Below are 72089 nucleotides of genomic sequence, written 5' to 3'. Positions count from 1 at the left end.
TATCTTCAAGTAACAACTAGACAGAAGCATTCTCAGAAACTTCTTTGTGATGCTTGCATTCAAGCCACAAAATTGAAAATTCCTTTTCATAGAACAGTTTTGAAACACTCTTTTTGTAGAATGTGTAAGTGAAAACTTGGAGTGCTTTGAGGTCTCTGGTGAAAAAGGAAATATCTTCCCTCAAAAACTTGACAGAAGAATTCTCAGAAAGACCTTTGTGATGTGTGTACTCAACTCACAGAGGTGAACTTTCCTTCTCATAGATCAGATTGGAAACCCTCTTTTTGTGGACTCCACAAGTGCATATTTGGATAGCTTTGAGGACTTTGTTGGAAACGGGAATATCTTCCCAAAAAAACTAGACAGAATTATTCTCAGAAACTTGTTTGTGATGTGTGTGCTCAACTAACAGAGTTGAACCTTTATTTTCATAGAGCAGTTTTGAAACACTCTTTTTGTGGAATCTGCAAGTGGATATTTGGATAGCTTTGAGGATTTCGTTGGAAACGGGAATATCTTCGTATAGAAAGTAGTCAGAAGCATTCTCAGAAACATCTTTGTGATTTCTGCATTCAAGTCACAGCGTTGAACATTCCCTTTCATAGGGCAGTTTTAAACACGCTTTTTGTAGTATCTGGAAGTGGACATTTATAGCGCTTTGTGGCCTATGGTGAAAAAGGAAATATCTTCCCATAAAAACTAGACAGAAGCATTCTCAGAAACTTGTTTGTGATGTGTGTACTCAACTAACAGAGTTGAACTTTTCTTTTGATAGAGCAGTTTTGAAACACTCTTTTTGTAGAACGTGCAAGTGGATATTTGGATAGCTTTGAGGATTTCGTTGGAAACGGGAATATCTTCATATAAAAAGTAGACAGAAGCATTCTCAGAAACTTCTTTGTGATGTTTGCATTGAAGTCACAGAGTTGAACATTCCCTTTCATAGAGCAGGTTTGAAACACTCTTTTTGTAGTTTCTGGAGTTGGACACTTGGAACACATTGATTCGTATCGTGAAAAAGGAAATATCTTCCCATAAAATCTAGACAGAAGCATTCTCTGAAACTTCATTGTGCTGTGTGTACTCAACTCGCAGAGTTGAACTTGTCTTCTCAAAGACCAGATTTGAAATCCTCTTTTTGTAAGGTCTGCAAGTGCATATTTGGATAGCTTTGAGGATTTCGTTGGAATCAGGAATATCTTCACATAAAAACTAGACAGAAGCATTCTCTGAAACTACTTTGTGATGTGTGTACTCAACTCACAGAGTTGATCTTTTCTTCTCATAGATCAGATTTGAAACCCTCTTTTTGTACAGTCGGCAAGTGCATATTTGGCTAGCTTTGAGGATTTCATTGGAAACGGGAATATCTTCCCATAAAAACTAGACAGAAATATTCTCAGAAACTTCTTTGTGATGCTTGCAGTCAACTCACAGAGTTGAACATTCCTTTTCATACAGCAGTTTTGAAACACTCTCTTTGTAGTATCTGGAAGTGGACATTTGCTGCGCTTTGAGGCCAATGGTGAAAAAGGAAATACCTTCACCTAAAAAGTAGACAGAAGCGTGCTCAGAAACTTATTTCTGCTGTGCGTACTCAACTCATAGAGTTGAAGCTTTCTTTAGATACAACAGTTCTGTAACCCTCTTTTTAGAGAATCTGCACTTGGATATATGGATAGCTTGATTCCTTCGTTGGAAACGGGAATATCTTCAAGTAACAACTAGACAGAAGCATTCTCAGAAACTTCTTTGTGATGCTTGCATTCAAGCCACAAAATTGAAAATTCCTTTTCATAGAACAGTTTTGAAACACTCTTTTTGTAGAATGTGTAAGTGAAAACTTGGAGTGCTTTGAGGTCTCTGGTGAAAAAGGAAATATCTTCCCTCAAAAACTTGACAGAAGAATTCTCAGAAAGACCTTTGTGATGTGTGTACTCAACTCACAGAGGTGAACTTTCCTTCTCATAGATCAGATTGGAAACCCTCTTTTTGTGGACTCCACAAGTGCATATTTGGAAAGCTTTGAGGACTTTGTTGGAAACGGGAATATCTTCCCAAAAAAACTAGACAGAATTATTCTCAGAAACTTGTTTGTGATGTGTGTGCTCAACTAACAGAGTTGAACCTTTATTTTCATAGAGCAGTTTTGAAACACTCTTTTTGTGGAATCTGCAAGTGGATATTTGGAGAGCTTTGAGGATTTCGTTGGAAACGGGAATATCTTCGTATAGAAAGTAGTCAGAAGCATTCTCAGAAACATCTTTGTGATTTCTGCATTCAAGTCACAGCGTTGAACATTCCCTTTCATAGGGCAGTTTTAAACACGCTTTTTGTAGTATCTGGAAGTGGACATTTATAGCGCTTTGTGGCCTATGGTGAAAAAGGAAATATCTTCCCATAAAAACTAGACAGAAGCATTCTCAGAAACTTGTTTGTGATGTGTGTACTCAACTAACAGAGTTGAAGTTTTCTTTTGATAGAGCAGTTTTGAAACACTCTTTTTGTAGAACGTGCAAGTGGATATTTGGATAGCTTTGAGGATTTCGTTGGAAACGGGAATATCTTCATATAAAAAGTAGACAGAAGCATTCTCAGAAACTTCTTTGTGATGTTTGCATTGAAGTCACAGAGTTGAACATTCCCTTTCATAGAGCAGGTTTGAAACACTCTTTTTGTAGTTTCTGGAGTTGGACACTTGGAACACATTGATTCGTATCGTGAAATAGGAAATATCTTCCCATAAAATCTACACAGAAGCATTCTCTGAAACTTCATTGTGCTGTGTGTACTCAACTCGCAGAGTTGAACTTTTCTTCTCAAAGACCAGATTTGAAACCCTCTTTTTGTAAGGTCTGCAAGTGCATATTTGGATAGCTTTGAGGATTTCGTTGGAATCAGGAATATCTTCACATAAAAACTAGACAGAAGCATTCTCTGAAACTACTTTGTGATGTGTGTACTCAACTCACAGAGTTGATCTTTTCTTCTCATAGATCAGATTTGAAACCCTCTTTTTGTACAGTCTGCAAGTGCATATTTGGCTAGCTTTGAGGATTTCATTGGAAACGGCAATATCTTCCCATAAAAACTAGACAGAAATATTCTCAGAAACTTCTTTGTGATGCTTGCAGTCAACTCACAGAGTTGAACATTCCTTTTCATACAGCAGTTTTGAAACACTCTCTTTGTAGTATCTGGAAGTGGACATTTGCTGCGCTTTGAGGCCAATGGTGAAAAAGGAAATACCTTCACCTAAAAAGTAGACAGAAGCGTGCTCAGAAACTTATTTCTGCTGTGCGTACTCAACTCATAGAGTTGAAGCTTTCTTTAGATACAGCAGTTCTGTAACCCTCTTTTTAGAGAATCTGCACGTGGATATATGGATAGCTTGATTCCTTCGTTGGAAACGGGAATATCTTCAAGTAACAACTAGACAGAAGCATTCTCAGAAACTTCTTTGTGATGCTTGCATTCAAGCCACAAAATTGAAAATTCCTTTTCATAGAACAGTTTTGAAACACTCTTTTTGTAGAATGTGTAAGTGAAAACTTGGAGTGCTTTGAGGTCTCTGGTGAAAAAGGAAATATCTTCCCTCAAAAACTTGACAGAAGAATTCTCAGAAAGACCTTTGTGATGTGTGTACTCAACTCACAGAGGTGAACTTTCCTTCTCATAGATCAGATTGGAAACCCTCTTTTTGTGGACTCCACAAGTGCATATTTGGATAGCTTTGAGGACTTTGTTGGAAACGGGAATATCTTCCCAAAAAAACTAGACAGAATTATTCTCAGAAACTTGTTTGTGATGTGTGTGCTCAACTAACAGAGTTGAACCTTTATTTTCATAGAGCAGTTTTGAAACACTCTTTTTGTGGAATCTGCAAGTGGATATTTGGATAGCTTTGAGGATTTCGTTGGAAACGGGAATATCTTCGTATAGAAAGTAGTCAGAAGCATTCTCAGAAACATCTTTGTGATTTCTGCATTCAAGTCACAGCGTTGAATATTCCCTTTCATAGGGCAGTTTTAAACACGCTTTTTGTAGTATCTGGAAGTGGACATTTATAGCGCTTTGTGGCCTATGGTGAAAAAGGAAATATCTTCCCATAAAAACTAGACAGAAGCATTCTCAGAAACTTGTTTGTGATGTGTGTACTCAACTAACAGAGTTGAACTTGTCTTTTGATAGAGCAGTTTTGAAACACTCTTTTTGTAGTTTCTGGAGTTGGACACTTGGAACACATTGATTCGTATCGTGAAAAAGGAAATATCTTCCCATAAAATCTAGACAGAAGCATTCTCTGAAACTTCATTGTGCTGTGTGTACTCAACTCGCAGAGTTGAACTTTTCTTCTCAAAGACCAGATTTGAAACCCTCTTTTTGTAAGGTCTGCAAGTGCATATTTGGATAGCTTTGAGGATTTCGTTGGAATCAGGAATATCTTCACATAAAAACTAGACAGAAGCATTCTCTGAAACTACTTTGTGATGTGTGTACTCAACTCACAGAGTTGATCTTTTCTTCTCATAGATCAGATTTGAAACCCTCTTTTTGTACAGTCTGCAAGTGCATATTTGGCTAGCTTTGAGGATTTCATTGGAAACGGCAATATCTTCCCATAAAAACTAGACAGAAATATTCTCAGAAACTTCTTTGTGATGCTTGCAGTCAACTCACAGAGTTGAACATTCCTTTTCATACAGCAGTTTTGAAACACTCTCTTTGTAGTATCTGGAAGTGGACATTTGCTGCGCTTTGAGGCCAATGGTGAAAAAGGAAATACCTTCACCTAAAAAGTAGACAGAAGCGTGCTCAGAAACTTATTTCTGCTGTGCGTACTCAACTCATAGAGTTGAAGCTTTCTTTAGATACAGCAGTTCTGTAACCCTCTTTTTATAGAATCTGCACGTGGATATATGGATAGCTTGATTCCTTCGTTGGAAACGGGAATATCTTCAAGTAACAACTAGACAGAAGCATTCTCAGAAACTTCTTTGTGATGCTTGCATTCAAGCCACAAAATTGAAAATTCCTTTTCCTAGAACAGTTTTGAAACACTCTTTTTGTAGAATGTGTAAGTGAAAACTTGGAGTGCTTTGAGGTCTCTGGTGAAAAAGGAAATATCTTCCCTCAAAAACTTGACAGAAGAATTCTCAGAAAGACCTTTGTGATGTGTGTACTCAACTCACAGAGGTGAACTTTCCTTCTCATAGATCAGATTGGAAACCCTCTTTTTGTGGACTCCACAAGTGCATATTTGGAAAGCTTTGAGGACTTTGTTGGAAACGGGAATATCTTCCCAAAAAAACTAGACAGAATTATTCTCAGAAACTTGTTTGTGATGTGTGTGCTCAACTAACAGAGTTGAACCTTTATTTTCATAGAGCAGTTTTGAAACACTCTTTTTGTGGAATCTGCAAGTGGATATTTGGATAGCTTTGAGGATTTCGTTGGAAACGGGAATATCTTCGTATAGAAAGTAGTCAGAAGCATTCTCAGAAACATCTTTGTGATTTCTGCATTCAAGTCACAGCGTTGAACATTCCCTTTCACAGGGCAGTTTTAAACACGCTTTTTGTAGTATCTGGAAGTGGACATTTATAGCGCTTTGTGGCCTATGGTGAAAAAGGAAATATCTTCCCATAAAAACTAGACAGAAGCATTCTCAGAAACTTGTTTGTGATGTGTGTACTCAACTAACAGAGTTGAACTTTTCTTTTGATAGAGCAGTTTTGAAACACTCTTTTCGTAGAACGTGCAAGTGGATATTTGGATAGCTTTGAGGATTTCGTTGGAAACGGGAATATCTTCATATAAAAAGTAGACAGAAGCATTCTCAGAAACTTCTTTGTGATGTTTGCATTGAAGTCACAGAGTTGAACATTCCCTTTCATAGAGCAGGTTTGAAACACTCTTTTTGTAGTTTCTGGAGTTGGACACTTGGAACACATTGATTCGTATCGTGAAAAAGGAAATATCTTCCCATAAAATCTACACAGAAGCATTCTCTGAAACTTCATTGTGCTGTGTGTACTCAACTCGCAGAGTTGAACTTTTCTTCTCAAAGACCAGATTTGAAACCCTCTTTTTGTAAGGTCTGCAAGTGCATATTTGGATAGCTTTGAGGATTTCGTTGGAATCAGGAATATCTTCACATAAAAACTAGACAGAAGCATTCTCTGAAACTACTTTGTGATGTGTGTACTCAACTCACAGAGTTGATCTTTTCTTCTCATAGATCAGATTTGAAACCCTCTTTTTGTACAGTCTGCAAGTGCATATTTGGCTAGCTTTGAGGATTTCATTGGAAACGGCAATATCTTCCCATAAAAACTAGACAGAAATATTCTCAGAAACTTCTTTGTGATGCTTGCAGTCAACTCACAGAGTTGAACATTCCTTTTCATACAGCAGTTTTGAAACACTCTCTTTGTAGTATCTGGAAGTGGACATTTGCTGCGCTTTGAGGCCAATGGTGAAAAAGGAAATACCTTCACCTAAAAAGTAGACAGAAGCGTGCTCAGAAACTTATTTCTGCTGTGCGTACTCAACTCATAGAGTTGAAGCTTTCTTTAGATACAGCAGTTCTGTAACCCTCTTTTTAGAGAATCTGCACGTGGATATATGGATAGCTTGATTCCTTCGTTGGAAACGGGAATATCTTCAAGTAACAACTAGACAGAAGCATTCTCAGAAACTTCTTTGTGATGCTTGCATTCAAGCCACAAAATTGAAAATTCCTTTTCATAGAACAGTTTTGAAACACTCTTTTTGTAGAATGTGTAAGTGAAAACTTGGAGTGCTTTGAGGTCTCTGGTGAAAAAGGAAATATCTTCCCTCAAAAACTTGACAGAAGAATTCTCAGAAAGACCTTTGTGATGTGTGTACTCAACTCACAGAGGTGAACTTTCCTTCTCATAGATCAGATTGGAAACCCTCTTTTTGTGGACTCCACAAGTGCATATTTGGAAAGCTTTGAGGACTTTGTTGGAAACGGGAATATCTTCCCAAAAAAACTAGACAGAATTATTCTCAGAAACTTGTTTGTGATGTGTGTGCTCAACTAACAGAGTTGAACCTTTATTTTCATAGAGCAGTTTTGAAACACTCTTTTTGTGGAATCTGCAAGTGGATATTTGGATAGCTTTGAGGATTTCGTTGGAAACGGGAATATCTTCGTATAGAAAGTAGTCAGAAGCATTCTCAGAAACATCTTTGTGATTTCTGCATTCAAGTCACAGCGTTGAACATTCCCTTTCACAGGGCAGTTTTAAACACGCTTTTTGTAGTATCTGGAAGTGGACATTTATAGCGCTTTGTGGCCTATGGTGAAAAAGGAAATATCTTCCCATAAAAACTAGACAGAAGCATTCTCAGAAACTTGTTTGTGATGTGTGTACTCAACTAACAGAGTTGAACTTTTCTTTTGATAGAGCAGTTTTGAAACACTCTTTTTGTAGAACGTGCAAGTGGATATTTGGATAGCTTTGAGGATTTCGTTGGAAACGGGAATATCTTCATATAAAAAGTAGACAGAAGCATTCTCAGAAACTTCTTTGTGATGTTTGCATTGAAGTCACAGAGTTGAACATTCCCTTTCATAGAGCAGGTTTGAAACACTCTTTTTGTAGTTTCTGGAGTTGGACACTTGGAACACATTGATTCGTATCGTGAAAAAGGAAATATCTTCCCATAAAATCTACACAGAAGCATTCTCTGAAACTTCATTGTGCTGTGTGTACTCAACTCGCAGAGTTGAACTTTTCTTCTCAAAGACCAGATTTGAAACCCTCTTTTTGTAAGGTCTGCAAGTGCATATTTGGATAGCTTTGAGGATTTCGTTGGAATCAGGAATATCTTCACATAAAAACTAGACAGAAGCATTCTCTGAAACTACTTTGTGATGTGTGTACTCAACTCACAGAGTTGATCTTTTCTTCTCATAGATCAGATTTGAAACCCTCTTTTTGTACAGTCTGCAAGTGCATATTTGGCTAGATTTGAGGATTTCATTGGAAACGGCAATATCTTCCCATAAAAACTAGACAGAAATATTCTCAGAAACTTCTTTGTGATGCTTGCAGTCAACTCACAGAGTTGAACATTCCTTTTCATACAGCAGTTTTGAAACACTCTCTTTGTAGTATCTGGAAGTGGACATTTGCTGCGCTTTGAGGCCAATGGTGAAAAAGGAAATACCTTCACCTAAAAAGTAGACAGAAGCGTGCTCAGAAACTTATTTCTGCTGTGCGTACTCAACTCATAGAGTTGAAGCTTTCTTTAGATACAGCAGTTCTGTAACCCTCTTTTTAGAGAATCTGCACGTGGATATATGGATAGCTTGATTCCTTCGTTGGAAACGGGAATATCTTCAAGTAACAACTAGACAGAAGCATTCTCAGAAACTTCTTTGTGATGCTTGCATTCAAGCCACAAAATTGAAAATTCCTTTTCATAGAACAGTTTTGAAACACTCTTTTTGTAGAATGTGTAAGTGAAAACTTGGAGTGCTTTGAGGTCTCTGGTGAAAAAGGAAATATCTTCCCTCAAAAACTTGACAGAAGAATTCTCAGAAAGACCTTTGTGATGTGTGTACTCAACTCACAGAGGTGAACTTTCCTTCTCATAGATCAGATTGGAAACCCTCTTTTTGTGGACTCCACAAGTGCATATTTGGATAGCTTTGAGGACTTTGTTGGAAACGGGAATATCTTCCCAAAAAAACTAGACAGAATTATTCTCAGATACTTGTTTGTGATGTGTGTGCTCAACTAACAGAGTTGAACTTTTATTTTCATAGAGCAGTTTTGAAACACTCTTTTTGTGGAATCTGCAAGTGGATATTTGGATAGCTTTGAGGATTTCGTTGGAAACGGGAATATCTTCGTATAGAAAGTAGTCAGAAGCATTCTCAGAAACATCTTTGTGATTTCTGCATTCAAGTCACAGCGTTGAACATTCCCTTTCATAGGGCAGTTTTAAACACGCTTTTTGTAGTATCTGGAAGTGGACATTTATAGCGCTTTGTGGCCTATGGTGAAAAAGGAAATATCTACCCATAAAAACTAGACAGAAGCATTCTCAGAAACTTGTTTGTGATGTGTGTACTCAACTAACAGAGTTGAACTTTTCTTTTGATAGAGCAGTTTTGAAACACTCTTTTTGTAGAACGTGCAAGTGGATATTTGGATAGCTTTGAGGATTTCGTTGGAAACGGGAATATCTTCATATAAAAAGTAGACAGAAGCATTCTCAGAAACTTCTTTGTGATGTTTGCATTGAAGTCACAGAGTTGAACATTCCCTTTCATAGAGCAGGTTTGAAACACTCTTTTTGTAGTTTCTGGAGTTGGACACTTGGAACACATTGATTCGTATCGTGAAAAAGGAAATATCTTCCCATAAAATCTAGACAGAAGCATTCTCTGAAACTTCATTGTGCTGTGTGTACTCAACTCGCAGAGTTGAACTTTTCTTCTCAAAGACCAGATTTGAAACCCTCTTTTTGTAAGGTCTGCAAGTGCATATTTGGATAGCTTTGAGGATTTCGTTGGAATCAGGAATATCTTCACATAAAAACTAGACAGAAGCATTCTCTGAAACTACTTTGTGATGTGTGTACTCAACTCACAGAGTTGATCTTTTCTTCTCATAGATCAGATTTGAAAACCTCTTTTTGTACAGTCTGCAAGTGCATATTTGGCTAGCTTTCAGGATTTCATTGGAAACGGGAATATCTTCCCATAAAAACTAGACAGAAATATTCTCAGAAACTTCTTTGTGATGCTTGCAGTCAACTCACAGAGTTGAACATTCCTTTTCATACAGCAGTTTTGAAACACTCTCTTTGTAGTATCTGGAAGTGGACATTTGCTGCGCTTTGAGGCCAATGGTGAAAAAGGAAATACCTTCACCTAAAAAGTAGACAGAAGCGTGCTCAGAAACTTATTTCTGCTGTGCGTACTCAACTCATAGAGTTGAAGCTTTCTTTAGATACAGCAGTTCTGTAACCCTCTTTTTAGAGAATCTGCACGTGGATATATGGATAGCTTGATTCCTTCGTTGGAAACGGGAATATCTTCAAGTAACAACTAGACAGAAGCATTCTCAGAAACTTCTTTGTGATGCTTGCATTCAAGCCACAAAATTGAAAATTCCTTTTCATAGAACAGTTTTGAAACACTCTTTTTGTAGAATGTGTAAGTGAAAACTTGGAGTGCTTTGAGGTCTCTGGTGAAAAAGGAAATATCTTCCCTCAAAAACTTGACAGAAGAATTCTCAGAAAGACCTTTGTGATGTGTGTACTCAACTCACAGAGGTGAACTTTCCTTCTCATAGATCAGATTGGAAACCCTCTTTTTGTGGACTCCACAAGTGCATATTTGGATAGCTTTGAGGACTTTGTTGGAAACGGGAATATCTTCCCAAAAAAACTAGACAGAATTATTCTCAGATACTTGTTTGTGATGTGTGTGCTCAACTAACAGAGTTGAACTTTTATTTTCATAGAGCAGTTTTGAAACACTCTTTTTGTGGAATCTGCAAGTGGATATTTGGATAGCTTTGAGGATTTCGTTGGAAACGGGAATATCTTCGTATAGAAAGTAGTCAGAAGCATTCTCAGAAACATCTTTGTGATTTCTGCATTCAAGTCACAGCGTTGAACATTCCCTTTCATAGGGCAGTTTTAAACACGCTTTTTGTAGTATCTGGAAGTGGACATTTATAGCGCTTTGTGGCCTATGGTGAAAAAGGAAATATCTACCCATAAAAACTAGACAGAAGCATTCTCAGAAACTTGTTTGTGATGTGTGTACTCAACTAACAGAGTTGAACTTTTCTTTTGATAGAGCAGTTTTGAAACACTCTTTTTGTAGAACGTGCAAGTGGATATTTGGATAGCTTTGAGGATTTCGTTGGAAACGGGAATATCTTCATATAAAAAGTAGACAGAAGCATTCTCAGAAACTTCTTTGTGATGTTTGCATTGAAGTCACAGAGTTGAACATTCCCTTTCATAGAGCAGGTTTGAAACACTCTTTTTGTAGTTTCTGGAGTTGGACACTTGGAACACATTGATTCGTATCGTGAAAAAGGAAATATCTTCCCATAAAATCTAGACAGAAGCATTCTCTGAAACTTCATTGTGCTGTGTGTACTCAACTCGCAGAGTTGAACTTTTCTTCTCAAAGACCAGATTTGAAACCCTCTTTTTGTAAGGTCTGCAAGTGCATATTTGGATAGCTTTGAGCATTTCGTTGGAATCAGGAATATCTTCACATAAAAACTAGACAGAAGCATTCTCTGAAACTACTTTGTGATGTGTGTACTCAACTCACAGAGTTGATCTTTTCTTCTCATAGATCAGATTTGAAAACCTCTTTTTGTACAGTCTGCAAGTGCATATTTGGCTAGCTTTGAGGATTTCATTGGAAACGGGAATATCTTCCCATAAAAACTAGACAGAAATATTCTCAGAAACTTCTTTGTGATGCTTGCAGTCAACTCACAGAGTTGAACATTCCTTTTCATACAGCAGTTTTGAAACACTCTCTTTGTAGTATCTGGAAGTGGACATTTGCTGCGCTTTGAGGCCAATGGTGAAAAAGGAAATACCTTCACCTAAAAAGTAGACAGAAGCGTGCTCAGAAACTTATTTCTGCTGTGCGTACTCAACTCATAGAGTTGAAGCTTTCTTTAGATACAGCAGTTCTGTAACCCTCTTTTTAGAGAATCTGCACGTGGATATATGGATAGCTTGATTCCTTCGTTGGAAACGGGAATATCTTCAAGTAACAACTAGACAGAAGCATTCTCAGAAACTTCTTTGTGATGCTTGCATTCAAGCCACAAAATTGAAAATTCCTTTTCATAGAACAGTTTTGAAACACTCTTTTTGTAGAATGTGTAAGTGAAAACTTGGAGTGCTTTGAGGTCTCTGGTGAAAAAGGAAATATCTTCCCTCAAAAACTTGACAGAAGAATTCTCAGAAAGACCTTTGTGATGTGTGTACTCAACTCACAGAGGTGAACTTTCCTTCTCATAGATCAGATTGGAAACCCTCTTTTGGTGGACTCCACAAGTGCATATTTGGATAGCTTTGAGGACTTTGTTGGAAACGGGAATATCTTCCCAAAAAAACTAGACAGAATTATTCTCAGATACTTGTTTGTGATGTGTGTGCTCAACTAACAGAGTTGAACCTTTATTTTCATAGAGCAGTTTTGAAACACTCTTTTTGTGGAATCTGCAAGTGGATATTTGGATAGCTTTGAGGATTTCGTTGGAAACGGGAATATCTTCGTATAGAAAGTAGTCAGAAGCATTCTCAGAAACATCTTTGTGATTTCTGCATTCAAGTCACAGCGTTGAACATTCCCTTTCATAGGGCAGTTTTAAACACGCTTTTTGTAGTATCTGGAAGTGGACATTTATAGCGCTTTGTGGCCTATGGTGAAAAAGGAAATATCTTCCCATAAAAACTAGACAGAAGCATTCTCAGAAACTTGTTTGTGATGTGTGTACTCAACTAACAGAGTTGAACTTTTCTTTTGATAGAGCAGTTTTGAAACACTCTTTTTGTAGAACGTGCAAGTGGATATTTGGATAGCTTTGAGGATTTCGTTGGAAACGGGAATATCTTCATATAAAAAGTAGACAGAAGCATTCTCAGAAACTTCTTTGTGATGTTTGCATTGAAGTCACAGAGTTGAACATTCCCTTTCATAGAGCAGGTTTGAAACACTCTTTTTGTAGTTTCTGGAGTTGGACACTTGGAACACATTGATTCGTATCGTGAAAAAGGAAATATCTTCCCATAAAATCTAGACAGAAGCATTCTCTGAAACTTCATTGTGCTGTGTGTACTCAACTCGCAGAGTTGAACTTTTCTTCTCAAAGACCAGATTTGAAACCCTCTTTTTGTAAGGTCTGCAAGTGCATATTTGGATAGCTTTGAGGATTTCGTTGGAATCAGGAATATCTTCACATAAAAACTAGACAGAAGAATTCTCTGAAACTACTTTGTGATGTGTGTACTCAGCTCACAGAGTTGACCTTTTCTTCTCATAGATCAGATTTGAAACCCTCTTTTTGTACAGTCTGCAAGTGCATATTTGGCTAGCTTTGAGGATTTCATTGGAAACGGGAATATCTTCCCATAAAAACTAGACAGAAATATTCTCAGAAACTTCTTTGTGATGCTTGCAGTCAACTCACAGAGTTGAACATTCCTTTTCATACAGCAGTTTTGAAACACTCTCTTTGTAGTATCTGGAAGTGGACATTTGCTGCGCTTTGAGGCCAATGGTGAAAAAGGAAATACCTTCACCTAAAAAGTAGACAGAAGCGTGCTCAGAAACTTATTTCTGCTGTGCGTACTCAACTCATAGAGTTGAAGCTTTCTTTAGATACAGCAGTTCTGTAACCCTCTTTTTATAGAATCTGCACGTGGATATATGGATAGCTTGATTCCTTCGTTGGAAACGGGAATATCTTCAAGTAACAACTAGACAGAAGCATTCTCAGAAACTTCTTTGTGATGCTTGCATTCAAGCCACAAAATTGAAAATTCCTTTTCATAGAACAGTTTTGAAACACTCTTTTTGTAGAATGTGTAAGTGAAAACTTGGAGTGCTTTGAGGTCTCTGGTGAAAAAGGAAATATCTTCCCTCAAAAACTTGACAGAAGAATTCTCAGAAAGACCTTTGTGATGTGTGTACTCAACTCACAGAGGTGAACTTTCCTTCTCATAGATCAGATTGGAAACCCTCTTTTTGTGGACTCCACAAGTGCATATTTGGATAGCTTTGAGGACTTTGTTGGAAACGGGAATATCTTCCCAAAAAAACTAGACAGAATTATTCTCAGAAACTTGTTTGTGATGTGTGTGCTCAACTAACAGAGTTGAACCTTTATTTTCATAGAGCAGTTTTGAAACACTCTTTTTGTGGAATCTGCAAGTGGATATTTGGATAGCTTTGAGGATTTCGTTGGAAACGGGAATATCTTCGTATAGAAAGTAGTCAGAAGCATTCTCAGAAACATCTTTGTGATTTCTGCATTCAAGTCACAGCGTTGAACATTCCCTTTCATAGGGCAGTTTTAAACACGCTTTTTGTAGTATCTGGAAGTGGACATTTATAGCGCTTTGTGGCCTACGGTGAAAAAGGAAATATCTACCCATAAAAACTAGACAGAAGCATTCTCAGAAACTTGTTTGTGATGTGTGTACTCAACTAACAGAGTTGAACTTTTCTTTTGATAGAGCAGTTTTGAAACACTCTTTTTGTAGAACGTGCAAGTGGATATTTGGATAGCTTTGAGGATTTCGTTGGAAACGGGAATATCTTCATATAAAAAGTAGACAGAAGCATTCTCAGAAACTTCTTTGTGATGTTTGCATTGAAGTCACAGAGTTGAACATTCCCTTTCATAGAGCAGGTTTGAAACACTCTTTTTGTAGTTTCTGGAGTTGGACACTTGGAACACACTGATTCGTATCGTGAAAAAGGAAATATCTTCCCATAAAATCTAGACAGAAGCATTCTCTGAAACTTCATTGTGCTGTGTGTACTCAACTCGCAGAGTTGAACTTTTCTTCTCAAAGACCAGATTTGAAACCCTCTTTTTGTAAGGTCTGCAAGTGCATATTTGGATAGCTTTGAGGATTTCGTTGGAATCAGGAACATCTTCACATAAAAACTAGACAGAAGCATTCTCTGAAACTACTTTGTGATGTGTGTACTCAACTCACAGAGTTGATCTTTTCTTCTCATAGATCAGATTTGAAACCCTCTTTTTGTACAGTCTGCAAGTGCATATTTGGCTAGCTTTGAGGATTTCATTGGAAACGGGAATATCTTCCCATAAAAACTAGACAGAAATATTCTCAGAAACTTCTTTGTGATGCTTGCAGTCAACTCACAGAGTTGAACATTCCTTTTCATACAGCAGTTTTGAAACACTCTCTTTGTAGTATCTGGAAGTGGACATTTGCTGCGCTTTGAGGCCAATGGTGAAAAAGGAAATACCTTCACCTAAAAAGTAGACAGAAGCGTGCTCAGAAACTTATTTCTGCTGTGCGTACTCAACTCATAGAGTTGAAGCTTTCTTTAGATACAGCAGTTCTGTAACCCTCTTTTTAGAGAATCTGCACTTGGATATATGGATAGCTTGATTCCTTCGTTGGAAACGGGAATATCTTCAAGTAACAACTAGACAGAAGCATTCTCAGAAACTTCTTTGTGATGCTTGCATTCAAGCCACAAAATTGAAAATTCCTTTTCATAGAACAGTTTTGAAACACTCTTTTTGTAGAATGTGTAAGTGAAAACTTGGAGTGCTTTGAGGTCTCTGGTGAAAAAGGAAATATCTTCCCTCAAAAACTTGACAGAAGAATTCTCAGAAAGACCTTTGTGATGTGTGTACTCAACTCACAGAGGTGAACTTTCCTTCTCATAGATCAGATTGGAAACCCTCTTTTTGTGGACTCCACAAGTGCATATTTGGAAAGCTTTGAGGACTTTGTTGGAAACGGGAATATCTTCCCAAAAAAACTAGACAGAATTATTCTCAGAAACTTGTTTGTGATGTGTGTGCTCAACTAACAGAGTTGAACCTTTATTTTCATAGAGCAGTTTTGAAACACTCTTTTTGTGGAATCTGCAAGTGGATATTTGGATAGCTTTGAGGATTTCGTTGGAAACGGGAATATCTTCGTATAGAAAGTAGTCAGAAGCATTCTCAGAAACATCTTTGTGATTTCTGCATTCAAGTCACAGCGTTGAACATTCCCTTTCATAGGGCAGTTTTAAACACGCTTTTTGTAGTATCTGGAAGTGGACATTTATAGCGCTTTGTGGCCTATGGTGAAAAAGGAAATATCTTCCCATAAAAACTAGACAGAAGCATTCTCAGAAACTTGTTTGTGATGTGTGTACTCAACTAACAGAGTTGAACTTTTCTTTTGATAGAGCAGTTTTGAAACACTCTTTTTGTAGAACGTGCAAGTGGATATTTGATAGCTTTGAGGATTTCGTTGGAAACGGGAATATCTTCATATAAAAAGTAGACAGAAGCATTCTCAGAAACTTCTTTGTGATGTTTGCATTGAAGTCACAGAGTTGAACATTCCCTTTCATAGAGCAGGTTTGAAACACTCTTTTTGTAGTTTCTGGAGTTGGACACTTGGAACACATTGATTCGTATCGTGAAAAAGGAAATATCTTCCCATAAAATCTAGACAGAAGCATTCTCTGAAACTTCATTGTGCTGTGTGTACTCAACTCGCAGAGTTGAACTTTTCTTCTCAAAGACCAGATTTGAAACCCTCTTTTTGTAAGGTCTGCAAGTGCATATTTGGATAGCTTTGAGGATTTCGTTGGAATCAGGAATATCTTCACATAAAAACTAGACAGAAGCATTCTCTGAAACTACTTTGTGATGTGTGTACTCAACTCACAGAGTTGACCTTTTCTTCTCATAGATCAGATTTGAAACCCTCTTTTTGTACAGTCTGCAAGTGCATATTTGGCTAGCTTTGAGGATTTCATTGGAAACGGGAATATCTTCCCATAAAAACTAGACAGAAATATTCTCAGAAACTTCTTTGTGATGCTTGCAGTCAACTCACAGAGTTGAACATTCCTTTTCATACAGCAGTTTTGAAACACTCTCTTTGTAGTATCTGGAAGTGGACATTTGCTGCGCTTTGAGGCCAATGGTGAAAAAGGAAATACCTTCACCTAAAAAGTAGACAGAAGCGTGCTCAGAAACTTATTTCTGCTGTGCGTACTCAACTCATAGAGTTGAAGCTTTCTTTAGATACAGCAGTTCTGTAACCCTCTTTTTAGAGAATCTGCACGTGGATATATGGATAGCTTGATTCCTTCGTTGGAAACGGGAATATCTTCAAGTAACAACTAGACAGAAGCATTCTCAGAAACTTCTTTGTGATGCTTGCATTCAAGCCACAAAATTGAAAATTCCTTTTCATAGAACAGTTTTGAAACCCTCTTTTTGTAGAATGTGTAAGTGAAAACTTGGAGTGCTTTGAGGTCTCTGGTGAAAAAGGAAATATCTTCCCTCAAAAACTTGACAGAAGAATTCTCAGAAAGACCTTTGTGATGTGTGTACTCAACTCACAGAGGTGAACTTTCCTTCTCATAGATCAGATTGGAAACCCTCTTTTTGTGGACTCCACAAGTGCATATTTGGAAAGCTTTGAGGACTTTGTTGGAAACGGGAATATCTTCCCAAAAAAACTAGACAGAATTATTCTCAGAAACTTGTTTGTGATGTGTGTGCTCAACTAACAGAGTTGAACCTTTATTTTCATAGAGCAGTTTTGAAACACTCTTTTTGTGGAATCTGCAAGTGGATATTTGGATAGCTTTGAGGATTTCGTTGGAAACGGGAATATCTTCGTATAGAAAGTAGTCAGAAGCATTCTCAGAAACATCTTTGTGATTTCTGCATTCAAGTCACAGCGTTGAACATTCCCTTTCATAGGGCAGTTTTAAACACGCTTTTTGTAGTATCTGGAAGTGGACATTTATAGCGCTTTGTGGCCTATGGTGAAAAAGGAAATATCTTCCCATAAAAACTAGACAGAAGCATTCTCAGAAACTTGTTTGTGATGTGTGTACTCAACTAACAGAGTTGAACTTTTCTTTTGATAGAGCAGTTTTGAAACACTCTTTTTGTAGAACGTGCAAGTGGATATTTGATAGCTTTGAGGATTTCGTTGGAAACGGGAATATCTTCATATAAAAAGTAGACAGAAGCATTCTCAGAAACTTCTTTGTGATGTTTGCATTGAAGTCACAGAGTTGAACATTCCCTTTCATAGAGCAGGTTTGAAACACTCTTTTTGTAGTTTCTGGAGTTGGACACTTGGAACACATTGATTCGTATCGTGAAAAAGGAAATATCTTCCCATAAAATCTAGACAGAAGCATTCTCTGAAACTTCATTGTGCTGTGTGTACTCAACTCGCAGTGTTGAACTTTTCTTCTCAAAGACCAGATTTGAAACCCTCTTTTTGTAAGGTCTGCAAGTGCATATTTGGATAGCTTTGAGGATTTCGTTGGAATCAGGAATATCTTCACATAAAAACTAGACAGAAGCATTCTCTGAAACTACTTTGTGATGTGTGTACTCAACTCACAGAGTTGACCTTTTCTTCTCATAGATCAGATTTGAAACCCTCTTTTTGTACAGTCTGCAAGTGCATATTTGGCTAGCTTTGAGGATTTCATTGGAAACGGGTATATCTTCCCATAAAAACTAGACAGAAATATTCTCAGAAACTTCTTTGTGATGCTTGCAGTCAACTCACAGAGTTGAACATTCCTTTTCATACAGCAGTTTTGAAACACTCTCTTTGTAGTATCTGGAAGTGGACATTTGCTGCGCTTTGAGGCCAATGGTGAAAAAGGAAATACCTTCACCTAAAAAGTAGACAGAAGCGTGCTCAGAAACTTATTTCTGCTGTGCGTACTCAACTCATAGAGTTGAAGCTTTCTTTAGATACAGCAGTTCTGTAACCCTCTTTTTAGAGAATCTGCACGTGGATATATGGATAGCTTGATTCCTTCGTTGGAAACGGGAATATCTTCAAGTAACAACTAGACAGAAGCATTCTCAGAAACTTCTTTGTGATGCTTGCATTCAAGCCACAAAATTGAAAATTCCTTTTCATAGAACAGTTTTGAAACACTCTTTTTGTAGAATGTGTAAGTGAAAACTTGGAGTGCTTTGAGGTCTCTGGTGAAAAAGGAAATATCTTCCCTCAAAAACTTGACAGAAGAATTCTCAGAAAGACCTTTGTGATGTGTGTACTCAACTCACAGAGGTGAACTTTCCTTCTCATAGATCAGATTGGAAACCCTCTTTTTGTGGACTCCACAAGTGCATATTTGGAAAGCTTTGAGGACTTTGTTGGAAACGGGAATATCTTCCCAAAAAAACTAGACAGAATTATTCTCAGAAACTTGTTTGTGATGTGTGTGCTCAACTAACAGAGTTGAACCTTTATTTTCATAGAGCAGTTTTGAAACACTCTTTTTGTGGAATCTGCAAGTGGATATTTGGATAGCTTTGAGGATTTCGTTGGAAACGGGAATATCTTCGTATAGAAAGTAGTCAGAAGCATTCTCAGAAACATCTTTGTGATTTCTGCATTCAAGTCACAGCGTTGAACATTCCCTTTCATAGGGCAGTTTTAAACACGCTTTTTGTAGTATCTGGAAGTGGACATTTATAGCGCTTTGTGGCCTATGGTGAAAAAGGAAATATCTTCCCATAAAAACTAGACAGAAGCATTCTCAGAAACTTGTTTGTGATGTGTGTACTCAACTAACAGAGTTGAACTTTTCTTTTGATAGAGCAGTTTTGAAACACTCTTTTTGTAGAACGTGCAAGTGGATATTTGGATAGCTTTGAGGATTTCGTTGGAAACGGGAATATCTTCATATAAAAAGTAGACAGAAGCATTCTCAGAAACTTCTTTGTGATGTTTGCATTGAAGTCACAGAGTTGAACATTCCCTTTCATAGAGCAGGTTTGAAACACTCTTTTTGTAGTTTCTGGAGTTGGACACTTGGAACACATTGATTCGTATCGTGAAAAAGGAAATATCTTCCCATAAAATCTAGACAGAAGCATTCTCTGAAACTTCATTGTGCTGTGTGTACTCAACTCGCAGAGTTGAACTTTTCTTCTCAAAGACCAGATTTGAAACCCTCTTTTTGTAAGGTCTGCAAGTGCATATTTGGATAGCTTTGAGGATTTCGTTGGAATCAGGAATATCTTCACATAAAAACTAGACAGAAGCATTCTCTGAAACTACTTTGTGATGTGTGTACTCAACTCACAGAGTTGATCTTTTCTTCTCATAGATCAGATTTGAAACCCTCTTTTTGTACAGTCTGCAAGTGCATATTTGGCTAGCTTTGAGGATTTCATTGGAAACGGGAATATCTTCCCATAAAAACTAGACAGAAATATTCTCAGAAACTTCTTTGTGATGCTTGCAGTCAACTCACAGAGTTGAACATTCCTTTTCATACAGCAGTTTTGAAACACTCTCTTTGTAGTATCTGGAAGTGGACATTTGCTGCGCTTTGAGGCCAATGGTGAAAAAGGAAATACCTTCACCTAAAAAGTAGACAGAAGCGTGCTCAGAAACTTATTTCTGCTGTGCGTACTCAACTCATAGAGTTGAAGCTTTCTTTAGATACAGCAGTTCTGTAACCCTCTTTTTATAGAATCTGCACGTGGATATATGGATAGCTTGATTCCTTCGTTGGAAACGGGAATATCTTCAAGTAACAACTAGACAGAAGCATTCTCAGAAACTTCTTTGTGATGCTTGCATTCAAGCCACAAAATTGAAAATTCCTTTTCATAGAACAGTTTTGAAACACTCTTTTTGTAGAATGTGTAAGTGAAAACTTGGAGTGCTTTGAGGTCTCTGGTGAAAAAGGAAATATCTTCCCTCAAAAACTTGACAGAAGAATTCTCAGAAAGACCTTTGTGATGTGTGTACTCAACTCACAGAGGTGAACTTTCCTTCTCATAGATCAGATTGGAAACCCTCTTTTTGTGGACTCCACAAGTGCATATTTGGAAAGCTTTGAGGACTTTGTTGGAAACGGGAATATCTTCCCAAAAAAACTAGACAGAATTATTCTCAGAAACTTGTTTGTGATGTGTGTGCTCAACTAACAGAGTTGAACCTTTATTTTCATAGAGCAGTTTTGAAACACTCTTTTTGTGGAATCTGCAAGTGGATATTTGGATAGCTTTGAGGATTTCGTTGGAAACGGGAATATCTTCGTATAGAAAGTAGTCAGAAGCATTCTCAGAAACATCTTTGTGATTTCTGCATTCAAGTCACAGCGTTGAACATTCCCTTTCATAGGGCAGTTTTAAACACGCTTTTTGTAGTATCTGGAAGTGGACATTTATAGCGCTTTGTGGCCTATGGTGAAAAAGGAAATATCTTCCCATAAAAACTAGACAGAAGCATTCTCAGAAACTTGTTTGTGATGTGTGTACTCAACTAACAGAGTTGAACTTTTCTTTTGATAGAGCAGTTTTGAAACACTCTTTTTGTAGAACGTGCAAGTGGATATTTGATAGCTTTGAGGATTTCGTTGGAAACGGGAATATCTTCATATAAAAAGTAGACAGAAGCATTCTCAGAAACTTCTTTGTGATGTTTGCATTGAAGTCACAGAGTTGAACATTCCCTTTCATAGAGCAGGTTTGAAACACTCTTTTTGTAGTTTCTGGAGTTGGACACTTGGAACACATTGATTCGTATCGTGAAAAAGGAAATATCTTCCCATAAAATCTAGACAGAAGCATTCTCTGAAACTTCATTGTGCTGTGTGTACTCAACTCGCAGTGTTGAACTTTTCTTCTCAAAGACCAGATTTGAAACCCTCTTTTTGTAAGGTCTGCAAGTGCATATTTGGATAGCTTTGAGGATTTCGTTGGAATCAGGAATATCTTCACATAAAAACTAGACAGAAGCATTCTCTGAAACTACTTTGTGATGTGTGTACTCAACTCACAGAGTTGATCTTTTCTTCTCATAGATCAGATTTGAAACCCTCTTTTTGTACAGTCTGCAAGTGCATATTTGGCTAGCTTTGAGGATTTCATTGGAAACGGGAATATCTTCCCATAAAAACTAGACAGAAATATTCTCAGAAACTTCTTTGTGATGCTTGCAGTCAACTCACAGAGTTGAACATTCCTTTTCATACAGCAGTTTTGAAACACTCTCTTTGTAGTATCTGGAAGTGGACATTTGCTGCGCTTTGAGGCCAATGGTGAAAAAGGAAATACCTTCACCTAAAAAGTAGACAGAAGCGTGCTCAGAAACTTATTTCTGCTGTGCGTACTCAACTCATAGAGTTGAAGCTTTCTTTAGATACAGCAGTTCTGTAACCCTCTTTTTAGAGAATCTGCACGTGGATATATGGATAGCTTGATTCCTTCGTTGGAAACGGGAATATCTTCAAGTAACAACTAGACAGAAGCATTCTCAGAAACTTCTTTGTGATGCTTGCATTCAAGCCACAAAATTGAAAATTCCTTTTCATAGAACAGTTTTGAAACCCTCTTTTTGTAGAATGTGTAAGTGAAAACTTGGAGTGCTTTGAGGTCTCTGGTGAAAAAGGAAATATCTTCCCTCAAAAACTTGACAGAAGAATTCTCAGAAAGACCTTTGTGATGTGTGTACTCAACTCACAGAGGTGAACTTTCCTTCTCATAGATCAGATTGGAAACCCTCTTTTTGTGGACTCCACAAGTGCATATTTGGAAAGCTTTGAGGACTTTGTTGGAAACGGGAATATCTTCCCAAAAAAACTAGACAGAATTATTCTCAGAAACTTGTTTGTGATGTGTGTGCTCAACTAACAGAGTTGAACCTTTATTTTCATAGAGCAGTTTTGAAACACTCTTTTTGTGGAATCTGCAAGTGGATATTTGGATAGCTTTGAGGATTTCGTTGGAAACGGGAATATCTTCGTATAGAAAGTAGTCAGAAGCATTCTCAGAAACATCTTTGTGATTTCTGCATTCAAGTCACAGCGTTGAACATTCCCTTTCATAGGGCAGTTTTAAACACGCTTTTTGTAGTATCTGGAAGTGGACATTTATAGCGCTTTGTGGCCTATGGTGAAAAAGGAAATATCTTCCCATAAAAACTAGACAGAAGCATTCTCAGAAACTTGTTTGTGATGTGTGTACTCAACTAACAGAGTTGAACTTTTCTTTTGATAGAGCAGTTTTGAAACACTCTTTTTGTAGAACGTGCAAGTGGATATTTGGATTGCTTTGAGGATTTCGTTGGAAACGGGAATATCTTCATATAAAAAGTAGACAGAAGCATTCTCAGAAACTTCTTTGTGATGTTTGCATTGAAGTCACAGAGTTGAACATTCCCTTTCATAGAGCAGGTTTGAAACACTCTTTTTGTAGTTTCTGGAGTTGGACACTTGGAACACATTGATTCGTATCGTGAAAAAGGAAATATCTTCCCATAAAATCTAGACAGAAGCATTCTCTGAAACTTCATTGTGCTGTGTGTACTCAACTCGCAGAGTTGAACTTTTCTTCTCAAAGACCAGATTTGAAACCCTCTTTTTGTAAGGTCTGCAAGTGCATATTTGGATAGCTTTGAGGATTTCGTTGGAATCAGGAATATCTTCACATAAAAACTAGACAGAAGCATTCTCTGAAACTACTTTGTGATGTGTGTACTCAACTCACAGAGTTGATCTTTTCTTCTCATAGATCAGATTTGAAACCCTCTTTTTGTACAGTCTGCAAGTGCATATTTGGCTAGCTTTGAGGATTTCATTGGAAACGGGAATATCTTCCCATAAAAACTAGACAGAAATATTCTCAGAAACTTCTTTGTGATGCTTGCAGTCAACTCACAGAGTTGAACATTCCTTTTCATACAGCAGTTTTGAAACACTCTCTTTGTAGTATCTGGAAGTGGACATTTGCTGCGCTTTGAGGCCAATGGTGAAAAAGGAAATACCTTCACCTAAAAAGTAGACAGAAGCGTGCTCAGAAACTTATTTCTGCTGTGCGTACTCAACTCATAGAGTTGAAGCTTTCTTTAGATACAGCAGTTCTGTAACCCTCTTTTTATAGAATCTGCACGTGGATATATGGATAGCTTGATTCCTTCGTTGGAAACGGGAATATCTTCAAGTAACAACTAGACAGAAGCATTCTCAGAAACTTCTTTGTGATGCTTGCATTCAAGCCACAAAATTGAAAATTCCTTTTCATAGAACAGTTTTGAAACACTCTTTTTGTAGAATGTGTAAGTGAAAACTTGGAGTGCTTTGAGGTCTCTGGTGAAAAAGGAAATATCTTCCCTCAAAAACTTGACAGAAGAATTCTCAGAAAGACCTTTGTGATGTGTGTACTCAACTCACAGAGGTGAACTTTCCTTCTCATAGATCAGATTGGAAACCCTCTTTTTGTGGACTCCACAAGTGCATATTTGGAAAGCTTTGAGGACTTTGTTGGAAACGGGAATATCTTCCCAAAAAAACTAGACAGAATTATTCTCAGAAACTTGTTTGTGATGTGTGTGCTCAACTAACAGAGTTGAACCTTTATTTTCATAGAGCAGTTTTGAAACACTCTTTTTGTGGAATCTGCAAGTGGATATTTGGATAGCTTTGAGGATTTCGTTGGAAACGGGAATATCTTCGTATAGAAAGTAGTCAGAAGCATTCTCAGAAACATCTTTGTGATTTCTGCATTCAAGTCACAGCGTTGAACATTCCCTTTCATAGGGCAGTTTTAAACACGCTTTTTGTAGTATCTGGAAGTGGACATTTATAGCGCTTTGTGGCCTATGGTGAAAAAGGAAATATCTTCCCATAAAAACTAGACAGAAGCATTCTCAGAAACTTGTTTGTGATGTGTGTACTCAACTAACAGAGTTGAACTTTTCTTTTGATAGAGCAGTTTTGAAACACTCTTTTTGTAGAACGTGCAAGTGGATATTTGGATAGCTTTGAGGATTTCGTTGGAAACGGGAATATCTTCATATAAAAAGTAGACAGAAGCATTCTCAGAAACTTCTTTGTGATGTTTGCATTGAAGTCACAGAGTTGAACATTCCCTTTCATAGAGCAGGTTTGAAACACTCTTTTTGTAGTTTCTGGAGTTGGACACTTGGAACACATTGATTCGTATCGTGAAAAAGGAAATATCTTCCCATAAAATCTAGACAGAAGCATTCTCTGAAACTTCATTGTGCTGTGTGTACTCAACTCGCAGAGTTGAACTTTTCTTCTCAAAGACCAGATTTGAAACCCTCTTTTTGTAAGGTCTGCAAGTGCATATTTGGATAGCTTTGAGGATTTCGTTGGAATCAGGAATATCTTCACATAAAAACTAGACAGAAGCATTCTCTGAAACTACTTTGTGATGTGTGTACTCAACTCACAGAGTTGACCTTTTCTTCTCATAGATCAGATTTGAAACCCTCTTTTTGTACAGTCTGCAAGTGCATATTTGGCTAGCTTTGAGGATTTCATTGGAAACGGGAATATCTTCCCATAAAAACTAGACAGAAATATTCTCAGAAACTTCTTTGTGATGCTTGCAGTCAACTCACAGAGTTGAACATTCCTTTTCATACAGCAGTTTTGAAACACTCTCTTTGTAGTATCTGGAAGTGGACATTTGCTGCGCTTTGAGGCCAATGGTGAAAAAGGAAATACCTTCACCTAAAAAGTAGACAGAAGCGTGCTCAGAAACTTATTTCTGCTGTGCGTACTCAACTCATAGAGTTGAAGCTTTCTTTAGATACAGCAGTTCTGTAACCCTCTTTTTAGAGAATCTGCACGTGGATATATGGATAGCTTGATTCCTTCGTTGGAAACGGGAATATCTTCAAGTAACAACTAGACAGAAGCATTCTCAGAAACTTCTTTGTGATGCTTGCATTCAAGCCACAAAATTGAAAATTCCTTTTCATAGAACAGTTTTGAAACCCTCTTTTTGTAGAATGTGTAAGTGAAAACTTGGAGTGCTTTGAGGTCTCTGGTGAAAAAGGAAATATCTTCCCTCAAAAACTTGACAGAAGAATTCTCAGAAAGACCTTTGTGATGTGTGTACTCAACTCACAGAGGTGAACTTTCCTTCTCATAGATCAGATTGGAAACCCTCTTTTTGTGGACTCCACAAGTGCATATTTGGAAAGCTTTGAGGACTTTGTTGGAAACGGGAATATCTTCCCAAAAAAACTAGACAGAATTATTCTCAGAAACTTGTTTGTGATGTGTGTGCTCAACTAACAGAGTTGAACCTTTATTTTCATAGAGCAGTTTTGAAACACTCTTTTTGTGGAATCTGCAAGTGGATATTTGGATAGCTTTGAGGATTTCGTTGGAAACGGGAATATCTTCGTATAGAAAGTAGTCAGAAGCATTCTCAGAAACATCTTTGTGATTTCTGCATTCAAGTCACAGCGTTGAACATTCCCTTTCATAGGGCAGTTTTAAACACGCTTTTTGTAGTATCTGGAAGTGGACATTTATAGCGCTTTGTGGCCTATGGTGAAAAAGGAAATATCTTCCCATAAAAACTAGACAGAAGCATTCTCAGAAACTTGTTTGTGATGTGTGTACTCAACTAACAGAGTTGAACTTTTCTTTTGATAGAGCAGTTTTGAAACACTCTTTTTGTAGAACGTGCAAGTGGATATTTGGATAGCTTTGAGGATTTCGTTGGAAACGGGAATATCTTCATATAAAAAGTAGACAGAAGCATTCTCAGAAACTTCTTTGTGATGTTTGCATTGAAGTCACAGAGTTGAACATTCCCTTTCATAGAGCAGGTTTGAAACACTCTTTTTGTAGTTTCTGGAGTTGGACACTTGGAACACATTGATTCGTATCGTGAAAAAGGAAATATCTTCCCATAAAATCTAGACAGAAGCATTCTCTGAAACTTCATTGTGCTGTGTGTACTCAACTCGCAGAGTTGAACTTTTCTTCTCAAAGACCAGATTTGAAACCCTCTTTTTGTAAGGTCTGCAAGTGCATATTTGGATAGCTTTGAGGATTTCGTTGGAATCAGGAATATCTTCACATAAAAACTAGACAGAAGCATTCTCTGAAACTACTTTGTGATGTGTGTACTCAACTCACAGAGTTGATCTTTTCTTCTCATAGATCAGATTTGAAACCCTCTTTTTGTACAGTCTGCAAGTGCATATTTGGCTAGCTTTGAGGATTTCATTGGAAACGGGAATATCTTCCCATAAAAACTAGACAGAAATATTCTCAGAAACTTCTTTGTGATGCTTGCAGTCAACTCACAGAGTTGAACATTCCTTTTCATACAGCAGTTTTGAAACACTCTCTTTGTAGTATCTGGAAGTGGACATTTGCTGCGCTTTGAGGCCAATGGTGAAAAAGGAAATACCTTCACCTAAAAAGTAGACAGAAGCGTGCTCAGAAACTTATTTCTGCTGTGCGTACTCAACTCATAGAGTTGAAGCTTTCTTTAGATACAGCAGTTCTGTAACCCTCTTTTTATAGAATCTGCACGTGGATATATGGATAGCTTGATTCCTTCGTTGGAAACGGGAATATCTTCAAGTAACAACTAGACAGAAGCATTCTCAGAAACTTCTTTGTGATGCTTGCATTCAAGCCACAAAATTGAAAATTCCTTTTCATAGAACAGTTTTGAAACACTCTTTTTGTAGAATGTGTAAGTGAAAACTTGGAGTGCTTTGAGGTCTCTGGTGAAAAAGGAAATATCTTCCCTCAAAAACTTGACAGAAGAATTCTCAGAAAGACCTTTGTGATGTGTGTACTCAACTCACAGAGGTGAACTTTCCTTCTCATAGATCAGATTGGAAACCCTCTTTTTGTGGACTCCACAAGTGCATATTTGGAAAGCTTTGAGGACTTTGTTGGAAACGGGAATATCTTCCCAAAAAAACTAGACAGAATTATTCTCAGAAACTTGTTTGTGATGTGTGTGCTCAACTAACAGAGTTGAACCTTTATTTTCATAGAGCAGTTTTGAAACACTCTTTTTGTGGAATCTGCAAGTGGATATTTGGATAGCTTTGAGGATTTCGTTGGAAACGGGAATATCTTCGTATAGAAAGTAGTCAGAAGCATTCTCAGAAACATCTTTGTGATTTCTGCATTCAAGTCACAGCGTTGAACATTCCCTTTCATAGGGCAGTTTTAAACACGCTTTTTGTAGTATCTGGAAGTGGACATTTATAGCGCTTTGTGGCCTATGGTGAAAAAGGAAATATCTTCCCATAAAAACTAGACAGAAGCATTCTCAGAAACTTGTTTGTGATGTGTGTACTCAACTAACAGAGTTGAACTTTTCTTTTGATAGAGCAGTTTTGAAACACTCTTTTTGTAGAACGTGCAAGTGGATATTTGGATAGCTTTGAGGATTTCGTTGGAAACGGGAATATCTTCATATAAAAAGTAGACAGAAGCATTCTCAGAAACTTCTTTGTGATGTTTGCATTGAAGTCACAGAGTTGAACATTCCCTTTCATAGAGCAGGTTTGAAACACTCTTTTTGTAGTTTCTGGAGTTGGACACTTGGAACACATTGATTCGTATCGTGAAAAAGGAAATATCTTCCCATAAAATCTAGACAGAAGCATTCTCTGAAACTTCATTGTGCTGTGTGTACTCAACTCGCAGAGTTGAACTTTTCTTCTCAAAGACCAGATTTGAAACCCTCTTTTTGTAAGGTCTGCAAGTGCATATTTGGATAGCTTTGAGGATTTCGTTGGAATCAGGAATATCTTCACATAAAAACTAGACAGAAGCATTCTCTGAAACTACTTTGTGATGTGTGTACTCAACTCACAGAGTTGATCTTTTCTTCTCATAGATCAGATTTGAAACCCTCTTTTTGTACAGTCTGCAAGTGCATATTTGGCTAGCTTTGAGGATTTCATTGGAAACGGGAATATCTTCCCATAAAAACTAGACAGAAATATTCTCAGAAACTTCTTTGTGATGCTTGCAGTCAACTCACAGAGTTGAACATTCCTTTTCATACAGCAGTTTTGAAACACTCTCTTTGTAGTATCTGGAAGTGGACATTTGCTGCGCTTTGAGGCCAATGGTGAAAAAGGAAATACCTTCACCTAAAAAGTAGACAGAAGCGTGCTCAGAAACTTATTTCTGCTGTGCGTACTCAACTCATAGAGTTGAAGCTTTCTTTAGATACAGCAGTTCTGTAACCCTCTTTTTATAGAATCTGCACGTGGATATATGGATAGCTTGATTCCTTCGTTGGAAACGGGAATATCTTCAAGTAACAACTAGACAGAAGCATTCTCAGAAACTTCTTTGTGATGCTTGCATTCAAGCCACAAAATTGAAAATTCCTTTTCATAGAACAGTTTTGAAACACTCTTTTTGTAGAATGTGTAAGTGAAAACTTGGAGTGCTTTGAGGTCTCTGGTGAAAAAGGAAATATCTTCCCTCAAAAACTTGACAGAAGAATTCTCAGAAAGACCTTTGTGATGTGTGTACTCAACTCACAGAGGTGAACTTTCCTTCTCATAGATCAGATTGGAAACCCTCTTTTGGTGGACTCCACAAGTGCATATTTGGATAGCTTTGAGGACTTTGTTGGAAACGGGAATATCTTCCCAAAAAAACTAGACAGAATTATTCTCAGAAACTTGTTTGTGATGTGTGTGCTCAACTAACAGAGTTGAACCTTTATTTTCATAGAGCAGTTTTGAAACACTCTTTTTGTGGAATCTGCAAGTGGATATTTGGAGAGCTTTGAGGATTTCGTTGGAAACGGGAATATCTTCGTATAGAAAGTAGTCAGAAGCATTCTCAGAAACATCTTTGTGATTTCTGCATTCAAGTCACAGCGTTGAACATTCCCTTTCATAGGGCAGTTTTAAACACGCTTTTTGTAGTATCTGGAAGTGGACATTTATAGCGCTTTGTGGCCTATGGTGAAAAAGGAAATATCTTCCCATAAAAACTAGACAGAATCATTCTCAGAAACTTGTTTGTGATGTGTGTACTCAACTAACAGAGTTGAACTTTTCTTTTGATAGAGCAGTTTTGAAACACTCTTTTTGTAGAACGTGCAAGTGGATATTTGGATAGCTTTGAGGATTTCGTTGGAAACGGGAATATCTTCGTATAAAAAGTAGACAGAAGCATTCTCAGAAACTTCTTTGTGATGTTTGCATTGAAGTCACAGAGTTGAACATTCCCTTTCATAGAGCAGGTTTGAAACACTCTTTTTGTAGTTTCTGGAGTTGGACACTTGGAACACATTGATTCGTATCGTGAAAAAGGAAATATCTTCCCATAAAATCTAGACAGAAGCATTCTCTGAAACTTCATTGTGCTGTGTGTACTCAACTCGCAGAGTTGAACTTTTCTTCTCAAAGACCAGATTTGAAACCCTCTTTTTGTAAGGTCTGCAAGTGCATATTTGGATAGCTTTGAGGATTTCGTTGGAATCAGGAATATCTTCACATAAAAACTAGACAGAAGCATTCTCTGAAACTACTTTGTGATGTGTGTACTCAACTCACAGAGTTGACCTTTTCTTCTCATAGATCAGATTTGAAACCCTCTTTTTGTACAGTCTGCAAGTGCATATTTGGCTAGCTTTGAGGATTTCATTGGAAACGGCAATATCTTCCCATAAAAACTAGACAGAAATATTCTCAGAAACTTCTTTGTGATGCTTGCAGTCAACTCACAGAGTTGAACATTCCTTTTCATACAGCAGTTTTGAAACACTCTCTTTGTAGTATCTGGAAGTGGACATTTGCTGCGCTTTGAGGCCAATGGTGAAAAAGGAAATACCTTCACCTAAAAAGTAGACAGAAGCGTGCTCAGAAACTTATTTCTGCTGTGCGTACTCAACTCATAGAGTTGAAGCTTTCTTTAGATACAGCAGTTCTGTAACCCTCTTTTTAGAGAATCTGCACGTGGATATATGGATAGCTTGATTCCTTCGTTGGAAACGGGAATATCTTCAAGTAACAACTAGACAGAAGCATTCTCAGAAACTTCTTTGTGATGCTTGCATTCAAGCCACAAAATTGAAAATTCCTTTTCATAGAACAGTTTTGAAACACTCTTTTTGTAGAATGTGTAAGTGAAAACTTGGAGTGCTTTGAGGTCTCTGGTGAAAAAGGAAATATCTTCCCTCAAAAACTTGACAGAAGAATTCTCAGAAAGACCTTTGTGATGTGTGTACTCAACTCACAGAGGTGAACTTTCCTTCTCATAGATCAGATTGGAAACCCTCTTTTTGTGGACTCCACAAGTGCATATTTGGATAGCTTTGAGGACTTTGTTGGAAACGGGAATATCTTCCCAAAAAAACTAGACAGAATTATTCTCAGAAACTTGTTTGTGATGTGTGTGCTCAACTAACAGAGTTGCACCTTTATTTTCATAGAGCAGTTTTGAAACACTCTTTTTGTGGAATCTGCAAGTGGATATTTGGATAGCTTTGAGGATTTCGTTGGAAACGGGAATATCTTCGTATAGAAAGTAGTCAGAAGCATTCTCAGAAACATCTTTGTGATTTCTGCATTCAAGTCACAGCGTTGAACATTCCCTTTCATAGGGCAGTTTTAAACACGCTTTTTGTAGTATCTGGAAGTGGACATTTATAGCGCTTTGTGGCCTATGGTGAAAAAGGAAATATCTTCCCATAAAAACTAGACAGAAGCATTCTCAGAAACTTGTTTGTGATGTGTGTACTCAACTAACAGAGTTGAACTTTTCTTTTGATAGAGCAGTTTTGAAACACTCTTTTTGTAGAACGTGCAAGTGGATATTTGGATAGCTTTGAGGATTTCGTTGGAAACGGGAATATCTTCATATAAAAAGTAGACAGAAGCATTCTCAGAAACTTCTTTGTGATGTTTGCATTGAAGTCACAGAGTTGAACATTCCCTTTCATAGAGCAGGTTTGAAACACTCTTTTTGTAGTTTCTGGAGTTGGACACTTGGAACACATTGATTCGTATCGTGAAAAAGGAAATATCTTCCCATAAAATCTAGACAGAAGCATTCTCTGAAACTTCATTGTGCTGTGTGTACTCAACTCGCAGAGTTGAACTTTTCTTCTCAAAGACCAGATTTGAAACCCTCTTTTTGTAAGGTCTGCAAGTGCATATTTGGATAGCTTTGAGGATTTCGTTGGAATCAGGAATATCTTCACATAAAAACTAGACAGAAGCATTCTCTGAAACTACTTTGTGATGTGTGTACTCAACTCACAGAGTTGATCTTTTCTTCTCATAGATCATATTTGAAACCCTCTTTTTGTACAGTCTGCAAGTGCATATTTGGCTAGCTTTGAGGATTTCATTGGAAACGGCAATATCTTCCCATAAAAACTAGACAGAAATATTCTCAGAAACTTCTTTGTGATGCTTGCAGTCAACTCACAGAGTTGAACATTCCTTTTCATACAGCAGTTTTGAAACACTCTCTTTGTAGTATCTGGAAGTGGACATTTGCTGCGCTTTGAGGCCAATGGTGAAAAAGGAAATACCTTCACCTAAAAAGTAGACAGAAGCGTGCTCAGAAACTTATTTCTGCTGTGCGTACTCAACTCATAGAGTTGAAGCTTTCTTTAGATACAGCAGTTCTGTAACCCTCTTTTTAGAGAATCTGCACGTGGATATATGGATAGCTTGATTCCTTCGTTGGAAACGGGAATATCTTCAAGTAACAACTAGACAGAAGCATTCTCAGAAACTTCTTTGTGATGCTTGCATTCAAGCCACAAAATTGAAAATTCCTTTTCATAGAACAGTTTTGAAACACTCTTTTTGTAGAATGTGTAAGTGAAAACTTGGAGTGCTTTGAGGTCTCTGGTGAAAAAGGAAATATCTTCCCTCAAAAACTTGACAGAAGAATTCTCAGAAAGACCTTTGTGATGTGTGTACTCAACTCACAGAGGTGAACTTTCCTTCTCATAGATCAGATTGGAAACCCTCTTTTTGTGGACTCCACAAGTGCATATTTGGATAGCTTTGAGGACTTTGTTGGAAACGGGAATATCTTCCCAAAAAAACTAGACAGAATTATTCTCAGAAACTTGTTTGTGATGTGTGTGCTCAACTAACAGAGTTGCACCTTTATTTTCATAGAGCAGTTTTGAAACACTCTTTTTGTGGAATCTGCAAGTGGATATTTGGATAGCTTTGAGGATTTCGTTGGAAACGGGAATATCTTCGTATAGAAAGTAGTCAGAAGCATTCTCAGAAACATCTTTGTGATTTCTGCATTCAAGTCACAGCGTTGAACATTCCCTTTCACAGAGCAGTTTTAAACACGCTTTTTGTAGTATCTGGAAGTGGACATTTATAGCGCTTTGTGGCCTATGGTGAAAAAGGAAATATCTTCCCATAAAAACTAGACAGAAGCATTCTCAGAAACTTGTTTGTGATGTGTGTACTCAACTAACAGAGTTGAACTTGTCCTTTGATAGAGCAGTTTTGAAACACTCTTTTTGTAGAACCTGCAAGTGGATATTTGGATAGCTTTGAGGATTTCGTTGGAAACGGGAATATCTTCATATAAAAAGTAGACAGAAGCATTCTCAGAAACTTCTTTGTGATGTTTGCATTGAAGTCACAGAGTTGAACATTCCCTTTCATAGAGCAGGTTTGAAACACTCTTTTTGTAGTTTCTGGAGTTGGACACTTGGAACACATTGATTCGTATCGTGAAAAAGGAAATATCTTCCCATAAAATCTAGACAGAAGCATTCTCTGAAACTTCATTGTGCTGTGTGTACTCAACTCGCAGAGTTGAACTTTTCTTCTCAAAGACCAGATTTGAAACCCTCTTTTTGTAAGGTCTGCAAGTGCATATTTGGATAGCTTTGAGGATTTCGTTGGAATCAGGAATATCTTCACATAAAAACTAGACAGAAGCATTCTCTGAAACTACTTTGTGATGTGTGTACTCAACTCACAGAGTTGACCTTTTCTTCTCATAGATCAGATTTGAAACCCTCTTTTTGTACAGTCTGCAAGTGCATATTTGGCTAGCTTTGAGGATTTCATTGGAAACGGCAATATCTTCCCATAAAAACTAGACAGAAATATTCTCAGAAACTTCTTTGTGATGCTTGCAGTCAACTCACAGAGTTGAACATTCCTTTTCATACAGCAGTTTTGAAACACTCTCTTTGTAGTATCTGGAAGTGGACATTTGCTGCGCTTTGAGGCCAATGGTGAAAAAGGAAATACCTTCACCTAAAAAGTAGACAGAAGCGTGCTCAGAAACTTATTTCTGCTGTGCGTACTCAACTCATAGAGTTGAAGCTTTCTTTAGATACAGCAGTTCTGTAACCCTCTTTTTATAGAATCTGCACGTGGATATATGGATAGCTTGATTCCTTCGTTGGAAACGGGAATATCTTCAAGTAACAACTAGACAGAAGCATTCTCAGAAACTTCTTTGTGATGCTTGCATTCAAGCCACAAAATTGAAAATTCCTTTTCATAGAACAGTTTTGAAACACTCTTTTTGTAGAATGTGTAAGTGAAAACTTGGAGTGCTTTGAGGTCTCTGGTGAAAAAGGAAATATCTTCCCTCAAAAACTTGACAGAAGAATTCTCAGAAAGACCTTTGTGATGTGTGTACTCAACTCACAGAGGTGAACTTTCCTTCTCATAGATCAGATTGGAAACCCTCTTTTTGTGGACTCCACAAGTGCATATTTGGATAGCTTTGAGGACTTTGTTGGAAACGGGAATATCTTCCCAAAAAAACTAGACAGAATTATTCTCAGAAACTTGTTTGTGATGTGTGTGCTCAACTAACAGAGTTGCACCTTTATTTTCATAGAGCAGTTTTGAAACACTCTTTTTGTGGAATCTGCAAGTGGATATTTGGATAGCTTTGAGGATTTCGTTGGAAACGGGAATATCTTCGTATAGAAAGTAGTCAGAAGCATTCTCAGAAACATCTTTGTGATTTCTGCATTCAAGTCACAGCGTTGAACATTCCCTTTCACAGAGCAGTTTTAAACACGCTTTTTGTAGTATCTGGAAGTGGACATTTATAGCGCTTTGTGGCCTATGGTGAAAAAGGAAATATCTTCCCATAAAAACTAGACAGAAGCATTCTCAGAAACTTGTTTGTGATGTGTGTACTCAACTAACAGAGTTGAACTTGTCCTTTGATAGAGCAGTTTTGAAACACTCTTTTTGTAGAACCTGCAAGTGGATATTTGGATAGCTTTGAGGATTTCGTTGGAAACGGGAATATCTTCATATAAAAAGTAGACAGAAGCATTCTCAGAAACTTCTTTGTGATGTTTGCATTGAAGTCACAGAGTTGAACATTCCCTTTCATAGAGCAGGTTTGAAACACTCTTTTTGTAGTTTCTGGAGTTGGACACTTGGAACACATTGATTCGTATCGTGAAAAAGGAAATATCTTCCCATAAAATCTAGACAGAAGCATTCTCTGAAACTTCATTGTGCTGTGTGTACTCAACTCGCAGAGTTGAACTTTTCTTCTCAAAGACCAGATTTGAAACCCTCTTTTTGTAAGGTCTGCAAGTGCATATTTGGATAGCTTTGAGGATTTCGTTGGAATCAGGAATATCTTCACATAAAAACTAGACAGAAGCATTCTCTGAAACTACTTTGTGATGTGTGTACTCAACTCACAGAGTTGACCTTTTCTTCCCATAGATCAGATTTGAAACCCTCTTTTTGTACAGTCTGCAAGTGCATATTTGGCTAGCTTTGAGGATTTCATTGGAAACGGCAATATCTTCCCATAAAAACTAGACAGAAATATTCTCAGAAACTTCTTTGTGATGCTTGCAGTCAACTCACAGAGTTGAACATTCCTTTTCATACAGCAGTTTTGAAACACTCTCTTTGTAGTATCTGGAAGTGGACATTTGCTGCGCTTTGAGGCCAATGGTGAAAAAGGAAATACCTTCACCTAAAAAGTAGACAGAAGCGTGCTCAGAAACTTATTTCTGCTGTGCGTACTCAACTCATAGAGTTGAAGCTTTCTTTAGATACAGCAGTTCTGTAACCCTCTTTTTATAGAATCTGCACGTGGATATATGGATAGCTTGATTCCTTCGTTGGAAACGGGAATATCTTCAAGTAACAACTAGACAGAAGCATTCTCAGAAACTTCTTTGTGATGCTTGCATTCAAGCCACAAAATTGAAAATTCCTTTTCATAGAACAGTTTTGAAACACTCTTTTTGTAGAATGTGTAAGTGAAAACTTGGAGTGCTTTGAGGTCTCTGGTGAAAAAGGAAATATCTTCCCTCAAAAACTTGACAGAAGAATTCTCAGAAAGACCTTTGTGATGTGTGTACTCAACTCACAGAGGTGAACTTTCCTTCTCATAGATCAGATTGGAAACCCTCTTTTTGTGGACTCCACAAGTGCATATTTGGATAGCTTTGAGGACTTTGTTGGAAACGGGAATATCTTCCCAAAAAAACTAGACAGAATTATTCTCAGAAACTTGTTTGTGATGTGTGTGCTCAACTAACAGAGTTGCACCTTTATTTTCATAGAGCAGTTTTGAAACACTCTTTTTGTGGAATCTGCAAGTGGATATTTGGATAGCTTTGAGGATTTCGTTGGAAACGGGAATATCTTCGTATAGAAAGTAGTCAGAAGCATTCTCAGAAACATCTTTGTGATTTCTGCATTCAAGTCACAGCGTTGAACATTCCCTTTCATAGGGCAGTTTTAAACACGCTTTTTGTAGTATCTGGAAGTGGACATTTATAGCGCTTTGTGGCCTATGGTGAAAAAGGAAATATCTTCCCATAAAAACTAGACAGAAGCATTCTCAGAAACTTGTTTGTGATGTGTGTACTCAACTAACAGAGTTGAACTTTTCTTTTGATAGAGCAGTTTTGAAACACTCTTTTTGTAGAACGTGCAAGTGGATATTTGGATAGCTTTGAGGATTTCGTTGGAAACGGGAATATCTTCGTATAAAAAGTAGACAGAAGCATTCTCAGAAACTTCTTTGTGATGTTTGCATTGAAGTCACAGAGTTGAACATTCCCTTTCATAGAGCAGGTTTGAAACACTCTTTTTGTAGTTTCTGGAGTTGGACACTTGGAACACATTGATTCGTATCGTGAAAAAGGAAATATCTTCCCATAAAATCTAGACAGAAGCATTCTCTGAAACTTCATTGTGCTGTGTGTACTCAACTCGCAGAGTTGAACTTTTCTTCTCAAAGACCAGATTTGAAACCCTCTTTTTGTAAGGTCTGCAAGTGCATATTTGGATAGCTTTGAGGATTTCGTTGGAATCAGGAATATCTTCACATAAAAACTAGACAGAAGCATTCTCTGAAACTACTTTGTGATGTGTGTACTCAACTCACAGAGTTGACCTTTTCTTCTCATAGATCAGATTTGAAACCCTCTTTTTGTACAGTCTGCAAGTGCATATTTGGCTAGCTTTGAGGATTTCATTGGAAACGGCAATATCTTCCCATAAAAACTAGACAGAAATATTCTCAGAAACTTCTTTGTGATGCTTGCAGTCAACTCACAGAGTTGAACATTCCTTTTCATACAGCAGTTTTGAAACACTCTCTTTGTAGTATCTGGAAGTGGACATTTGCTGCGCTTTGAGGCCAATGGTGAAAAAGGAAATACCTTCACCTAAAAAGTAGACAGAAGCGTGCTCAGAAACTTATTTCTGCTGTGCGTACTCAACTCATAGAGTTGAAGCTTTCTTTAGATACAGCAGTTCTGTAACCCTCTTTTTAGAGAATCTGCACGTGGATATATGGATAGCTTGATTCCTTCGTTGGAAACGGGAATATCTTCAAGTAACAACTAGACAGAAGCATTCTCAGAAACTTGTTTGTGATGTGTGTACTCAACTAACAGAGTTGAACTTTTCTTTTGATAGAGCAGTTTTGAAACACTCTTTTTGTAGAACGTGCAAGTGGATATTTGGATAGCTTTGAGGATTTCGTTGGAAACGGGAATATCTTCATATAAAAAGTAGACAGAAGCATTCTCAGAAACTTCTTTGTGATGTTTGCATTGAAGTCACAGAGTTGAACATTCCCTTTCATAGAGCAGGTTTGAAACACTCTTTTTGTAGTTTCTGGAGTTGGACACTTGGAACACATTGATTCGTATCGTGAAAAAGGAAATATCTTCCCATAAAATCTAGACAGAAGCATTCTCTGAAACTTCATTGTGCTGTGTGTACTCAACTCGCAGAGTTGAACTTTTCTTCTCAAAGACCAGATTTGAAACCCTCTTTTTGTAAGGTCTGCAAGTGCATATTTGGATAGCTTTGAGGATTTCGTTGGAATCAGGAATATCTTCACATAAAAACTAGACAGAAGCATTCTCTGAAACTACTTTGTGATGTGTGTACTCAACTCACAGAGTTGATCTTTTCTTCTCATAGATCAGATTTGAAACCCTCTTTTTGTACAGTCGGCAAGTGCATATTTGGCTAGCTTTGAGGATTTCATTGGAAACGGGAATATCTTCCCATAAAAACTAGACAGAAATATTCTCAGAAACTTCTTTGTGATGCTTGCAGTCAACTCACAGAGTTGAACATTCCTTTTCATACAGCAGTTTTGAAACACTCTCTTTGTAGTATCTGGAAGTGGACATTTGCTGCGCTTTGAGGCCAATGGTGAAAAAGGAAATACCTTCACCTAAAAAGTAGACAGAAGCGTGCTCAGAAACTTATTTCTGCTGTGCGTACTCAACTCATAGAGTTGAAGCTTTCTTTAGATACAACAGTTCTGTAACCCTCTTTTTAGAGAATCTGCACTTGGATATATGGATAGCTTGATTCCTTCGTTGGAAACGGGAATATCTTCAAGTAACAACTAGACAGAAGCATTCTCAGAAACTTCTTTGTGATGCTTGCATTCAAGCCACAAAATTGAAAATTCCTTTTCATAGAACAGTTTTGAAACACTCTTTTTGTAGAATGTGTAAGTGAAAACTTGGAGTGCTTTGAGGTCTCTGGTGAAAAAGGAAATATCTTCCCTCAAAAACTTGACAGAAGAATTCTCAGAAAGACCTTTGTGATGTGTGTACTCAACTCACAGAGGTGAACTTTCCTTCTCATAGATCAGATTGGAAACCCTCTTTTTGTGGACTCCACAAGTGCATATTTGGAAAGCTTTGAGGACTTTGTTGGAAACGGGAATATCTTCCCAAAAAAACTAGACAGAATTATTCTCAGAAACTTGTTTGTGATGTGTGTGCTCAACTAACAGAGTTGAACCTTTATTTTCATAGAGCAGTTTTGAAACACTCTTTTTGTGGAATCTGCAAGTGGATATTTGGATAGCTTTGAGGATTTCGTTGGAAACGGGAATATCTTCGTATAGAAAGTAGTCAGAAGCATTCTCAGAAACATCTTTGTGATTTCTGCATTCAAGTCACAGCGTTGAACATTCCCTTTCATAGGGCAGTTTTAAACACGCTTTTTGTAGTATCTGGAAGTGGACATTTATAGCGCTTTGTGGCCTATGGTGAAAAAGGAAATATCTTCCCATAAAAACTAGACAGAAGCATTCTCAGAAACTTGTTTGTGATGTGTGTACTCAACTAACAGAGTTGAACTTTTCTTTTGATAGAGCAGTTTTGAAACACTCTTTTTGTAGAACGTGCAAGTGGATATTTGGATAGCTTTGAGGATTTCGTTGGAAACGGGAATATCTTCATATAAAAAGTAGACAGAAGCATTCTCAGAAACTTCTTTGTGATGTTTGCATTGAAGTCACAGAGTTGAACATTCCCTTTCATAGAGCAGGTTTGAAACACTCTTTTTGTAGTTTCTGGAGTTGGACACTTGGAACACATTGATTCGTATCGTGAAAAAGGAAATATCTTCCCATAAAATCTAGACAGAAGCATTCTCTGAAACTTCATTGTGCTGTGTGTACTCAACTCGCAGAGTTGAACTTTTCTTCTCAAAGACCAGATTTGAAACCCTCTTTTTGTAAGGTCTGCAAGTGCATATTTGGATAGCTTTGAGGATTTCGTTGGAATCAGGAATATCTTCACATAAAAACTAGACAGAAGCATTCTCTGAAACTACTTTGTGATGTGTGTACTCAACTCACAGAGTTGATCTTTTCTTCTCATAGATCAGATTTGAAACCCTCTTTTTGTACAGTCTGCAAGTGCATATTTGGCTAGCTTTGAGGATTTCATTGGAAACGGCAATATCTTCCCATAAAAACTAGACAGAAATATTCTCAGAAACTTCTTTGTGATGCTTGCAGTCAACTCACAGAGTTGAACATTCCTTTTCATACAGCAGTTTTGAAACACTCTCTTTGTAGTATCTGGAAGTGGACATTTGCTGCGCTTTGAGGCCAATGGTGAAAAAGGAAATACCTTCACCTAAAAAGTAGACAGAAGCGTGCTCAGAAACTTATTTCTGCTGTGCGTACTCAACTCATAGAGTTGAAGCTTTCTTTAGATACAGCAGTTCTGTAACCCTCTTTTTATAGAATCTGCACGTGGATATATGGATAGCTTGATTCCTTCGTTGGAAACGGGAATATCTTCAAGTAACAACTAGACAGAAGCATTCTCAGAAACTTCTTTGTGATGCTTGCATTCAAGCCACAAAATTGAAAATTCCTTTTCATAGAACAGTTTTGAAACACTCTTTTTGTAGAATGTGTAAGTGAAAACTTGGAGTGCTTTGAGGTCTCTGGTGAAAAAGGAAATATCTTCCCTCAAAAACTTGACAGAAGAATTCTCAGAAAGACCTTTGTGATGTGTGTACTCAACTCACAGAGGTGAACTTTCCTTCTCATAGATCAGATTGGAAACCCTCTTTTTGTGGACTCCACAAGTGCATATTTGGATAGCTTTGAGGACTTTGTTGGAAACGGGAATATCTTCCCAAAAAAACTAGACAGAATTATTCTCAGAAACTTGTTTGTGATGTGTGTGCTCAACTAACAGAGTTGAACCTTTATTTTCATAGAGCAGTTTTGAAACACTCTTTTTGTGGAATCTGCAAGTGGATATTTGGATAGCTTTGAGGATTTCGTTGGAAACGGGAATATCTTCGTATAGAAAGTAGTCAGAAGCATTCTCAGAAACATCTTTGTGATTTCTGCATTCAAGTCACAGCGTTGAACATTCCCTTTCATAGGGCAGTTTTAAACACGCTTTTTGTAGTATCTGGAAGTGGACATTTATAGCGCTTTGTGGCCTATGGTGAAAAAGGAAATATCTTCCCATAAAAACTAGACAGAAGCATTCTCAGAAACTTGTTTGTGATGTGTGTACTCAACTAACAGAGTTGAACTTGTCTTTTGATAGAGCAGTTTTGAAACACTCTTTTTGTAGTTTCTGGAGTTGGACACTTGGAACACATTGATTCGTATCGTGAAAAAGGAAATATCTTCCCATAAAATCTACACAGAAGCATTCTCTGAAACTTCATTGTGCTGTGTGTACTCAACTCGCAGAGTTGAACTTTTCTTCTCAAAGACCAGATTTGAAACCCTCTTTTTGTAAGGTCTGCAAGTGCATATTTGGATAGCTTTGAGGATTTCGTTGGAATCAGGAATATCTTCACATAAAAACTAGACAGAAGCATTCTCTGAAACTACTTTGTGATGTGTGTACTCAACTCACAGAGTTGATCTTTTCTTCTCATAGATCAGATTTGAAACCCTCTTTTTGTACAGTCTGCAAGTGCATATTTGGCTAGCTTTGAGGATTTCATTGGAAACGGCAATATCTTCCCATAAAAACTAGACAGAAATATTCTCAGAAACTTCTTTGTGATGCTTGCAGTCAACTCACAGAGTTGAACATTCCTTTTCATACAGCAGTTTTGAAACACTCTCTTTGTAGTATCTGGAAGTGGACATTTGCTGCGCTTTGAGGCCAATGGTGAAAAAGGAAATACCTTCACCTAAAAAGTAGACAGAAGCGTGCTCAGAAACTTATTTCTGCTGTGCGTACTCAACTCATAGAGTTGAAGCTTTCTTTAGATACAGCAGTTCTGTAACCCTCTTTTTAGAGAATCTGCACGTGGATATATGGATAGCTTGATTCCTTCGTTGGAAACGGGAATATCTTCAAGTAACAACTAGACAGAAGCATTCTCAGAAACTTCTTTGTGATGCTTGCATTCAAGCCACAAAATTGAAAATTCCTTTTCCTAGAACAGTTTTGAAACACTCTTTTTGTAGAATGTGTAAGTGAAAACTTGGAGTGCTTTGAGGTCTCTGGTGAAAAAGGAAATATCTTCCCTCAAAAACTTGACAGAAGAATTCTCAGAAAGACCTTTGTGATGTGTGTACTCAACTCACAGAGGTGAACTTTCCTTCTCATAGATCAGATTGGAAACCCTCTTTTTGTGGACTCCACAAGTGCATATTTGGAAAGCTTTGAGGACTTTGTTGGAAACGGGAATATCTTCCCAAAAAAACTAGACAGAATTATTCTCAGAAACTTGTTTGTGATGTGTGTGCTCAACTAACAGAGTTGAACCTTTATTTTCATAGAGCAGTTTTGAAACACTCTTTTTGTGGAATCTGCAAGTGGATATTTGGATAGCTTTGAGGATTTCGTTGGAAACGGGAATATCTTCGTATAGAAAGTAGTCAGAAGCATTCTCAGAAACATCTTTGTGATTTCTGCATTCAAGTCACAGCGTTGAACATTCCCTTTCACAGGGCAGTTTTAAACACGCTTTTTGTAGTATCTGGAAGTGGACATTTATAGCGCTTTGTGGCCTATGGTGAAAAAGGAAATATCTTCCCATAAAAACTAGACAGAAGCATTCTCAGAAACTTGTTTGTGATGTGTGTACTCAACTAACAGAGTTGAACTTTTCTTTTGATAGAGCAGTTTTGAAACACTCTTTTCGTAGAACGTGCAAGTGGATATTTGGATAGATTTGAGGATTTCGTTGGAAACGGGAATATCTTCATATAAAAAGTAGACAGAAGCATTCTCAGAAACTTCTTTGTGATGTTTGCATTGAAGTCACAGAGTTGAACATTCCCTTTCATAGAGCAGGTTTGAAACACTCTTTTTGTAGTTTCTGGAGTTGGACACTTGGAACACATTGATTCGTATCGTGAAAAAGGAAATATCTTCCCATAAAATCTACACAGAAGCATTCTCTGAAACTTCATTGTGCTGTGTGTACTCAACTCGCAGAGTTGAACTTTTCTTCTCAAAGACCAGATTTGAAACCCTCTTTTTGTAAGGTCTGCAAGTGCATATTTGGATAGCTTTGAGGATTTCGTTGGAATCAGGAATATCTTCACATAAAAACTAGACAGAAGCATTCTCTGAAACTACTTTGTGATGTGTGTACTCAACTCACAGAGTTGATCTTTTCTTCTCATAGATCAGATTTGAAACCCTCTTTTTGTACAGTCTGCAAGTGCATATTTGGCTAGCTTTGAGGATTTCATTGGAAACGGCAATATCTTCCCATAAAAACTAGACAGAAATATTCTCAGAAACTTCTTTGTGATGCTTGCAGTCAACTCACAGAGTTGAACATTCCTTTTCATACAGCAGTTTTGAAACACTCTCTTTGTAGTATCTGGAAGTGGACATTTGCTGCGCTTTGAGGCCAATGGTGAAAAAGGAAATACCTTCACCTAAAAAGTAGACAGAAGCGTGCTCAGAAACTTATTTCTGCTGTGCGTACTCAACTCATAGAGTTGAAGCTTTCTTTAGATACAGCAGTTCTGTAACCCTCTTTTTAGAGAATCTGCACGTGGATATATGGATAGCTTGATTCCTTCGTTGGAAACGGGAATATCTTCAAGTAACAACTAGACAGAAGCATTCTCAGAAACTTCTTTGTGATGCTTGCATTCAAGCCACAAAATTGAAAATTCCTTTTCATAGAACAGTTTTGAAACCCTCTTTTTGTAGAATGTGTAAGTGAAAACTTGGAGTGCTTTGAGGTCTCTGGTGAAAAAGGAAATATCTTCCCTCAAAAACTTGACAGAAGAATTCTCAGAAAGACCTTTGTGATGTGTGTACTCAACTCACAGAGGTGAACTTTCCTTCTCATAGATCAGATTGGAAACCCTCTTTTTGTGGACTCCACAAGTGCATATTTGGAAAGCTTTGAGGACTTTGTTGGAAACGGGAATATCTTCCCAAAAAAACTAGACAGAATTATTCTCAGAAACTTGTTTGTGATGTGTGTGCTCAACTAACAGAGTTGAACCTTTATTTTCATAGAGCAGTTTAGAAACACTCTTTTTGTGGAATCTGCAAGTGGATATTTGGATAGCTTTGAGGATTTCGTTGGAAACGGGAATATCTTCGTATAGAAAGTAGTCAGAAGCATTCTCAGAAACATCTTTGTGATTTCTGCATTCAAGTCACAGCGTTGAACATTCCCTTTCACAGGGCAGTTTTAAACACGCTTTTTGTAGTATCTGGAAGTGGACATTTATAGCGCTTTGTGGCCTATGGTGAAAAAGGAAATATCTTCCCATAAAAACTAGACAGAAGCATTCTCAGAAACTTGTTTGTGATGTGTGTACTCAACTAACAGAGTTGAACTTTTCTTTTGATAGAGCAGTTTTGAAACACTCTTTTTGTAGAACGTGCAAGTGGATATTTGGATAGCTTTGAGGATTTCGTTGGAAACGGGAATATCTTCATATAAAAAGTAGACAGAAGCATTCTCAGAAACTTCTTTGTGATGTTTGCATTGAAGTCACAGAGTTGAACATTCCCTTTCATAGAGCAGGTTTGAAACACTCTTTTTGTAGTTTCTGGAGTTGGACACTTGGAACACATTGATTCGTATCGTGAAAAAGGAAATATCTTCCCATAAAATCTAGACAGAAGCATTCTCTGAAACTTCATTGTGCTGTGTGTACTCAACTCGCAGAGTTGAACTTTTCTTCTCAAAGACCAGATTTGAAACCCTCTTTTTGTAAGGTCTGCAAGTGCATATTTGGATAGCTTTGAGGATTTCGTTGGAATCAGGAATATCTTCACATAAAAACTAGACAGAAGCATTCTCTGAAACTACTTTGTGATGTGTGTACTCAACTCACAGAGTTGATCTTTTCTTCTCATAGATCAGATTTGAAACCCTCTTTTTGTACAGTCTGCAAGTGCATATTTGGCTAGCTTTGAGGATTTCATTGGAAACGGCAATATCTTCCCATAAAAACTAGACAGAAATATTCTCAGAAACTTCTTTGTGATGCTTGCAGTCAACTCACAGAGTTGAACATTCCTTTTCATACAGCAGTTTTGAAACACTCTCTTTGTAGTATCTGGAAGTGGACATTTGCTGCGCTTTGAGGCCAATGGTGAAAAAGGAAATACCTTCACCTAAAAAGTAGACAGAAGCGTGCTCAGAAACTTATTTCTGCTGTGCGTACTCAACTCATAGAGTTGAAGCTTTCTTTAGATACAGCAGTTCTGTAACCCTCTTTTTAGAGAATCTGCACGTGGATATATGGATAGCTTGATTCCTTCGTTGGAAACGGGAATATCTTCAAGTAACAACTAGACAGAAGCATTCTCAGAAACTTCTTTGTGATGCTTGCATTCAAGCCACAAAATTGAAAATTCCTTTTCATAGAACAGTTTTGAAACACTCTTTTTGTAGAATGTGTAAGTGAAAACTTGGAGTGCTTTGAGGTCTCTGGTGAAAAAGGAAATATCTTCCCTCAAAAACTTGACAGAAGAATTCTCAGAAAGACCTTTGTGATGTGTGTACTCAACTCACAGAGGTGAACTTTCCTTCTCATAGATCAGATTGGAAACCCTCTTTTTGTGGACTCCACAAGTGCATATTTGGATAGCTTTGAGGACTTTGTTGGAAACGGGAATATCTTCCCAAAAAAACTAGACAGAATTATTCTCAGATACTTGTTTGTGATGTGTGTGCTCAACTAACAGAGTTGAACTTTTATTTTCATAGAGCAGTTTTGAAACACTCTTTTTGTGGAATCTGCAAGTGGATATTTGGATAGCTTTGAGGATTTCGTTGGAAACGGGAATATCTTCGTATAGAAAGTAGTCAGAAGCATTCTCAGAAACATCTTTGTGATTTCTGCATTCAAGTCACAGCGTTGAACATTCCCCTTCATAGGGCAGTTTTAAACACGCTTTTTGTAGTATCTGGAAGTGGACATTTATAGCGCTTTGTGGCCTATGGTGAAAAAGGAAATATCTACCCATAAAAACTAGACAGAAGCATTCTCAGAAACTTGTTTGTGATGTGTGTACTCAACTAACAGAGTTGAACTTTTCTTTTGATAGAGCAGTTTTGAAACACTCTTTTTGTAGAACGTGCAAGTGGATATTTGGATAGCTTTGAGGATTTCGTTGGAAACGGGAATATCTTCATATAAAAAGTAGACAGAAGCATTCTCAGAAACTTCTTTGTGATGTTTGCATTGAAGTCACAGAGTTGAACATTCCCTTTCATAGAGCAGGTTTGAAACACTCTTTTTGTAGTTTCTGGAGTTGGACACTTGGAACACATTGATTCGTATCGTGAAAAAGGAAATATCTTCCCATAAAATCTAGACAGAAGCATTCTCTGAAACTTCATTGTGCTGTGTGTACTCAACTCGCAGAGTTGAACTTTTCTTCTCAAAGACCAGATTTGAAACCCTCTTTTTGTAAGGTCTGCAAGTGCATATTTGGATAGCTTTGAGGATTTCGTTGGAATCAGGAATATCTTCACATAAAAACTAGACAGAAGCATTCTCTGAAACTACTTTGTGATGTGTGTACTCAACTCACAGAGTTGATCTTTTCTTCTCATAGATCATATTTGAAACCCTCTTTTTGTACAGTCTGCAAGTGCATATTTGGCTAGCTTTGAGGATTTCATTGGAAACGGCAATATCTTCCCATAAAAACTAGACAGAAATATTCTCAGAAACTTCTTTGTGATGCTTGCAGTCAACTCACAGAGTTGAACATTCCTTTTCATACAGCAGTTTTGAAACACTCTCTTTGTAGTATCTGGAAGTGGACATTTGCTGCGCTTTGAGGCCAATGGTGAAAAAGGAAATACCTTCACCTAAAAAGTAGACAGAAGCGTGCTCAGAAACTTATTTCTGCTGTGCGTACTCAACTCATAGAGTTGAAGCTTTCTTTAGATACAGCAGTTCTGTAACCCTCTTTTTAGAGAATCTGCACGTGGATATATGGATAGCTTGATTCCTTCGTTGGAAACGGGAATATCTTCAAGTAACAACTAGACAGAAGCATTCTCAGAAACTTCTTTGTGATGCTTGCATTCAAGCCACAAAATTGAAAATTCCTTTTCATAGAACAGTTTTGAAACCCTCTTTTTGTAGAATGTGTAAGTGAAAACTTGGAGTGCTTTGAGGTCTCTGGTGAAAAAGGAAATATCTTCCCTCAAAAACTTGACAGAAGAATTCTCAGAAAGACCTTTGTGATGTGTGTACTCAACTCACAGAGGTGAACTTTCCTTCTCATAGATCAGATTGGAAACCCTCTTTTTGTGGACTCCACAAGTGCATATTTGGAAAGCTTTGAGGACTTTGTTGGAAACGGGAATATCTTCCCAAAAAAACTAGACAGAATTATTCTCAGAAACTTGTTTGTGATGTGTGTGCTCAACTAACAGAGTTGAACCTTTATTTTCATAGAGCAGTTTTGAAACACTCTTTTTGTGGAATCTGCAAGTGGATATTTGGATAGCTTTGAGGATTTCGTTGGAAACGGGAATATCTTCGTATAGAAAGTAGTCAGAAGCATTCTCAGAAACATCTTTGTGATTTCTGCATTCAAGTCACAGCGTTGAACATTCCCTTTCACAGGGCAGTTTTAAACACGCTTTTTGTAGTATCTGGAAGTGGACATTTATAGCGCTTTGTGGCCTATGGTGAAAAAGGAAATATCTTCCCATAAAAACTAGACAGAAGCATTCTCAGAAACTTGTTTGTGATGTGTGTACTCAACTAACAGAGTTGAACTTTTCTTTTGATAGAGCAGTTTTGAAACACTCTTTTTGTAGAACGTGCAAGTGGATATTTGGATAGCTTTGAGGATTTCGTTGGAAACGGGAATATCTTCATATAAAAAGTAGACAGAAGCATTCTCAGAAACTTCTTTGTGATGTTTGCATTGAAGTCACAGAGTTGAACATTCCCTTTCATAGAGCAGGTTTGAAACACTCTTTTTGTAGTTTCTGGAGTTGGACACTTGGAACACATTGATTCGTATCGTGAAAAAGGAAATATCTTCCCATAAAATCTAGACAGAAGCATTCTCTGAAACTTCATTGTGCTGTGTGTACTCAACTCGCAGAGTTGAACTTTTCTTCTCAAAGACCAGATTTGAAACCCTCTTTTTGTAAGGTCTGCAAGTGCATATTTGGATAGCTTTGAGGATTTCGTTGGAATCAGGAATATCTTCACATAAAAACTAGACAGAAGCATTCTCTGAAACTACTTTGTGATGTGTGTACTCAACTCACAGAGTTGATCTTTTCTTCTCATAGATCAGATTTGAAACCCTCTTTTTGTACAGTCTGCAAGTGCATATTTGGCTAGCTTTGAGGATTTCATTGGAAACGGCAATATCTTCCCATAAAAACTAGACAGAAATATTCTCAGAAACTTCTTTGTGATGCTTGCAGTCAACTCACAGAGTTGAACATTCCTTTTCATACAGCAGTTTTGAAACACTCTCTTTGTAGTATCTGGAAGTGGACATTTGCTGCGCTTTGAGGCCAATGGTGAAAAAGGAAATACCTTCACCTAAAAAGTAGACAGAAGCGTGCTCAGAAACTTATTTCTGCTGTGCGTACTCAACTCATAGAGTTGAAGCTTTCTTTAGATACAGCAGTTCTGTAACCCTCTTTTTAGAGAATCTGCACGTGGATATATGGATAGCTTGATTCCTTCGTTGGAAACGGGAATATCTTCAAGTAACAACTAGACAGAAGCATTCTCAGAAACTTCTTTGTGATGCTTGCATTCAAGCCACAAAATTGAAAATTCCTTTTCATAGAACAGTTTTGAAACCCTCTTTTTGTAGAATGTGTAAGTGAAAACTTGGAGTGCTTTGAGGTCTCTGGTGAAAAAGGAAATATCTTCCCTCAAAAACTTGACAGAAGAATTCTCAGAAAGACCTTTGTGATGTGTGTACTCAACTCACAGAGGTGAACTTTCCTTCTCATAGATCAGATTGGAAACCCTCTTTTTGTGGACTCCACAAGTGCATATTTGGAAAGCTTTGAGGACTTTGTTGGAAACGGGAATATCTTCCCAAAAAAACTAGACAGAATTATTCTCAGAAACTTGTTTGTGATGTGTGTGCTCAACTAACAGAGTTGAACCTTTATTTTCATAGAGCAGTTTTGAAACACTCTTTTTGTGGAATCTGCAAGTGGATATTTGGATAGCTTTGAGGATTTCGTTGGAAACGGGAATATCTTCGTATAGAAAGTAGTCAGAAGCATTCTCAGAAACATCTTTGTGATTTCTGCATTCAAGTCACAGCGTTGAACATTCCCTTTCACAGGGCAGTTTTAAACACGCTTTTTGTAGTATCTGGAAGTGGACATTTATAGCGCTTTGTGGCCTATGGTGAAAAAGGAAATATCTTCCCATAAAAACTAGACAGAAGCATTCTCAGAAACTTGTTTGTGATGTGTGTACTCAACTAACAGAGTTGAACTTTTCTTTTGATAGAGCAGTTTTGAAACACTCTTTTTGTAGAACGTGCAAGTGGATATTTGGATAGCTTTGAGGATTTCGTTGGAAACGGGAATATCTTCATATAAAAAGTAGACAGAAGCATTCTCAGAAACTTCTTTGTGATGTTTGCATTGAAGTCACAGAGTTGAACATTCCCTTTCATAGAGCAGGTTTGAAACACTCTTTTTGTAGTTTCTGGAGTTGGACACTTGGAACACATTGATTCGTATCGTGAAAAAGGAAATATCTTCCCATAAAATCTAGACAGAAGCATTCTCTGAAACTTCATTGTGCTGTGTGTACTCAACTCGCAGAGTTGAACTTTTCTTCTCAAAGACCAGATTTGAAACCCTCTTTTTGTAAGGTCTGCAAGTGCATATTTGGATAGCTTTGAGGATTTCGTTGGAATCAGGAATATCTTCACATAAAAACTAGACAGAAGCATTCTCTGAAACTACTTTGTGATGTGTGTACTCAACTCACAGAGTTGATCTTTTCTTCTCATAGATCAGATTTGAAACCCTCTTTTTGTACAGTCTGCAAGTGCATATTTGGCTAGCTTTGAGGATTTCATTGGAAACGGCAATATCTTCCCATAAAAACTAGACAGAAATATTCTCAGAAACTTCTTTGTGATGCTTGCAGTCAACTCACAGAGTTGAACATTCCTTTTCATACAGCAGTTTTGAAACACTCTCTTTGTAGTATCTGGAAGTGGACATTTGCTGCGCTTTGAGGCCAATGGTGAAAAAGGAAATACCTTCACCTAAAAAGTAGACAGAAGCGTGCTCAGAAACTTATTTCTGCTGTGCGTACTCAACTCATAGAGTTGAAGCTTTCTTTAGATACAGCAGTTCTGTAACCCTCTTTTTAGAGAATCTGCACGTGGATATATGGATAGCTTGATTCCTTCGTTGGAAACGGGAATATCTTCAAGTAACAACTAGACAGAAGCATTCTCAGAAACTTCTTTGTGATGCTTGCATTCAAGCCACAAAATTGAAAATTCCTTTTCATAGAACAGTTTTGAAACACTCTTTTTGTAGAATGTGTAAGTGAAAACTTGGAGTGCTTTGAGGTCTCTGGTGAAAAAGGAAATATCTTCCCTCAAAAACTTGACAGAAGAATTCTCAGAAAGACCTTTGTGATGTGTGTACTCAACTCACAGAGGTGAACTTTCCTTCTCATAGATCAGATTGGAAACCCTCTTTTTGTGGACTCCACAAGTGCATATTTGGATAGCTTTGAGGACTTTGTTGGAAACGGGAATATCTTCCCAAAAAAACTAGACAGAATTATTCTCAGATACTTGTTTGTGATGTGTGTGCTCAACTAACAGAGTTGAACTTTTATTTTCATAGAGCAGTTTTGAAACACTCTTTTTGTGGAATCTGCAAGTGGATATTTGGATAGCTTTGAGGATTTCGTTGGAAACGGGAATATCTTCGTATAGAAAGTAGTCAGAAGCATTCTCAGAAACATCTTTGTGATTTCTGCATTCAAGTCACAGCGTTGAACATTCCCCTTCATAGGGCAGTTTTAAACACGCTTTTTGTAGTATCTGGAAGTGGACATTTATAGCGCTTTGTGGCCTATGGTGAAAAAGGAAATATCTACCCATAAAAACTAGACAGAAGCATTCTCAGAAACTTGTTTGTGATGTGTGTACTCAACTAACAGAGTTGAACTTTTCTTTTGATAGAGCAGTTTTGAAACACTCTTTTTGTAGAACGTGCAAGTGGATATTTGGATAGCTTTGAGGATTTCGTTGGAAACGGGAATATCTTCATATAAAAAGTAGACAGAAGCATTCTCAGAAACTTCTTTGTGATGTTTGCATTGAAGTCACAGAGTTGAACATTCCCTTTCATAGAGCAGGTTTGAAACACTCTTTTTGTAGTTTCTGGAGTTGGACACTTGGAACACATTGATTCGTATCGTGAAAAAGGAAATATCTTCCCATAAAATCTAGACAGAAGCATTCTCTGAAACTTCATTGTGCTGTGTGTACTCAACTCGCAGAGTTGAACTTTTCTTCTCAAAGACCAGATTTGAAACCCTCTTTTTGTAAGGTCTGCAAGTGCATATTTGGATAGCTTTGAGGATTTCGTTGGAATCAGGAATATCTTCACATAAAAACTAGACAGAAGCATTCTCTGAAACTACTTTGTGATGTGTGTACTCAACTCACAGAGTTGATCTTTTCTTCTCATAGATCAGATTTGAAACCCTCTTTTTGTACAGTCTGCAAGTGCATATTTGGCTAGCTTTGAGGATTTCATTGGAAACGGGAATATCTTCCCATAAAAACTAGACAGAAATATTCTCAGAAACTTCTTTGTGATGCTTGCAGTCAACTCACAGAGTTGAACATTCCTTTTCATACAGCAGTTTTGAAACACTCTCTTTGTAGTATCTGGAAGTGGACATTTGCTGCGCTTTGAGGCCAATGGTGAAAAAGGAAATACCTTCACCTAAAAAGTAGACAGAAGCGTGCTCAGAAACTTATTTCTGCTGTGCGTACTCAACTCATAGAGTTGAAGCTTTCTTTAGATACAGCAGTTCTGTAACCCTCTTTTTAGAGAATCTGCACGTGGATATATGGATAGCTTGATTCCTTCGTTGGAAACGGGAATATCTTCAAGTAACAACTAGACAGAAGCATTCTCAGAAACTTCTTTGTGATGCTTGCATTCAAGCCACAAAATTGAAAATTCCTTTTCATAGAACAGTTTTGAAACACTCTTTTTGTAGAATGTGTAAGTGAAAACTTGGAGTGCTTTGAGGTCTCTGGTGAAAAAGGAAATATCTTCCCTCAAAAACTTGACAGAAGAATTCTCAGAAAGACCTTTGTGATGTGTGTACTCAACTCACAGAGGTGAACTTTCCTTCTCATAGATCAGATTGGAAACCCTCTTTTGGTGGACTCCACAAGTGCATATTTGGATAGCTTTGAGGACTTTGTTGGAAACGGGAATATCTTCCCAAAAAAACTAGACAGAATTATTCTCAGATACTTGTTTGTGATGTGTGTGCTCAACTAACAGAGTTGAACTTTTATTTTCATAGAGCAGTTTTGAAACACTCTTTTTGTGGAATCTGCAAGTGGATATTTGGATAGCTTTGAGGATTTCGTTGGAAACGGGAATATCTTCGTATAGAAAGTAGTCAGAAGCATTCTCAGAAACATCTTTGTGATTTCTGCATTCAAGTCACAGCGTTGAACATTCCCTTTCATAGGGCAGTTTTAAACACGCTTTTTGTAGTATCTGGAAGTGGACATTTATAGCGCTTTGTGGCCTATGGTGAAAAAGGAAATATCTTCCCATAAAAACTAGACAGAAGCATTCTCAGAAACTTGTTTGTGATGTGTGTACTCAACTAACAGAGTTGAACTTTTCTTTTGATAGAGCAGTTTTGAAACACTCTTTTTGTAGAACGTGCAAGTGGATATTTGGATAGCTTTGAGGATTTCGTTGGAAACGGGAATATCTTCATATAAAAAGTAGACAGAAGCATTCTCAGAAACTTCTTTGTGATGTTTGCATTGAAGTCACAGAGTTGAACATTCCCTTTCATAGAGCAGGTTTGAAACACTCTTTTTGTAGTTTCTGGAGTTGGACACTTGGAACACATTGATTCGTATCGTGAAAAAGGAAATATCTTCCCATAAAATCTAGACAGAAGCATTCTCTGAAACTTCATTGTGCTGTGTGTACTCAACTCGCAGAGTTGAACTTTTCTTCTCAAAGACCAGATTTGAAACCCTCTTTTTGTAAGGTCTGCAAGTGCATATTTGGATAGCTTTGAGGATTTCGTTGGAATCAGGAATATCTTCACATAAAAACTAGACAGAAGCATTCTCTGAAACTACTTTGTGATGTGTGTACTCAACTCACAGAGTTGATCTTTTCTTCTCATAGATCAGATTTGAAAACCTCTTTTTGTACAGTCTGCAAGTGCATATTTGGCTAGCTTTGAGGATTTCATTGGAAACGGGAATATCTTCCCATAAAAACTAGACAGAAATATTCTCAGAAACTTCTTTGTGATGCTTGCAGTCAACTCACAGAGTTGAACATTCCTTTTCATACAGCAGTTTTGAAACACTCTCTTTGTAGTATCTGGAAGTGGACATTTGCTGCGCTTTGAGGCCAATGGTGAAAAAGGAAATACCTTCACCTAAAAAGTAGACAGAAGCGTGCTCAGAAACTTATTTCTGCTGTGCGTACTCAACTCATAGAGTTGAAGCTTTCTTTAGATACAGCAGTTCTGTAACCCTCTTTTTAGAGAATCTGCACGTGGATATATGGATAGCTTGATTCCTTCGTTGGAAACGGGAATATCTTCAAGTAACAACTAGACAGAAGCATTCTCAGAAACTTCTTTGTGATGCTTGCATTCAAGCCACAAAATTGAAAATTCCTTTTCATAGAACAGTTTTGAAACACTCTTTTTGTAGAATGTGTAAGTGAAAACTTGGAGTGCTTTGAGGTCTCTGGTGAAAAAGGAAATATCTTCCCTCAAAAACTTGACAGAAGAATTCTCAGAAAGACCTTTGTGATGTGTGTACTCAACTCACAGAGGTGAACTTTCCTTCTCATAGATCAGATTGGAAACCCTCTTTTGGTGGACTCCACAAGTGCATATTTGGATAGCTTTGAGGACTTTGTTGGAAACGGGAATATCTTCCCAAAAAAACTAGACAGAATTATTCTCAGATACTTGTTTGTGATGTGTGTGCTCAACTAACAGAGTTGAACCTTTATTTTCATAGAGCAGTTTTGAAACACTCTTTTTGTGGAATCTGCAAGTGGATATTTGGATAGCTTTGAGGATTTCGTTGGAAACGGGAATATCTTCGTATAGAAAGTAGTCAGAAGCATTCTCAGAAACATCTTTGTGATTTCTGCATTCAAGTCACAGCGTTGAACATTCCCTTTCATAGGGCAGTTTTAAACACGCTTTTTGTAGTATCTGGAAGTGGACATTTATAGCGCTTTGTGGCCTATGGTGAAAAAGGAAATATCTTCCCATAAAAACTAGACAGAAGCATTCTCAGAAACTTGTTTGTGATGTGTGTACTCAACTAACAGAGTTGAACTTTTCTTTTGATAGAGCAGTTTTGAAACACTCTTTTTGTAGAACGTGCAAGTGGATATTTGGATAGCTTTGAGGATTTCGTTGGAAACGGGAATATCTTCATATAAAAAGTAGACAGAAGCATTCTCAGAAACTTCTTTGTGATGTTTGCATTGAAGTCACAGAGTTGAACATTCCCTTTCATAGAGCAGGTTTGAAACACTCTTTTTGTAGTTTCTGGAGTTGGACACTTGGAACACATTGATTCGTATCGTGAAAAAGGAAATATCTTCCCATAAAATCTAGACAGAAGCATTCTCTGAAACTTCATTGTGCTGTGTGTACTCAACTCGCAGAGTTGAACTTTTCTTCTCAAAGACCAGATTTGAAACCCTCTTTTTGTAAGGTCTGCAAGTGCATATTTGGATAGCTTTGAGGATTTCGTTGGAATCAGGAATATCTTCACATAAAAACTAGACAGAAGCATTCTCTGAAACTACTTTGTGATGTGTGTACTCAACTCACAGAGTTGATCTTTTCTTCTCATAGATCAGATTTGAAAACCTCTTTTTGTACAGTCTGCAAGTGCATATTTGGCTAGCTTTGAGGATTTCATTGGAAACGGGAATATCTTCCCATAAAAACTAGACAGAAATATTCTCAGAAACTTCTTTGTGATGCTTGCAGTCAACTCACAGAGTTGAACATTCCTTTTCATACAGCAGTTTTGAAACACTCTCTTTGTAGTATCTGGAAGTGGACATTTGCTGCGCTTTGAGGCCAATGGTGAAAAAGGAAATACCTTCACCTAAAAAGTAGACAGAAGCGTGCTCAGAAACTTATTTCTGCTGTGCGTACTCAACTCATAGAGTTGAAGCTTTCTTTAGATACAGCAGTTCTGTAACCCTCTTTTTAGAGAATCTGCACGTGGATATATGGATAGCTTGATTCCTTCGTTGGAAACGGGAATATCTTCAAGTAACAACTAGACAGAAGCATTCTCAGAAACTTCTTTGTGATGCTTGCATTCAAGCCACAAAATTGAAAATTCCTTTTCATAGAACAGTTTTGAAACACTCTTTTTGTAGAATGTGTAAGTGAAAACTTGGAGTGCTTTGAGGTCTCTGGTGAAAAAGGAAATATCTTCCCTCAAAAACTTGACAGAAGAATTCTCAGAAAGACCTTTGTGATGTGTGTACTCAACTCACAGAGGTGAACTTTCCTTCTCATAGATCAGATTGGAAACCCTCTTTTGGTGGACTCCACAAGTGCATATTTGGATAGCTTTGAGGACTTTGTTGGAAACGGGAATATCTTCCCAAAAAAACTAGACAGAATTATTCTCAGATACTTGTTTGTGATGTGTGTGCTCAACTAACAGAGTTGAACCTTTATTTTCATAGAGCAGTTTTGAAACACTCTTTTTGTGGAATCTGCAAGTGGATATTTGGATAGCTTTGAGGATTTCGTTGGAAACGGGAATATCTTCGTATAGAAAGTAGTCAGAAGCATTCTCAGAAACATCTTTGTGATTTCTGCATTCAAGTCACAGCGTTGAACATTCCCTTTCATAGGGCAGTTTTAAACACGCTTTTTGTAGTATCTGGAAGTGGACATTTATAGCGCTTTGTGGCCTATGGTGAAAAAGGAAATATCTTCCCATAAAAACTAGACAGAAGCATTCTCAGAAACTTGTTTGTGATGTGTGTACTCAACTAACAGAGTTGAACTTTTCTTTTGATAGAGCAGTTTTGAAACACTCTTTTTGTAGAACGTGCAAGTGGATATTTGGATAGCTTTGAGGATTTCGTTGGAAACGGGAATATCTTCATATAAAAAGTAGACAGAAGCATTCTCAGAAACTTCTTTGTGATGTTTGCATTGAAGTCACAGAGTTGAACATTCCCTTTCATAGAGCAGGTTTGAAACACTCTTTTTGTAGTTTCTGGAGTTGGACACTTGGAACACATTGATTCGTATCGTGAAAAAGGAAATATCTTCCCATAAAATCTAGACAGAAGCATTCTCTGAAACTTCATTGTGCTGTGTGTACTCAACTCGCAGAGTTGAACTTTTCTTCTCAAAGACCAGATTTGAAACCCTCTTTTTGTAAGGTCTGCAAGTGCATATTTGGATAGCTTTGAGGATTTCGTTGGAATCAGGAATATCTTCACATAAAAACTAGACAGAAGAATTCTCTGAAACTACTTTGTGATGTGTGTACTCAACTCACAGAGTTGACCTTTTCTTCTCATAGATCAGATTTGAAACCCTCTTTTTGTACAGTCTGCAAGTGCATATTTGGCTAGCTTTGAGGATTTCATTGGAAACGGGAATATCTTCCCATAAAAACTAGACAGAAATATTCTCAGAAACTTCTTTGTGATGCTTGCAGTCAACTCACAGAGTTGAACATTCCTTTTCATACAGCAGTTTTGAAACACTCTCTTTGTAGTATCTGGAAGTGGACATTTGCTGCGCTTTGAGGCCAATGGTGAAAAAGGAAATACCTTCACCTAAAAAGTAGACAGAAGCGTGCTCAGAAACTTATTTCTGCTGTGCGTACTCAACTCATAGAGTTGAAGCTTTCTTTAGATACAGCAGTTCTGTAACCCTCTTTTTAGAGAATCTGCACGTGGATATATGGATAGCTTGATTCCTTCGTTGCAAACGGGAATATCTTCAAGTAACAACTAGACAGAAGCATTCTCAGAAACTTCTTTGTGATGCTTGCATTCAAGCCACAAAATTGAAAATTCCTTTTCATAGAACAGTTTTGAAACACTCTTTTTGTAGAATGTGTAAGTGAAAACTTGGAGTGCTTTGAGGTCTCTGGTGAAAAAGGAAATATCTTCCCTCAAAAACTTGACAGAAGAATTCTCAGAAAGACCTTTGTGATGTGTGTACTCAACTCACAGAGGTGAACTTTCCTTCTCATAGATCAGATTGGAAACCCTCTTTTTGTGGACTCCACAAGTGCATATTTGGATAGCTTTGAGGACTTTGTTGGAAACGGGAATATCTTCCCAAAAAAACTAGACAGAATTATTCTCAGAAACTTGTTTGTGATGTGTGTGCTCAACTAACAGAGTTGAACCTTTATTTTCATAGAGCAGTTTTGAAACACTCTTTTTGTGGAATCTGCAAGTGGATATTTGGATAGCTTTGAGGATTTCGTTGGAAACGGGAATATCTTCGTATAGAAAGTAGTCAGAAGCATTCTCAGAAACATCTTTGTGATTTCTGCATTCAAGTCACAGCGTTGAACATTCCCTTTCATAGGGCAGTTTTAAACACGCTTTTTGTAGTATCTGGAAGTGGACATTTATAGCGCTTTGTGGCCTACGGTGAAAAAGGAAATATCTACCCATAAAAACTAGACAGAAGCATTCTCAGAAACTTGTTTGTGATGTGTGTACTCAACTAACAGAGTTGAACTTTTCTTTTGATAGAGCAGTTTTGAAACACTCTTTTTGTAGAACGTGCAAGTGGATATTTGGATAGCTTTGAGGATTTCGTTGGAAACGGGAATATCTTCATATAAAAAGTAGACAGAAGCATTCTCAGAAACTTCTTTGTGATGTTTGCATTGAAGTCACAGAGTTGAACATTCCCTTTCATAGAGCAGGTTTGAAACACTCTTTTTGTAGTTTCTGGAGTTGGACACTTGGAACACACTGATTCGTATCGTGAAAAAGGAAATATCTTCCCATAAAATCTACACAGAAGCATTCTCTGAAACTTCATTGTGCTGTGTGTACTCAACTCGCAGAGTTGAACTTTTCTTCTCAAAGACCAGATTTGAAACCCTCTTTTTGTAAGGTCTGCAAGTGCATATTTGGATAGCTTTGAGGATTTCGTTGGAATCAGGAACATCTTCACATAAAAACTAGACAGAAGCATTCTCTGAAACTACTTTGTGATGTGTGTACTCAACTCACAGAGTTGATCTTTTCTTCTCATAGATCAGATTTGAAACCCTCTTTTTGTACAGTCTGCAAGTGCATATTTGGCTAGCTTTGAGGATTTCATTGGAAACGGGAATATCTTCCCATAAAAACTAGACAGAAATATTCTCAGAAACTTCTTTGTGATGCTTGCAGTCAACTCACAGAGTTGAACATTCCTTTTCATACAGCAGTTTTGAAACACTCTCTTTGTAGTATCTGGAAGTGGACATTTGCTGCGCTTTGAGGCCAATGGTGAAAAAGGAAATACCTTCACCTAAAAAGTAGACAGAAGCGTGCTCAGAAACTTATTTCTGCTGTGCGTACTCAACTCATAGAGTTGAAGCTTTCTTTAGATACAGCAGTTCTGTAACCCTCTTTTTAGAGAATCTGCACGTGGATATATGGATAGCTTGATTCCTTCGTTGGAAACGGGAATATCTTCAAGTAACAACTAGACAGAAGCATTCTCAGAAACTTCTTTGTGATGCTTGCATTCAAGCCACAAAATTGAAAATTCCTTTTCATAGAACAGTTTTGAAACCCTCTTTTTGTAGAATGTGTAAGTGAAAACTTGGAGTGCTTTGAGGTCTCTGGTGAAAAAGGAAATATCTTCCCTCAAAAACTTGACAGAAGAATTCTCAGAAAGACCTTTGTGATGTGTGTACTCAACTCACAGAGGTGAACTTTCCTTCTCATAGATCAGATTGGAAACCCTCTTTTTGTGGACTCCACAAGTGCATATTTGGAAAGCTTTGAGGACTTTGTTGGAAACGGGAATATCTTCCCAAAAAAACTAGACAGAATTATTCTCAGAAACTTGTTTGTGATGTGTGTGCTCAACTAACAGAGTTGAACCTTTATTTTCATAGAGCAGTTTTGAAACACTCTTTTTGTGGAATCTGCAAGTGGATATTTGGATAGCTTTGAGGATTTCGTTGGAAACGGGAATATCTTCGTATAGAAAGTAGTCAGAAGCATTCTCAGAAACATCTTTGTGATTTCTGCATTCAAGTCACAGCGTTGAACATTCCCTTTCATAGGGCAGTTTTAAACACGCTTTTTGTAGTATCTGGAAGTGGACATTTATAGCGCTTTGTGGCCTATGGTGAAAAAGGAAATATCTTCCCATAAAAACTAGACAGAAGCATTCTCAGAAACTTGTTTGTGATGTGTGTACTCAACTAACAGAGTTGAACTTTTCTTTTGATAGAGCAGTTTTGAAACACTCTTTTTGTAGAACGTGCAAGTGGATATTTGATAGCTTTGAGGATTTCGTTGGAAACGGGAATATCTTCATATAAAAAGTAGACAGAAGCATTCTCAGAAACTTCTTTGTGATGTTTGCATTGAAGTCACAGAGTTGAACATTCCCTTTCATAGAGCAGGTTTGAAACACTCTTTTTGTAGTTTCTGGAGTTGGACACTTGGAACACATTGATTCGTATCGTGAAAAAGGAAATATCTTCCCATAAAATCTAGACAGAAGCATTCTCTGAAACTTCATTGTGCTGTGTGTACTCAACTCGCAGAGTTGAACTTTTCTTCTCAAAGACCAGATTTGAAACCCTCTTTTTGTAAGGTCTGCAAGTGCATATTTGGATAGCTTTGAGGATTTCGTTGGAATCAGGAATATCTTCACATAAAAACTAGACAGAAGCATTCTCTGAAACTACTTTGTGATGTGTGTACTCAACTCACAGAGTTGACCTTTTCTTCTCATAGATCAGATTTGAAACCCTCGTTTTGTACAGTCTGCAAGTGCATATTTGGCTAGCTTTGAGGATTTCATTGGAAACGGGAATATCTTCCCATAAAAACTAGACAGAAATATTCTCAGAAACTTCTTTGTGATGCTTGCAGTCAACTCACAGAGTTGAACATTCCTTTTCATACAGCAGTTTTGAAACACTCTCTTTGTAGTATCTGGAAGTGGACATTTGCTGCGCTTTGAGGCCAATGGTGAAAAAGGAAATACCTTCACCTAAAAAGTAGACAGAAGCGTGCTCAGAAACTTATTTCTGCTGTGCGTACTCAACTCATAGAGTTGAAGCTTTCTTTAGATACAGCAGTTCTGTAACCCTCTTTTTAGAGAATCTGCACGTGGATATATGGATAGCTTGATTCCTTCGTTGGAAACGGGAATATCTTCAAGTAACAACTAGACAGAAGCATTCTCAGAAACTTCTTTGTGATGCTTGCATTCAAGCCACAAAATTGAAAATTCCTTTTCATAGAACAGTTTTGAAACCCTCTTTTTGTAGAATGTGTAAGTGAAAACTTGGAGTGCTTTGAGGTCTCTGGTGAAAAAGGAAATATCTTCCCTCAAAAACTTGACAGAAGAATTCTCAGAAAGACCTTTGTGATGTGTGTACTCAACTCACAGAGGTGAACTTTCCTTCTCATAGATCAGATTGGAAACCCTCTTTTTGTGGACTCCACAAGTGCATATTTGGAAAGCTTTGAGGACTTTGTTGGAAACGGGAATATCTTCCCAAAAAAACTAGACAGAATTATTCTCAGAAACTTGTTTGTGATGTGTGTGCTCAACTAACAGAGTTGAACCTTTATTTTCATAGAGCAGTTTTGAAACACTCTTTTTGTGGAATCTGCAAGTGGATATTTGGATAGCTTTGAGGATTTCGTTGGAAACGGGAATATCTTCGTATAGAAAGTAGTCAGAAGCATTCTCAGAAACATCTTTGTGATTTCTGCATTCAAGTCACAGCGTTGAACATTCCCTTTCATAGGGCAGTTTTAAACACGCTTTTTGTAGTATCTGGAAGTGGACATTTATAGCGCTTTGTGGCCTATGGTGAAAAAGGAAATATCTTCCCATAAAAACTAGACAGAAGCATTCTCAGAAACTTGTTTGTGATGTGTGTACTCAACTAACAGAGTTGAACTTTTCTTTTGATAGAGCAGTTTTGAAACACTCTTTTTGTAGAACGTGCAAGTGGATATTTGATAGCTTTGAGGATTTCGTTGGAAACGGGAATATCTTCATATAAAAAGTAGACAGAAGCATTCTCAGAAACTTCTTTGTGATGTTTGCATTGAAGTCACAGAGTTGAACATTCCCTTTCATAGAGCAGGTTTGAAACACTCTTTTTGTAGTTTCTGGAGTTGGACACTTGGAACACATTGATTCGTATCGTGAAAAAGGAAATATCTTCCCATAAAATCTAGACAGAAGCATTCTCTGAAACTTCATTGTGCTGTGTGTACTCAACTCGCAGAGTTGAACTTTTCTTCTCAAAGACCAGATTTGAAACCCTCTTTTTGTAAGGTCTGCAAGTGCATATTTGGATAGCTTTGAGGATTTCGTTGGAATCAGGAATATCTTCACATAAAAACTAGACAGAAGCATTCTCTGAAACTACTTTGTGATGTGTGTACTCAACTCACAGAGTTGACCTTTTCTTCTCAGAGATCAGATTTGAAACCCTCTTTTTGTACAGTCTGCAAGTGCATATTTGGCTAGCTTTGAGGATTTCATTGGAAACGGGAATATCTTCCCATAAAAACTAGACAGAAATATTCTCAGAAACTTCTTTGTGATGCTTGCAGTCAACTCACAGAGTTGAACATTCCTTTTCATACAGCAGTTTTGAAACACTCTCTTTGTAGTATCTGGAAGTGGACATTTGCTGCGCTTTGAGGCCAATGGTGAAAAAGGAAATACCTTCACCTAAAAAGTAGACAGAAGCGTGCTCAGAAACTTATTTCTGCTGTGCGTACTCAACTCATAGAGTTGAAGCTTTCTTTAGATACAGCAGTTCTGTAACCCTCTTTTTAGAGAATCTGCACGTGGATATATGGATAGCTTGATTCCTTCGTTGGAAACGGGAATATCTTCAAGTAACAACTAGACAGAAGCATTCTCAGAAACTTCTTTGTGATGCTTGCATTCAAGCCACAAAATTGAAAATTCCTTTTCATAGAACAGTTTTGAAACCCTCTTTTTGTAGAATGTGTAAGTGAAAACTTGGAGTGCTTTGAGGTCTCTGGTGAAAAAGGAAATATCTTCCCTCAAAAACTTGACAGAAGAATTCTCAGAAAGACCTTTGTGATGTGTGTACTCAACTCACAGAGGTGAACTTTCCTTCTCATAGATCAGATTGGAAACCCTCTTTTTGTGGACTCCACAAGTGCATATTTGGAAAGCTTTGAGGACTTTGTTGGAAACGGGAATATCTTCCCAAAAAAACTAGACAGAATTATTCTCAGAAACTTGTTTGTGATGTGTGTGCTCAACTAACAGAGTTGAACCTTTATTTTCATAGAGCAGTTTTGAAACACTCTTTTTGTGGAATCTGCAAGTGGATATTTGGATAGCTTTGAGGATTTCGTTGGAAACGGGAATATCTTCGTATAGAAAGTAGTCAGAAGCATTCTCAGAAACATCTTTGTGATTTCTGCATTCAAGTCACAGCGTTGAACATTCCCTTTCATAGGGCAGTTTTAAACACGCTTTTTGTAGTATCTGGAAGTGGACATTTATAGCGCTTTGTGGCCTATGGTGAAAAAGGAAATATCTTCCCATAAAAACTAGACAGAAGCATTCTCAGAAACTTGTTTGTGATGTGTGTACTCAACTAACAGAGTTGAACTTTTCTTTTGATAGAGCAGTTTTGAAACACTCTTTTTGTAGAACGTGCAAGTGGATATTTGGATAGCTTTGAAGATTTCGTTGGAAACGGGAATATCTTCATATAAAAAGTAGACAGAAGCATTCTCAGAAACTTCTTTGTGATGTTTGCATTGAAGTCACAGAGTTGAACATTCCCTTTCATAGAGCAGGTTTGAAACACTCTTTTTGTAGTTTCTGGAGTTGGACACTTGGAACACATTGATTCGTATCGTGAAAAAGGAAATACCTTCCCATAAAATCTAGACAGAAGCATTCTCTGAAACTTCATTGTGCTGTGTGTACTCAACTCGCAGAGTTGAACTTTTCTTCTCAAAGACCAGATTTGAAACCCTCTTTTTGTAAGGTCTGCAAGTGCATATTTGGATAGCTTTGAGGATTTCGTTGGAATCAGGAATATCTTCACATAAAAACTAGACAGAAGCATTCTCTGAAACTACTTTGTGATGTGTGTACTCAACTCACAGAGTTGACCTTTTCTTCTCATAGATCAGATTTGAAACCCTCTTTTTGTACAGTCTGCAAGTGCATATTTGGCTAGCTTTGAGGATTTCATTGGAAACGGGAATAACTTCCCATAAAAACTAGACAGAAATATTCTCAGAAACTTCTTTGTGATGCTTGCAGTCAACTCACAGAGTTGAACATTCCTTTTCATACAGCAGTTTTGAAACACTCTCTTTGTAGTATCTGGAAGTGGACATTTGCTGCGCTTTGAGGCCAATGGTGAAAAAGGAAATACCTTCACCTAAAAAGTAGACAGAAGCGTGCTCAGAAACTTATTTCTGCTGTGCGTACTCAACTCATAGAGTTGAAGCTTTCTTTAGATACAGCAGTTCTGTAACCCTCTTTTTAGAGAATCTGCACGTGGATATATGGATAGCTTGATTCCTTCGTTGGAAACGGGAATATCTTCAAGTAACAACTAGACAGAAGCATTCTCAGAAACTTCTTTGTGATGCTTGCATTCAAGCCACAAAATTGAAAATTCCTTTTCATAGAACAGTTTTGAAACCCTCTTTTTGTAGAATGTGTAAGTGAAAACTTGGAGTGCTTTGAGGTCTCTGGTGAAAAAGGAAATATCTTCCCTCAAAAACTTGACAGAAGAATTCTCAGAAAGACCTTTGTGATGTGTGTACTCAACTCACAGAGGTGAACTTTCCTTCTCATAGATCAGATTGGAAACCCTATTTTGTGGACTCCACAAGTGCATATTTGGAAAGCTTTGAGGACTTTGTTGGAAACGGGAATATCTTCCCAAAAAAACTAGACAGAATTATTCTCAGAAACTTGTTTGTGATGTGTGTGCTCAACTAACAGAGTTGAACCTTTATTTTCATAGAGCAGTTTTGAAACACTCTTTTTGTGGAATCTGCAAGTGGATATTTGGATAGCTTTGAGGATTTCGTTGGAAACGGGAATATCTTCGTATAGAAAGTAGTCAGAAGCATTCTCAGAAACATCTTTGTGATTTCTGCATTCAAGTCACAGCGTTGAACATTCCCATTCATAGGGCAGTTTTAAACACGCTTTTTGTAGTATCTGGAAGTGGACATTTACAGCGCTTTGTGGCCTATGGTGAAAAAGGAAATATCTTCCCATAAAAACTAGACAGAAGCATTCTCAGAAACTTGTTTGTGATGTGTGTACTCAACTAACAGAGTTGAACTTTTCTTTTGATAGAGCAGTTTTGAAACACTCTTTTTGTAGAACGTGCAAGTGGATATTTGGATAGCTTTGAGGATTTCGTTGGAAACGGGAATATCTTCATATAAAAAGTAGACAGAAGCATTCTCAGAAACTTCTTTGTGATGTTTGCATTGAAGTCACAGAGTTGAACATTCCCTTTCATAGAGCAGGTTTGAAACACTCTTTTTGTAGTTTCTGGAGTTGGACACTTGGAACACATTGATTCGTATCGTGAAAAAGGAAATATCTTCCCATAAAATCTAGACAGAAGCATTCTCTGAAACTTCATTGTGCTGTGTGTACTCAACTCGCAGAGTTGAACTTTTCTTCTCAAAGACCAGATTTGAAACCCTCTTTTTGTAAGGTCTGCAAGTGCATATTTGGATAGCTTTGAGGATTTCGTTGGAATCAGGAATATCTTCACATAAAAACTAGACAGAAGCATTCTCTGAAACTACTTTGTGATGTGTGTACTCAACTCACAGAGTTGATCTTTTCTTCTCATAGATCAGATTTGAAACCCTCTTTTTGTACAGTCTGCAAGTGCATATTTGGCTAGCTTTGAGGATTTCATTGGAAACGGGAATATCTTCCCATAAAAACTAGACAGAAATATTCTCAGAAACTTCTTTGTGATGCTTGCAGTCAACTCACAGAGTTGAACATTCCTTTTCATACAGCAGTTTTGAAACACTCTCTTTGTAGTATCTGGAAGTGGACATTTGCTGCGCTTTGAGGCCAATGGTGAAAAAGGAAATACCTTCACCTAAAAAGTAGACAGAAGCGTGCTCAGAAACTTATTTCTGCTGTGCGTACTCAACTCATAGAGTTGAAGCTTTCTTTAGATACAGCAGTTCTGTAACCCTCTTTTTAGAGAATCTGCACGTGGATATATGGATAGCTTGATTCCTTCGTTGGAAACGGGAATATCTTCAAGTAACAACTAGACAGAAGCATTCTCAGAAACTTCTTTGTGATGCTTGCATTCAAGCCACAAAATTGAAAATTCCTTTTCATAGAACAGTTTTGAAACCCTCTTTTTGTAGAATGTGTAAGTGAAAACTTGGAGTGCTTTGAGGTCTCTGGTGAAAAAGGAAATATCTTCCCTCAAAAACTTGACAGAAGAATTCTCAGAAAGACCTTTGTGATGTGTGTACTCAACTCACAGAGGTGAACTTTCCTTCTCATAGATCAGATTGGAAACCCTCTTTTTGTGGACTCCACAAGTGCATATTTGGAAAGCTTTGAGGACTTTGTTGGAAACGGGAATATCTTCCCAAAAAAACTAGACAGAATTATTCTCAGAAACTTGTTTGTGATGTGTGTGCTCAACTAACAGAGTTGAACCTTTATTTTCATAGAGCAGTTTTGAAACACTCTTTTTGTGGAATCTGCAAGTGGATATTTGGATAGCTTTGAGGATTTCGTTGGAAACGGGAATATCTTCGTATAGAAAGTAGTCAGAAGCATTCTCAGAAACATCTTTGTGATTTCTGCATTCAAGTCACAGCGTTGAACATTCCCTTTCATAGGGCAGTTTTAAACACGCTTTTTGTAGTATCTGGAAGTGGACATTTATAGCGCTTTGTGGCCTATGGTGAAAAAGGAAATATCTTCCCATAAAAACTAGACAGAAGCATTCTCAGAAACTTGTTTGTGATGTGTGTACTCAACTAACAGAGTTGAACTTTTCTTTTGATAGAGCAGTTTTGAAACACTCTTTTTGTAGAACGTGCAAGTGGATATTTGGATAGCTTTGAGGATTTCGTTGGAAACGGGAATATCTTCATATAAAAAGTAGACAGAAGCATTCTCAGAAACTTCTTTGTGATGTTTGCATTGAAGTCACAGAGTTGAACATTCCCTTTCATAGAGCAGGTTTGAAACACTCTTTTTGTAGTTTCTGGAGTTGGACACTTGGAACACATTGATTCGTATCGTGAAAAAGGAAATATCTTCCCATAAAATCTAGACAGAAGCATTCTCTGAAACTTCATTGTGCTGTGTGTACTCAACTCGCAGAGTTGAACTTTTCTTCTCAAAGACCAGATTTGAAACCCTCTTTTTGTAAGGTCTGCAAGTGCATATTTGGATAGCTTTGAGGATTTCGTTGGAATCAGGAATATCTTCACATAAAAACTAGACAGAAGCATTCTCTGAAACTACTTTGTGATGTGTGTACTCAACTCACAGAGTTGACCTTTTCTTCTCATAGATCAGATTTGAAACCCTCTTTTTGTACAGTCTGCAAGTGCATATTTGGCTAGCTTTGAGGATTTCATTGGAAACGGGAATAACTTCCCATAAAAACTAGACAGAAATATTCTCAGAAACTTCTTTGTGATGCTTGCAGTCAACTCACAGAGTTGAACATTCCTTTTCATACAGCAGTTTTGAAACACTCTCTTTGTAGTATCTGGAAGTGGACATTTGCTGCGCTTTGAGGCCAATGGTGAAAAAGGAAATACCTTCACCTAAAAAGTAGACAGAAGCGTGCTCAGAAACTTATTTCTGCTGTGCGTACTCAACTCATAGAGTTGAAGCTTTCTTTAGATACAGCAGTTCTGTAACCCTCTTTTTAGAGAATCTGCACGTGGATATATGGATAGCTTGATTCCTTCGTTGGAAACGGGAATATCTTCAAGTAACAACTAGACAGAAGCATTCTCAGAAACTTCTTTGTGATGCTTGCATTCAAGCCACAAAATTGAAAATTCCTTTTCATAGAACAGTTTTGAAACACTCTTTTTGTAGAATGTGTAAGTGAAAACTTGGAGTGCTTTGAGGTCTCTGGTGAAAAAGGAAATATCTTCCCTCAAAAACTTGACAGAAGAATTCTCAGAAAGACCTTTGTGATGTGTGTACTCAACTCACAGAGGTGAACTTTCCTTCTCATAGATCAGATTGGAAACCCTCTTTTTGTGGACTCCACAAGTGCATATTTGGAAAGCTTTGAGGACTTTGTTGGAAACGGGAATATCTTCCCAAAAAAACTAGACAGAATTATTCTCAGAAACTTGTTTGTGATGTGTGTGCTCAACTAACAGAGTTGAACCTTTATTTTCATAGAGCAGTTTTGAAACACTCTTTTTGTGGAATCTGCAAGTGGATATTTGGATAGCTTTGAGGATTTCGTTGGAAACGGGAATATCTTCGTATAGAAAGTAGTCAGAAGCATTCTCAGAAACATCTTTGTGATTTCTGCATTCAAGTCACAGCGTTGAACATTCCCTTTCATAGGGCAGTTTTAAACACGCTTTTTGTAGTATCTGGAAGTGGACATTTACAGCGCTTTGTGGCCTATGGTGAAAAAGGAAATATCTTCCCATAAAAACTAGACAGAAGCATTCTCAGAAACTTGTTTGTGATGTGTGTACTCAACTAACAGAGTTGAACTTTTCTTTTGATAGAGCAGTTTTGAAACACTCTTTTTGTAGAACGTGCAAGTGGATATTTGGATAGCTTTGAGGATTTCGTTGGAAACGGGAATATCTTCATATAAAAAGTAGACAGAAGCATTCTCAGAAACTTCTTTGTGATGTTTGCATTGAAGTCACAGAGTTGAACATTCCCTTTCATAGAGCAGGTTTGAAACACTCTTTTTGTAGTTTCTGGAGTTGGACACTTGGAACACATTGATTCGTATCGTGAAAAAGGAAATATCTTCCCATAAAATCTAGACAGAAGCATTCTCTGAAACTTCATTGTGCTGTGTGTACTCAACTCGCAGAGTTGAACTTTTCTTCTCAAAGACCAGATTTGAAACCCTCTTTTTGTAAGGTCTGCAAGTGCATATTTGGATAGCTTTGAGGATTTCGTTGGAATCAGGAATATCTTCACATAAAAACTAGACAGAAGCATTCTCTGAAACTACTTTGTGATGTGTGTACTCAACTCACAGAGTTGATCTTTTCTTCTCATAGATCAGATTTGAAACCCTCTTTTTGTACAGTCTGCAAGTGCATATTTGGCTAGCTTTGAGGATTTCATTGGAAACGGGAATATCTTCCCATAAAAACTAGACAGAAATATTCTCAGAAACTTCTTTGTGATGCTTGCAGTCAACTCACAGAGTTGAACATTCCTTTTCATACAGCAGTTTTGAAACACTCTCTTTGTAGTATCTGGAAGTGGACATTTGCTGCGCTTTGAGGCCAATGGTGAAAAAGGAAATACCTTCACCTAAAAAGTAGACAGAAGCGTGCTCAGAAACTTATTTCTGCTGTGCGTACTCAACTCATAGAGTTGAAGATTTCTTTAGATACAGCAGTTCTGTAACCCTCTTTTTAGAGAATCTGCACGTGGATATATGGATAGCTTGATTCCTTCGTTGGAAACGGGAATATCTTCAAGTAACAACTAGACAGAAGCATTCTCAGAAACTTCTTTGTGATGCTTGCATTCAAGCCACAAAATTGAAAATTCCTTTTCATAGAACAGTTTTGAAACACTCTTTTTGTAGAATGTGTAAGTGAAAACTTGGAGTGCTTTGAGGTCTCTGGTGAAAAAGGAAATATCTTCCCTCAAAAACTTGACAGAAGAATTCTCAGAAAGACCTTTGTGATGTGTGTACTCAACTCACAGAGGTGAACTTTCCTTCTCATAGATCAGATTGGAAACCCTCTTTTTGTGGACTCCACAAGTGCATATTTGGAAAGCTTTGAGGACTTTGTTGGAAACGGGAATATCTTCCCAAAAAAACTAGACAGAATTATTCTCAGAAACTTGTTTGTGATGTGTGTGCTCAACTAACAGAGTTGCACCTTTATTTTCATAGAGCAGTTTTGAAACACTCTTTTTGTGGAATCTGCAAGTGGATATTTGGATAGCTTTGAGGATTTCGTTGGAAACGGGAATATCTTCGTATAGAAAGTAGTCAGAAGCATTCTCAGAAACATCTTTGTGATTTCTGCATTCAAGTCACAGCGTTGAACATTCCCTTTCACAGGGCAGTTTTAAACACGCTTTTTGTAGTTTCTGGAAGTGGACATTTATAGCGCTTTGTGGCCTATGGTGAAAAAGGAAATATCTACCCATAAAAACTAGACAGAAGCATTCTCAGAAACTTGTTTGTGATGTGTGTACTCAACTAACAGAGTTGAACTTTTCTTTTGATAGAGCAGTTTTGAAACACTCTTTTTGTAGAACGTGCAAGTGGATATTTGGATAGCTTTGAGGATTTCGTTGGAAACGGGAATATCTTCATATAAAAAGTAGACAGAAGCATTCTCAGAAACTTCTTTGTGATGTTTGCATTGAAGTCACAGAGTTGAACATTCCCTTTCATAGAGCAGGTTTGAAACACTCTTTTTGTAGTTTCTGGAGTTGGACACTTGGAACACATTGATTCGTATCGTGAAAAAGGAAATATCTTCCCATAAAATCTAGACAGAAGCATTCTCTGAAACTTCATTGTGCTGTGTGTACTCAACTCGCAGAGTTGAACTTTTCTTCTCAAAGACCAGATTTGAAACCCTCTTTTTGTAAGGTCTGCAAGTGCATATTTGGATAGCTTTGAGGATTTCGTTGGAATCAGGAATATCTTCACATAAAAACTAGACAGAAGCATTCTCTGAAACTACTTTGTGATGTGTGTACTCAACTCACAGAGTTGATCTTTTCTTCTCATAGATCAGATTTGAAACCCTCTTTTTGTACAGTCTGCAAGTGCATATTTGGCTAGCTTTGAGGATTTCATTGGAAACGGGAATATCTTCCCATAAAAACTAGACAGAAATATTCTCAGAAACTTCTTTGTGATGCTTGCAGTCAACTCACAGAGTTGAACATTCCTTTTCATACAGCAGTTTTGAAACACTCTCTTTGTAGTATCTGGAAGTGGACATTTGCTGCGCTTTGAGGCCAATGGTGAAAAAGGAAATACCTTCACCTAAAAAGTAGACAGAAGCGTGCTCAGAAACTTATTTCTGCTGTGCGTACTCAACTCATAGAGTTGAAGCTTTCTTTAGATACAGCAGTTCTGTAACCCTCTTTTTAGAGAATCTGCACGTGGATATATGGATAGCTTGATTCCTTCGTTGGAAACGGGAATATCTTCAAGTAACAACTAGACAGAAGCATTCTCAGAAACTTCTTTGTGATGCTTGCATTCAAGCCACAAAATTGAAAATTCCTTTTCATAGAACAGTTTTGAAACACTCTTTTTGTAGAATGTGTAAGTGAAAACTTGGAGTGCTTTGAGGTCTCTGGTGAAAAAGGAAATATCTTCCCTCAAAAACTTGACAGAAGAATTCTCAGAAAGACCTTTGTGATGTGTGTACTCAACTCACAGAGGTGAACTTTCCTTCTCATAGATCAGATTGGAAACCCTCTTTTTGTGGACTCCACAAGTGCATATTTGGAAAGCTTTGAGGACTTTGATGGAAACGGGAATATCTTCCCAAAAAAACTAGACAGAATTATTCTCAGAAACTTGTTTGTGATGTGTGTGCTCAACTAACAGAGTTGAACCTTTATTTTCATAGAGCAGTTTTGAAACACTCTTTTTGTGGAATCTGCAAGTGGATATTTGGATAGCTTTGAGGATTTCGTTGGAAACGGGAATATCTTCGTATAGAAAGTAGTCAGAAGCATTCTCAGAAACATCTTTGTGATTTCTGCATGCAAGTCACAGCGTTGAACATTCCCTTTCATAGGGCAGTTTTAAACACGCTTTTTGTAGTATCTGGAAGTGGACATTTATAGCGCTTTGTGGCCTATGGTGAAAAAGGAAATATCTTCCCATAAAAACTAGACAGAAGCATTCTCAGAAACTTGTTTGTGATGTGTGTACTCAACTAACAGAGTTGAACTTTTCTTTTGATAGAGCAGTTTTGAAACACTCTTTTTGTAGAACGTGCAAGTGGATATTTGGATAGCTTTGAGGATTTCGTTGGAAACGGGAATATCTTCATATAAAAAGTAGACAGAAGCATTCTCAGAAACTTCTTTGTGATGTTTGCATTGAAGTCACAGAGTTGAACATTCCCTTTCATAGAGCAGGTTTGAAACACTCTTTTTGTAGTTTCTGGAGTTGGACACTTGGAACACATTGATTCGTATCGTGAAAAAGGAAATATCTTCCCATAAAATCTAGACAGAAGCATTCTCTGAAACTTCATTGTGCTGTGTGTACTCAACTCGCAGAGTTGAATTTTTCTTCTCAAAGACCAGATTTGAAACCCTCTTTTTGTAAGGTCTGCAAGTGCATATTTGGATAGCTTTGAGGATTTCGTTGGAATCAGGAATATCTTCACATAAAAACTAGACAGAAGCATTCTCTGAAACTACTTTGTGATGTGTGTACTCAACTCACAGAGTTGACCTTTTCTTCTCATAGATCAGATTTGAAACCCTCTTTTTGTACAGTCTGCAAGTGCATATTTGGCTAGCTTTGAGGATTTCATTGGAAACGGCAATAACTTCCCATAAAAAC

The sequence above is a fragment of the Pan paniscus genome, chromosome 23 (genome assembly GCF_029289425.2).
Source record: "Pan paniscus chromosome 23, NHGRI_mPanPan1-v2.0_pri, whole genome shotgun sequence".
In the NCBI taxonomy this organism is placed as follows: Eukaryota; Metazoa; Chordata; class Mammalia; order Primates; family Hominidae; genus Pan; species Pan paniscus.
This window is presented reverse-complemented; position numbering follows the sequence as displayed.